Raw genomic sequence first — 72,089 nt, 5'->3', positions numbered from 1 at the left:
TAAAGGTGGAGCACAAGCTGCCTGTTCACCACTTTGACTTCGAGGAAGGCTTCAAGATGGCCCACTTTGAATGCTACCAGTGTTTAAGTGCTTTCTCACACATTTATGAAGCACTTCTTCACACTTTTGGTTAGATTACAAGCATGGACACTTTGCTTGAGGGAAATATAACAACTTACAGCACTTAAGATGAAAATCAAGAATAGCTGAGACAGATTGGCCATTCAAAATACTTTGGAACTGACCAAATGAAAATATGATGGAATATTAGGACCACATATATTAAGAAAAAATAATTTAAAAGTCATATTTTTCTTCTAATTTAGAGTAGAGGGAAGAATTTGGGAATTTTATTGATAGTCTTCAATTGCAGTTTGCTTAAAATTGGTAGTTTTTTTTCTTTTATTTTCAGTCTAAAAAACAATATAATGTCTGATTTATTTGTTTTTATTATTCTTATAACATTTATACCACACACACACACACGCACACACGCACACTTGTATGGACAGTATATGCACTGAATGATGCACTGCACTAACAATTACCAGAGGACCATTTAGTATATTTACATATATGTTATATATATTTATTTATTTAAAATAGAATCCTACACAATTATAACCATACAAACTTTAAAGGCTACACAACAAATTCAGTCGCATAACAATTATCATAAAATGATATGATAATTCCTGTTGGGCGATCGTGGCTCAAAAAGTTGGTAGTTCATCTTGTAACCAGAAGGTTGCCGGTTCGAGCCCCGGCTCGGACAGTCTCGGTTGTTGTGTCCTTGGGCAAGACACTTTACCCTACCACCTACTGGTGTTGGCCAGAGGGGCCGATGGCGCGATATAGCAGCCTCACTTCTGTCAGTCTGCCCCAGGGCAGCTGTGGCTACAACTGTAGCTGCCTCCACCAGTGTGTGAATGAATAGTGGAATTGTAAAGTGCTTTGAGGGCCCCGAAAAGCGCTATATAAATGCAATCCATTATTATTATTATAAAATCCTAAACGATGTACTTTAAACCCCATGATGAAATATACCCACACTTTAGAAAGAGTTATAAAAGTGTATTTGTCTTAGGTCACATGGTGTACAAAGCGGGAAACTGAACTGTGAACTGTGACAGCCGCGGTCACTGACTGTCAGTTCAGAACATTCTCAGCACATTTCCATTTGTTTTGCAATTTCTGAGCGAGATCATGCTTTAAAAGTTACTTCACAAGCTGATGAATGGTCTCTTTCTAGTTCCAAAGAGACATGAGGGGTACTTCCCAAAGTGAGACCCATCTGATCCAAATCAGTCATGTGGCTACAATTGCTGCAGATGTACTAAGCTACTATTAACCATATAATAACGTGTGGCGTGTATGGTTAACCTTTTCATTACCAACTTTTACTTACTGTTGTATATGATATATGATAGCATATCATTAAGATAAGATGAGATAAGATACCTCTTTATTGCAATTCAGTCATAGTGCCGATGGGACAACTAAACACAACAGAACACAACACAATAACTTGTGAATTAGAATGCAGCTGAGGGAGCACAGTGGCCCTTTTCACTGCGCCCGGGCCTAGGATATGGCTTTTATCACCCTGGAATTATCTTCATCCTCGTCATCTTTAATTATCTGTGCCTGCTTTTCATGATTAGCCTGTTTTCTATGCGTATCTAAAATCTAGTTTCATCCCGAGTATCACGGCTCTCCTGCAGATGCTGCTGCTGCTGCTTCTGAGTGCTTATGTAAGATAACTTCAGGTCCAACCCCAGGTTTCGTGGCGGTTTTTCTCAGGTGCCCTGCAGTGGAAACCTTTGCTGGTTTATTAGATAAAGACACAGAAAAGTGCCGCCTGCTGATAAATTTTCCTCCAAAATACTGTCACCATTCCGAAAGGCTTGGTGGGAAGATCATCAAAGAGTCTCAAAGACTATTTGGAGACCATCAAAACTTTGTGGCTTCCTCCAGTACTCAAGACAGTTAGCTAGCTTCTCAGCTGAGGAAAGAGCTAATCTTTGTAAGCTGATTAACCCAGTTGTTAGCATTAGTTTAATAAGATTTAACCTGAGATTTTGGTAAGCCTACTTAGCAAATTTGACTTACGTATGCCTTTAGTTTTGCTCTTTAAGTTCAGTTGTATACTGAACACAGCTCCATAGGACAAATAGGCAGTGCTCTGTTTAGCCATGCTTAATGCTGATTAATGGAATTAACTAATTTCCCACATAAGTAATCTCTGGCTGCCTAGTTAGATATGTTTTTAAAATGTACCCGAGTCTTGATCATCAACATAATTTTAAGTGGATAAAAACAATGATTTTGTAACACAGGGTTATGTTGGCATTTAAAAAGCAGAAAGCACCTGCAAGCTTCTTACCTGCGCTCACACTTTTTTCAATATTTGCTTCTGTGTTTGAGTCCAGCTTGCTGAGCTGCTTTTAATAACATCTACAACTCTTTGTTTTCTGTTTGCTACTGCTGTGACTTAAAGATGTTTATTACAGCCATGAAATGACTGAAAATATTCTGTTAAATTCATATGAAACCAGCCACATGAGACACAGCTGTTAATGGAAGAGCTTTAGGTCTTGCAGAACAAACCAATGACCTTTCACTTATAGAGTTTGTCTCTTGACAAGCTTCCTGCTTCAATACACTGGAATGGCAGAGGGATAAAGAGAAATAACTCTGGGTCTTGTGTTATTGATTGGCAACTCGAGCATCTGGCTAATGCTCTTTGCCAGGTTTTGTTCTTTCCTTCAGGTGGAAAAGGGCAGTGAAACCGTGTGCTGGCTCAACGTCCTCTGGGACGTCTCACACATTCTTTATCCCGTTAAGCCTTTATCTGATGCTCATCTCTCTTTGCATATCCACAAGAGGATCCCAGTGACCCAGTCAATGATGAACAAGACTGCTGATACTATTCACCCACCGCTCAAACACACTGACACAACACAGAGACTTAGTTTGTCTTATATTATAATCATTCTTCAGTGACTAACATGCAAGATAGGTCAAATGGGAAATCTCTAATTAAAGCACTAGCTGCTGTTTTTTTTCAACTGTACAAAGCCGTTCAAAGTGAACATCACAAGGCTGCCTGAAAATCATTCAATCTGCTTGTGATTTACTTTCAAAAGAAGTGACAAATATTAGTTTACAGCTGCTGTAAATCATGAATAAGTATTAGATATACTTCGCTCCATGGTTTGTTGGAGACACAACCTTAGCAGTTTTGCTTCTACTGCAATGCATTTGAAATCAGACAATCAAGATTTGAATCAAATGCTGTATTTAAGTTAATTTATACAGTATTACAAAAATGTTGCTTTTACTCTTTACAAATTACAGCCATTTCTATTTATAGTTAATGCTTATTTGTGGCTCTCTCTGCCATAAGTTTTATCCTTAGTAACTGAAAGACATGCTCTATTAGGCTGAGTTCAGGTGGCTGACTTGGCCATTGAAGAATATCCAATTTCTATGTATTAAAAAAACTCTTTGCCTCGTTATCCATTTGCAGTGTGAACCTATATCTGGTCATTTTTGCAGCATTTGTCTGAATCTGGGCTGTGAGTACAGCCTTGTCCGCTTCACAATTCACCCTCATGCTTCTGGCACTAACCACATCATCAATAAACATTAGCTCCACTGGAAGTTATACATGGCCATGCTATAACATTGGCTCCATCATGTTTAAGCACTTTTAGATGTTTTCTGGCAAATCTGGTCTTCTTTTTCTTGAGTTATAACCTGTGGTTTGCACCTTGACACCTGCTTCTTCAAGAGCGCTCTTGACTTGGTTAGATGTTATGAGGCTGTTTTTTTAAAAACCAATGAAATAATTATCTGCATCATGCACTTGTATGCACTTGTGTATTCTGTGATCTTTTAGGACCTTTGGTGTTGGTGAGCAGGCCAGTTCATTCCTTTTTAAGAATGTGCTAGATTTTTGATTTGGTCACTAAGAAAGTTTTTGCTTTTGTTAGTAGGGATGGGAATTGAGAAGGTTACCAGTTCAGTTCCTTGGACTTGTTAGTCTCCTTGGGTATTGATCCCACTTATCGGTTTCATTTGCACTTGCGGTACAATCAGCTGATTTAAGTTTGTGTGCTGTAGGAGGGAAAACAGTGGTGCAGTCTACAGCATGGATATGGACATATTGTTATTGTATAAAGGACAAGAGTGGAATGGTAAAGTGCAAACTGCTTCCAGAATAGAAAGAACAGCATTATGCCGCTATTAACACTTTGGCTCTTTGCTAACGCTAAGCTAGTCGAGAACCGAGAGTAATGTTAAAGCTGAGTGAATGCTCTTCCAGCCCAGCAGCCAGAATCTGAACTTCAACAGGTAACAAACTGATGAGCAGTCAGGCTGCTGCCTCTGTTTCTACCTGTTCTTGTTTCTGAAGTAGAATCGGTTTGGCAATAGCTTTGAAATGTCTATGTGCTGGTTTTCATCTTTGCTTTGTGTTGTCAGCTTTGTGTTCTTACCTAAAAACTAAGAGAAAGATCGTATGTGTGTCCTCATTAGGATAGGGATTTGTGTTGGTGTGTGGGACTGTAGCCTACAGATTTATAGTGTTAAATGCTAATTATGAGACCTTTTTTTTTCATGTAAATTTGTAGAAAAACGCAAAAGGAATAATTACGTAATGTACTGCAATACTTTTAAGAAAAGTGTTCTGTGTGAATTTTGTGTAGTAACGACCCCAACACTGATCACAACAAAGAGGAAAAATACCTCCTACACACACAATCATTTGACCACACAGCATGCAATTAATTTGGAGAATGTAATGTCTTTGACATGCGACGGTGGTGACTCCCAGTGCACGCAATGAGAATCCAGTGAAAATCAATAATGAATCAAATCGACAAGTGATGTTGATAATGGAATCGGAATCGCTAAATCCTAATCAGTTCCCATTCGTAGTTGTCGGGTTTTGTTATTAGCCCAATAATGGCCCCTCTCTCTGGAGCTAACATCTCTTTAGGCCCCTAATTGAAAATCACAATAGGGAGACGCAGGAGGCACCAGATAAAACTGTATTATCTGGATTATTGCATTATAATGGAGATATTTGTGCTCTGTAGGTTCCTTGCATCTTGTTGCCTCCTCAATTCTCTCCAGCTTGTGTCAGTTCCTCTACCTTTGCTTCACTGCCTGTAACCCTGAATCAGTGAAAGTCACTGACTAGCAAGTTAAAAAGTAGAAAGTGGAAAATCACATTGTAAAGCCTACCAGAAAAAGCATATCAGACAAGTGTTTGGCCAGGTCACAGATCATGGGAGCTGAACACTGTTTTGTTAAAGAGCAATAGTCTCTTGCTGGTGATTAGAAAGAATGCAGAATGGTGACTTAGGCCAATTCTGAATGTTAGTCAGTACTCCTAGACTCCTGTGGGATTCTAATGTTGAAAAATTGGCTTTGTTCCTAAAGGATAACTTTTAAAAGGTTGCATATACCAACAAGCTATCATGTGTATTATATTCTTATGTAGATATTTGCATGTTTCAGAGTGCATGTACCAGAATTGTTAAGTAACTTTTTACACAACTGAGTTCTTATGCCAAATGCTCATTTATTGTTTTGTGGCTGATTGACGTCCAAGGTGCAAAGGCAATTATCTTGAAGTGCAACACCTGAGTGTTTGTTATTTAGCGGAGGCATTTATAGTGTATGCAAGGAGCTGATGACATCAGACAACACTTTATCAACTGAAAAAAATCGATTGTGCTCAAGAATAAGGATTGGCCGAAATGTTCTGCATTTTATTACTGTCTACAAATGGTACATAGTATGCACTGGAGAATGACTCGGCATCAAAATGTAAAGGCTTGCAGTTGCTGTTCATCCACCATCTAAATGTGCTATTATTATGTAAATGCGTGCATCTTACCAGATCTGTAGAGTAGTCAAAGTGCAGCAGAGCAGAACCGAGTTTGAATGAGTTTGGAGTTTGGTATTCGGCCATGCTGGGAAATCACAAATGGAAAAAATGAACTGCCATTGTGCCATATCAAGCTCCTGATCATTCGAACTTCAACCTTGAGTCCAGCTTTGATTCCTGCTCCTTCCACAAGGTCGCCCTGAGTAGGAGGAAAATATTACAATGCAGCTTGCTTGATTGGCATAACTTTTGGACTAAAGCTGTCACGGTTTGGCATGGCAAACCGTGGGGGTGTGTGGGGAAGGAGGACCCAGGCGCGGTGCTCTATGTACAAGCAGTGCGTTTATTTACAGTGAAAACTGTACACACAACAATACATCCCCGTGTGCTCCCGACTTCCACTCCGTGTCTTCTCCCAGTGTTTGTGCTCGTGTGTCCGCTCCCTCGTGCCAGTGCACTCTGTATCTGCTGCCCTCTCATCCAGCAATCCTTCCTGGGAAAATAGAGGCAGTAGTTAGTACCCTCAGTTCACTTGGTAAGCTCACACTCACAAACAGACCAACTGGAGAACTGACGGGAAGTCTCACGAAATGATCCCGCGTCGGTGGGAGCTCCAAGACTCTCTTAAGTAGCTCCCCCGACGAGGCCTGATCAGGAGCAGGTGTGTGGCTTCGGGTGTGGCCAGTCCACCAGCAGGGCCACACCCACCCGGCCTGAAGGCGCCCGCAGACCGGCGCTCGCAGAAACACATACACACATCCGCAAACAGGAAGAAGAGAGACAGCAACACCAAATATACATATAATATAACCAGTCCATAACTGCTCAGGGATCCTGGGTTGCTCAGACCCAGAACCCTGACAAAAGCAGACACTTATACATTCCCCAGTGGAAAAAAACCCTCTACCTTCTGCAGAATTTTCTTATTCATTACATTTTATTTTTATGATTTTTACATAAGCTTTGTAGTTTTGGTACCTTTGTTAGCCATATGATAGTAGCATTCTTTACATCTCTGAACTGTGTTTTGATCAATCAATACTTTCACCTGGTAATATACTCTGAATAAATCACCTTTTGTGGCCCACAGTGGATTAGAAGCGACACTCATTCATTAATGACAGATCTTCAAAGGACTGAGTGGAATAAAGAATAGAAGGGTAAAGTGTTTTGAAAGCTCATTATTAATTTCAAGGCCTGGAGCAAGTGCCAAGCCCTTTCAAATTAATAACCCTTATGTTAACCTCTACTAAACGTTAATTGAATGTGGGACAAAGAACTCAAAGTTCTGTGTAAAAAGTTCAAGTGCTTTTTAATTTTTTCAAATCCACTTCAGATCTGGCTATATGGTTTTATTCAGATAAAAAAGTATAGAAAGAAAGCAGTGACTGAATGATGGGTGCCCTCCTTTATTTGAACATTTGAAAAGAAACACAAACCATCAGTACAAGAAGGGCACTCGTGTCCTATTCACCGTGTGACTGAAGCCCACACTGCTTAATGCAGCTGTCTGTTAATTAATATCTCTAAAGGTTCCCCAGGAGCATCTTCCTTGGAGGGCTCAACCCGGGGTTGCAGTCATGGCCTATTAAGGGCTCTGTTGGCTCTTAGGTGACGGTTTTCTCGTGGCTGCGTGCAGCGGGGCTAGGGGAGGGTCTGTGCTGACGGACGTGGGTTACTGACCTGGTAGCCTGGCTCCCCCTGGGTGGGTCCGGGACGGGCGTGAGGTTCTGGGGGCGCTCTGTCTCTGGGCTGGGGCCCTGGCTGGGCCTCGGGGGCTTGGGTCCTGGTTGGTGTGTTGCCGGGGTTGTGGGCGTATGGGGGCGTATGGGGGCCCAGTCCTGGCGCAGGGTGCCGCCGGTGCATCGAGCCACCTGGGGGGCTCCTTAACTGGTGGGGGAGGTTGTTACATCTTGCAGGAGCTCTCCTCTCTTCAGGAACTCACTCTGCAGGAGGGGGAGATACAGGAGAGGTGGAGGAAGATCTCAGCCTGGGCGTCTATTGTCTTGTGTAGTCTGGAAGATAAGTGGATGACGGGGTGGGTGCAGTTTTCTCTGAGGTGGGGTCGGGTGGGCTGTTCCGGGCTCTGTGGGGCCGGGCTGCGCTGCTGTACTGGGCCCCGGTCCGGATGGGCCTGGGCCCCCTTTCCCTAGCGGGTTGCAGAGTATGGGGGTGCCTACTGGGTCAGCGGGGGGAGCTGACCCCAGGGAGGGGTCACTTGCCCCTCCCTTCCTTCCCTCCCCATCTCCAGCTGCCTCCCTCTTCCCGCTCCACCACAATCACCCACACATGCAGGGCCTTGGGGTAAAGATGTAATAATAATAATAATACATTTTATTTGAAAGTGCCTTTCAAAACACTCAAGGTCACTGTACACAGTAGAATAAAAGCAACATAAAAGCAAGCAGTTTACAGAATCATAAAAGCATTAGACATAAACAAATAAAATCAGAGTGGAGAGGTTATGTGGGATAAGCTATTTTGAGTGGGTTTTGAGTTTGGACTTAAAGAGAGAGAAGGAAGAGATATTTCTTAAATCAGGAGGTCGGGAATTCCAGAGTCGTGGAGCAGAGCAGCTGACAGCCCTGCTCCCCATGGTTGCAAGACGGGGGGAAGGGATAGAGAGAGAAAGAGAAGAAGATCTGAGACAATGAGATGGGGCGGTGATCTCTCACCCCAACCGGTCGCAGCAGATGGCCGCCCCTCCCTGAGCCAGGTTCTGCCGGAGGTTTCTTCCTGTTAAAAGGGAGTTTTTCCTTCCCACTGTTGCCAAAGTGCTTGCTCATAGGGGGTCATTTGATTGTTGGGTTTTTCTCTGTATCTATGAAGCGCCTTGAGGCGACTTTTGTTGTGATTTGGCGCTATATAAATAAAATTGAATTGAATTGAATTGATCTTAACCAGATCAGAGAGATATGAAGGAGAGAGATGATGAATAGCCTTAAATGTGTACAAGAGTATTTTGAAATTGATGCGATATTTGACCGGGAGCCAGTGAAGCTGCTGCAAGGCAGGAGTGATGTGGTGGACAGAAGGGGTCCTGGTGATGATACGGGCAGCAGAGTTCTGGACGCGTTGGAGCTTGTGGATGGATTTTTGAGTAAGACCAAAAAGAAGTGAATTACAATAATCAATCCGGGAAGTAACAAGGCTATGGACAAGAATGGCAGTGGCATGTGGGGTGAGAAAAGGACGGAGGGCCTGGAGCCTGGAGCTCGCTCGGGCCACTTCGGAGGTGGGGTGCCCCCGGCCGAGAGGCCGGGGGCACCCCACCTCCAGCTGTGCCAGATCTAGATCTGGCACAGCTGGCTGCCGGCGGAGCTCACGGGCACGTCACTGCAACCCCTCCTGGCTTCTGCTCCGCGGCTGCTGAGTGACCCCCTCATCTGGGACTCTCCTCAGCTCTTTCTGGGATAGTGGCGCAGCTGCCCCCCTGTTGGTCTTCCTTGATCTCTTGTGCTCTGAGGGCCTCTGGATGTCTGCAGTTTTGATCTCCTCCATACCTGCTTCATGCCCTGGTGGTCGGGGCTGTGGCTCCTCACACCCTCTAGCAGATCATTACATAAAGGAACCTTTTAAAAACAAGCGCGTACATGCTCACAGGTGTACACACGGGTGATCACACACACAAACGACACCCTTTTTGGCTCCTACCTCAAAGCACACTGTGCGCTGTCGATCTTACGTGCTGCACAATAATGTTTAATATTTAGTATTTACCGTTACATTCTCATATATCATCATGATGTTGTTTATTCTACTGCTCTCGTTTTCTTCTGCTTGTTTTCTTTCTTCATTCTCAACAGGTGAAATTAAAAAAAGTATCTATTGTTAGCTAGTTTATTGTGATGGTGTTGTTTTTACTATGTTGCTCTTTGTTGTTTGTTTTCTCTTCTGTTTTTTTTTTTATCTCCATACAGGTGATCCAGGTGTTTTGTTTGTTTTTCTTTTTTTTCTTCCCCCCTTTCTCACCATCTCTTCTCCCCTCTATTTTTCTTTCTCTCCCTCTCTTTCTTTCATTCTTTCTCCCTGTCCTATCCCCCAGTCATGTCTGTCCTGTCTTTAAAAAACGACAATAAAATAAATACATAATAAAGGTCAATCAAATGGACCAATATGGGCCATGGTCATGATGATCCACTTGGTAAAGTAAATCCACTTGGCATCTTTCTTGGCCTTCAGACAACAATTATGATGGCTAAAGATCCAAACGGGACAGACAAAATAATAATAATAATAATAATAATAATAATAATAATAATAATAATAATAATAATAATAATATCTCTAAAGCCCATAAAGCCAAGGTTCTTCTTTGCATTATCAAGCCATGAGCCACATTTCAATCAGTTTTGCTAGTCACTCACATCTTTACTAGAAGTAACGTTAGTAATCAAAATAAATTAAAGCATGCAGCTTAAAGCAACCAGCAACAACTGAACTGCTCATTGGTGCCTATAAATATGAATACGGGTTTTTGCTTTATATATATTTTGCAAAATATTGCAACCATTCATGGTCATTGACTATATATATATAAAATATGGCTGTAGCTTCCAGGTCTGAAAAATAAAGTCAATTACTTTTCAGACAACTTCAGAGGCATGCAGAAGTTCTTTGAAGTTGCATTTTTTTTAATGGTCAGTAGGGGGCAACTCCTGTGGTTACAAATAGGGGTGGGTTTTTATAATCGATTTATCGATTAAAATCGATTCTGGCTTGGATTAGGTAAAATCGATTCATTAAAATCCTGAATCGATTTTTTAATATAAATTTATTTTGCCCGAAATGCCAGAATCTCTGGTGAAATCTCACAAAATTTCAACAACCACCAAACAGCTAAAACAGTAAATGAGAGCAGGAACACGGATTCTGCACAAAGACTTAAACACACAGCGCGACCCGCGGATCAGAATCAGTTAGATGTCGCCTTTCTCACAGTTGGGGCTGAAAGCCGACAGCTCGCTGATTCTGATCTGTCGGCGGTCCGCGCTTTGTGTTCACGCCCTTTATGCGCTGATTCTAAAGCTGTTAGTTTTATCTCTCTCCAAACAATATTGACCGAACCAGCAGCAAAAGAAGATCCAAACTACACTTCACATAAACAAAGTCATGAATTCACTCTGACTTTTATTGTTTTGCTTCGACCACAATGCACAGCTCTCTCTCGCATGCTCGCTCTCTTGCGCGCTCTCTCTCCCTCTCGCTCCCTCTCGCTCCCTCTCTCTCTCTGTACTGTTTTCTGCATTATTCGCTTGCTTGTTATGCACAAGTCTACCGTTGTTTACAGCGCTGTCGGCCGACGGTTTTTTTTTTCGTTTTATATACTTCCAAAAATAAAACCTAATTTCTGCCGTTCAATACCGAACAAATTTAAACTTTTTAAAATTATGCAAAAGGCAAAACGCTCAGCCTTGTCTCTAATAAAACCGCTGTAACTTCAGAGGTAATGTTCATGTGTTGATTAATGGTTTTCTTTCGTTTTTGATCTACTGCAGAAATTTTTTATAAAATCCCAGAACAGGAAAATCACCTTCATGTTTTTCTGTGTTTTATCCTCAGCTACTTTGACACAAAGGCCTCTGCTGTGATGCTCACACCTTTGATAAAGTCTTGGTGTGTCAGCTTCCTTTTTATAGATACAAAAATATGTAAATGTACTGATCTGAATTATAATATTTCTGACTGTCAAAATTTCCCAGATTCAAATCAAAGTGAATCGAATCGAATTAAATCGAATCGAATCGAATTAAATCGAATCGTGGATCGAATCGATTCGGGACCCTGTGAATCGGAATTGAATCGATTCTAGAAATCAGTGACGATACCCAGCCCTAGTTACAAACACAAAATTTGTTAGAACTGAAATCTATAGGAAAAGCAACATTTTTCTCCTCTGATTTATGAAGATGGTGATATGTTTTTAAGTTCTGGGGAACCAGTTTAAAGAACCAAAATTCCTCCGCAACAATGAAGTTATACTAAAAATTAAGCCTTAAGTGGTCAGTGAGTGTATTTATTAGTACTAATGGCATCCTGTATAGTCATTTTTTGACCAAGCTACAGCAACAAAAACTGTTCACCGTGTCTTTGCATCTCTCCCCTGCTGCTCTTCTGTAATCACATGGCAGCACTTCCCAGAGGTCAAAGTGTCATCTTGTGGAGAGATTGGAGACTGAGCTCTGTGTGTCTGTGGCAGCAGTGGTAGATGTGGGTAATGATGTGGATAAATGGATGCTGATGCTGTTCCCAACTCTGCTGCTCACAGCCAAACACGTCCCCTGGCAGAGAGAAGGAAATAACCTGAGGAGAATGAAAAGAGAGAAGAGGGGGTATAAGGAACCTTTCATCTCCCTGTGTCAATTTTACCTGAGTTCTTTATGAGAATTAATCAAAGAAAAAGCGATCGAAGGATTTATAGCTGCTTGCATGCTCCAGCCCTCTTTTTTCTGTGCTGTTCAGTCATGAGTTTACTGCTCTCACAGCAGAAAATCATCCAAATGGAACACCAGAAGAATTTCTTTTTGATCTGGATGACAAATGTCTTTGGTCACTCTCAACATCTACAGCATTTTTGCCCCAAGGAAGAGACTTAGTTATAGTTGGTTTGTTACCATGCTTCTTCTAAAACATGGCATCTATTTAAAATAGTCAAAGCGATGACTTGATGGTCTTTTGAGAGCATTTAATTAAGGCTTTTCGGTTCTTAGCATGATGGATGAAATGAACAGAGATGGGCAGTAACACGTTACTTCCGATTACTTTTTTCAAGTAACAAGTAATTTAAGGGATTACTATTGCAAAAACGGTAATTAGATTACCGTTACTTTCCCGTAGGAACGCTGCGTTACTGCGTTACTAAAATTGTGATTTTTTTTGCGAGAATGTCTCATGACAGTGACGTAAGCGAGCATGCAGGGTTTAAAGCGTGGAAGTACTGACCTTACTTAGAGTTTGATTCCATAAAAAGTGACAAAAACATTAGCGTCCGTTGTGCGTGGGAAGAAAACTTCTTTTTACAGCAAAAAAAACCCCCTAAACTTCCAAGCAAGCACCGAGTGCGCTACCACGGAATGGGAAACCAGCGGATTCTTCAACTGACCACTGCTGCTCACCTGCACCAGGGCAAAACTCCGCCTACCCCGCTCCTGCTATACAGGTGAAAATAGAGCAACAGGGCCACTAGTCTTTGATCTTATTTATTTTCTGCTGTGTTTTACGTGCATTTATTTGAAAGAGTGAGTGTAAACACACGAAACAATTTTATTTTATGTGCTGGAATGTGCAGAAAATAAGTTTAAATGTTAAACTAATTTCTTCAAGTCAGAGAATGTTGCATATAATTACATTTTTGTTTGATGCATAAAGTTAAAAGACTAAAACTAATAAAACAAGTTTTAAAAAAAGACTTTTCCATTTGATTACATTTTGTATGATGGATTATGCAGAAAAAGTAGAATTGGGCTGAAAGATCTATCGCTTTATCACCTATTCAGGTTGTAAATCGTGTTTTTAAAAAGTAACTAAGTAATTAATTATTTTTGAAAATAAGTAATCAGTAAAGTAATGGGATTACGTTTTTGGGGGAGGAATCAGTAATTAGTTACTGATTACTTTTTTCAAGTAACTTGACCAACACTGGAAATGAACCATGAATTGTAAGGACAAAAACTCTTCTCAATTCAGAAAGAAACAAAGATTTATCTTTACATGAGAAGCAGGTAATTGAGTAAGAGGGAGACATCTTTACTTATATTACAAGACCTTTAACACTTTAAAACATCCATCTGAATGCTGCTATTCTCTCACTTATATCGAGTTCAGTAAATCAGGTGAATGCACAAAGATGAAAATGTATTACCTGAATTAATACTTGGGAGCAAATAAAGTAAATTTCTTCAGACCACCAAGTGAGGGAACAGGTAAGTGGCTTGTTTACAGGAACTTCGTGGGGATTTCTGCCATAGTAGAGAACAGGTTAAAGTGGGCCCAAGTTAGTATCATTATTGTAGCTTGAATTTGTAATCCTGACTGGTTAGCTTAATTGTTGGTCTTTCATTAACAGACTGCAGGTAAGAAGCGTACAGGAAAGTACAGGTGAGGTTATTTTGGAGGACTGTGCCAACAGAGTAAACACTAGAAAACCTGATTATTGCTCCAGAGGAGGGAACAGTCTGGATAAGTGTGAAGGTTTGAGCTGATCTTTTTATTGGGGGTCGGCCAACCAGCTTAGAGGTGCATTACCACCACCTACTGGACTGAAGCACTTAACAGGGTTAAGGAAAGGAAGAGTTACGCTAGGAAAAATAAGATTATTTCTATTATACCCGTTCTTGTCATAAAACTCATCATGTGGCCATAGATTTTGAGTCAGTCTTCAGGTGTTATATGCTTGATGAGTTGATGACAAACAGGTGCGAAAGCCAGGGTTTCCAGAGGACACGAAAGTACGCTCGCGACCCGCCAGGACCGTGGCAGTTTAAAAGTAAAGCAACTTGGTTGACCTTTAAAGGAAAAAAAAAAAAACTACAACAACCACAACTGTGTTTACAGGAAACTATGCACATAATTTGAGGACTGTACTGGAATGCAGAAATAATTTTTTATTTTATAATTTCATTATTGAAGAATTGTGACATTCACATGGTTTGCCAAACACAATCTCAGCTTATACGTTAAACCACTCGCGCCACATTTTTGTGCTTTTTTTCCACGGTAAGTACTAGTCAAAGGAAGTATGTCAAATCTAATTTTTATTTAAGATAAAATCCTCTCAGTACTTCCATTATTTCCCTTAAAATCATTATTTGGTAAATGGTAAATGGCCTGTATTTATATAGCGCTTTTCTAGTCCCTAAGGACCCCAAAGCGCTTTACATATCCAGTCATCCACCCATTCACACACTGGTGATGGCAAGCTACATTGTAGCCACAGCCACCCTGGGGCGCACTGACAGAGGCGAGGCTGCCGGACACTGGCGCCACCGGGCCCTCTGACCACCACCAGTAGGCAACGGGTGAAGTGTCTTGCCCAAGGACACAACGACCGAGACTGTCCAAGCCGGGGCTCGAACCGGCAACCTTCCGGTTACAAGGCGAACTCCCAACTCTTGAGCCACGATCGCCCCATTTGAAAGAAACTGTATAAAAACTACTAAAAAAACCCCTCTGTGTTGTGCACTTCTAGTATACCATACTAGTAAAAAAAAGAAGAAGAAGAACAGAACAGAAAAGAAACATTCAAACAAGCCAATTGCAAAACAGCTGCAACAATGTAAGGATGTAAACAAAAGCAAAATGCACAGATTCACAAATCATTTAACTCTATGTTTAACTACGATAGGCCAAAGACAACAAAACACGATTTCAAATTACCATGTAATTCTTTCAGGTTTAAAAAGAAAAGACCGTTATTAATCTTCTCTTCTCTCTTAATCACCTTCCAAAAAAAAAAGTTGATCAAAGCAACCCTTTCACCTCCAGGCAGGAAATACTGTTAATTCCACTTTCCTGCACAAGCACCTGTCACTCATCTCGTTGCGATTAAGGTGACATCTTTAGCCTGAGGCAGAGGCGATTAGACGTCATGAGGACTGGAAGAGGAGGAGTGGCTGGTTAAAGTTAGATCTGCAGTACAACTTTGAAAGTTGCCTTTAATGAGGTCTCATCAAATTTAATTTCTATTTTGGGGGTTTCTTCCTGTTATAGGCCATTAATGTTTGCCATGCAGATCATATACATCTCCTAAAGGAGAGAAACATCAAAGAAATATTACATTTGAAGTAATTTGCACCAATACAGCTGCCTAATATTGTGTAGGTGCAATATTGTGTAGGGTGGCAGTTTGTACTCTCCACAGATGATTTGTTATGGTGCAACTCGGGGATGTTTTAGATTGGAGTTTGAAGGTTGGATCAATACCTTAAGCTCTTTGTTACTCTCTTCAAGCTGTTCCTGGGGATTTTTCTCTCAGTGTTGTGTTCAGTCACTGTCCTAAAAGGGTAGGTCCCTGCTGTCAGTGAATGCCTTGGTTGGTCTGAAACACTGTTTAAGTGAGAGGTCAAAGTGTCTGATTCATCTATTGCAGCTGCATGTTGTGCATGATAAGGCATGTTACATGACTTTTGTCATGTAATAGTTCCCAGGGCTCTCTTCCCAGGGCATCACATTTTGTTGCGTTTGTTGCTAAAGAGAAACGCTCAAAGTTTCCTTTGGCACTGGTACCTTGATGCACTCTTCACAGGATGCTGCATGCTAACAGCTTTGTAATAAAGTAGTAAATGATCATGATATGGACTCAAATGTGCTTTACAAAATTTAGCCTGTATGTTGAGAATGCAAATATGTAACTATAAATAAATGTGACAAGTATTTCGGAACAAGTATATGAGACCCATGTCAACATTTTCTGTGCATCACAGCACCATAGCCAAAGAAAACCTTGTGCAAATATCTAAGATAGCCAGCAGCTTTGTCACAATGGTTGGATTTGAAACCTTGGGAATGAGAATAGGCTGCTCTTTCAAACATGTACACACAGCTTTTTTAAACAGGTCATTTTCAGCCCTGTGCAGTAAAGCAGCTCTTCCATCCTGGACTACAACATATACCAGAGAGACTACAATGAAAGCAAAGCCCGGCTCCCTCGTTCCTCTTTGTCTTTTGTTTTGGAAACAACAGCTCCTCATCTCCCGTGCCCTTTTCCCTGGCTCTTCACCTTGTTCTCCTCAGTAGCTGTAGAAACAGACGGGCCACTTACACTATTGAATAGCCACTGCAACACTCTCATTGTGGTGCATGATGGTTTTTAGTTGTCTGCCCAATTAGCATATATGTAAAAGCTCTGACTGTTAACTTTTACATGAGGCAGTAATTAACACCAGTGAGCTTCATGTTCATATTTATTATGAAAGCTGGACTTTGTGCTCTTAATCAGAACATTTAGATCTAGATAGCTAAATAAAAAGTGCTATATTTATTGTCACTCCCAATGTATGCATGAGTCAAAACCTTTGATAGTCTGGACAAATCCACCGATCCATGTAAATGCAGAGCATTTGTCCAAAAGTTGCAAGGTTTTTGAATCAATCTCATAACCTTCAACTATCAAAACTAGTTTAATGTATTACGCCACATGTGTTAGGGTAATATCTGATAAGTGATTCAGAATATCAGATCTAATGAATTCACACCACCGTCGTGTTGCCTCATGACCTAGAAATGCCAGCAGCTGCAGTCGTGGTTTATACTTCATTTCCATCTGTTTGCATTTGAGTTTATACATTTTGTGGCAATACTGTGTTACAAAACTGTCCAAGTGACCAAATAATTTCCTGATTGTTACATTATGTAAAAAGTGTAAGATGAAATGATTTGTATGTTTGTTTGTTTTTTTCTGCATTTCAGGCCACTACAAGAGAATATTTAACTGGTTAACTGGTTTTCTCTGTATCATCTCACAGAAATTATAAATGGTGCAAAAGTTTAAGCAAATCTTCAGAAATTTTAATGCATTAGGGAAATTAGCATTAGGCAGTCTAACCCTTTGATAATTCAAGCTGTGCCATCCAATAAATGTTACAGGAAGTACAGTGCACGTGCTAGAAGAGGACTTCCAGGTAGTGATCGAAAAATAACAACCAGATACAAGATGTCTGACATGCTCGAGAATATGACCTTGAACAAGAAATAAACAAAACTGAATCTGGTAGTATTTTGTTTCATACTGGAATTTTGTTCATACTATGAAGGTGTTTTTTGTTTTATATTCTACAATGATTCTGAGAAATCATCCATCCAGCCTACTTGCAGGGATAGAAACATCTTTCTTCTCCCTGGCCACCTCCTCCAGCTCTTCAGGGGGGAACACAATGGCTTTTGATCCATACATGATTTTAGAACTAGATCAGAACTGGAGGCAGGAGTTTTAGCAGAGATACCCAGACCTCTCTCTTGGGTCTCCTCCCAGTGGAACATGCTTGGAACATCTTACCTAGCATCCTGGTTAGATGCCTGAACCATGTCAACTGACTGCTGGCTTTACGCTCCCCCTTCAGAGGAAATTCATTTCTCTCTCTCATTTTTTTAAATTCACTAGTGAGGGTTTGTGACCACACATGAGGGTAGGAATGTAGATTGACCAGTATATATACAGCTTTGTTTTTACATTAAGCTCAACAGATCAGTACAAAGTCTACATTGTACAGTAGGTGACATTGTACCTGTCTATTTGTCTATCTCCCTCACCACTCTCCCTCACTTATGAACAAGCCCTTGAGGTACTTGGGACAGCAACATATTTCTTATCCAGGGTGGACACTCCACTTCACTGACAAGGAACCACCTCAGATTTTGAGGTGTCACTTTTCCACAAACCATCTGAGTGTCAGCATTCGACAAAGGCAGCAGAACCAGAAAGCTATCATCAGAAAGAAGAGATAAGATCCTGAAACACTGAACCACACACCCTCTATTCTTCAGCCCTGCCTACAGAATGCATCTGACGTGTTGCTGGCAGTGCAGACCGAGCTCTCACAATGCTTGTACAGGAACCATTCAGCCTGCAACAGTGGGCCAGATACTCCATACTCCCAAAGCAACCTCCATAGGACACTCCAAGGTATGTAGTCAAGTCCACAAAACACATGGAGACCGAATGGGTAAACTCCCACAAACCTTCAGCTTGAGAGGATAAAAAGCGGGTCTAATGTTACATGACCAGGATGAAAACTACATTTTCCTTTCAAATTGAAGTTTAGACTAATGGATGGACTCTCCTCCCCAGTACCCTGGCACTGACCTTCCCAGGGAGGCTCGTAGGTGTGAAGCTGGAATACACCGCCTGGTCACACTTCCTGAAAAAAGGAACAACTAGCTCTGTCTGTTTGCTTACTTTCTAACACACAAGATAAGTGAACTCCAACACTAACAAAGCAATAAATCAAAAATATTGATCATGCAGTGACCTGTCACAAGTGATTTTAATATTCTAACGATAGGATGTGCTGTTTTCAATTCCAATTCACAATGCATACAGAAGTATGCCCGTTGGCATATTGTTGGAAGGTTTTTGTGCAAAAACACTGTTTTATGCAGGGCCGCTGCTGAATGCATCAACTCTGCATCTGCTTTTTGATATTCTGGTATTGAAATTGTTTTCTCATAGATTTTGTTTCTATGTATGCAATTTAATCTCTTCTCTTCCAAGAAACAGCGCAGGTGCCTCCAACCAGAAATCATTTAAAAATCTTAGTCTTTTCAAGACAACTGTAATAAAAAGCAGTGGCGGTGTGAAATATGCAGGCTTTCATAGTTGAGAACCTCATTTGTATGTTGACTGCGAGAACCTAGACAACTCTGAGGGGGCAGCCTTAGTTATTTGGTCACTGTACTAACCTCAATAGGCTCCAAGCCTAACAGAAGCACTACACGTATTCCGGTCCTCATAAAATATTTGTAAAACCAGCCGTGGAGAACTTCCAAACTAGACTGTATTGTTTGTATAATGCTCATATTCCTACCCTTGCACAGGATGTTAACATAATACTACAAGCTGTTAATAATGGAATAGTATGAAATCTCATCACCTCCATGAATTCAGTGTGTAAACAATGTGTCATATTGCAACCAGTGGCCAGAAACAAGAAATTTCCAAACTAGTCAAAGTTCTTTTGGGAGTTTTTGTACATTTCCGAGAGTTTTTCCAACATATAGACATGTCGTGTATTCTGGGTTCAGCAACTGAATGTGGTTCCTGTTTGATGGCTATTTTGTATTGTATAATTACTCGTGTGTGCATACCAGGCAAATACTACCACATCAAATAATCATTGAATGACAGCTTTTATTGTACACCTACACCTTGTTCTTGTGTACAGGTATTTTGTGTATGCGTATATAGGTAGCTTTTTTCTGTGTTTTGGCCTTTTGTGCACAAATAAACAGTGTTTTACATCCCTGAAGTGGAGCTTTTGAAAAACTAGTTTATTTCTGTGTTGAGATGTGGAAAACAAAGATTATGTCTTGCAGTGCCTTCATCTCATTTTTTGATGTCAGATTTTGTACCATGTTATTGCTTGCAGGCCATTGCTTGTTATACTGACATCTAGAGCTTTTGCAATGGTTTTGACAGGACTTTTATGGTGGGATTTCATGTGGACTGAGATATTTTGTCAACATGAAAGCAGAAAATCCTCTTTTTAAAAAATACCTGTGTAGTTGCAGACGTAGCCCTAGTCTTTGGTTCATAAATACTTCAAAAGTTTTTCTTGAATCGCTTGAATTCTTCAGTGTTGTCTGGATGTCATTGCTAAACTTTTCAAGGAGAGAAGCATGCAAAAATTGTTTCTTGTTTTCTTTTTAACCATTAGAATAAAAAAAATGAATATTGATCTTGATTGAAAAATGAGTAAGAACATCACAAAAGGTGAGCAAGGATTCAAAAGCTAATCTGATTTAAACCATGAGCTTCTTGCATCCCATCTTCATCAGTAGGGTAAAATGAACCTGTCTAACAGTCTAAACCCAGCTCACGCTCTTTATTAGTGGGTGAACAATCCAGCGCTTGGTGAATTCTGCTTCACTATGATAGGAAGAGCCGACATCAAAGGATCAAAAAGCGACGCCGCTATGAACCCTTGGCCGCCACAAGCCAGTTATCCCTGTGGTAACTTTTCTGAAACCTCCAGCTTAAAACCCCCAAAGTCAAAAGGATCGTGAGGCCCCGCTTTCATGTCTGTAATCACACTGCTGCACCAAGGGAGGTTCCTGTCCTCCCTGAACTCGCCTTAGGACACCTGCGTTACAGTTTGACAGGTGTACCACCCCATTCAAACTCCCCACCAGCCACAGTCCCCGGAGCGGGTCACGCCCAGCGAGTGCTGGGCGCTTGACATCAGAAGCGAGAGCCGTCTTGGGGCTCGCCTCCCTGCCTCACCGGGTAAGTGAAAAAACGTTATGATTAAAATATCCAAGAGTAGGGAACAAATGGGATTTCGTAATGGTAGTCTGTGTATCTTCAAAAGTTGTGTGGCTATCAGTTCATCACACTTCTTTATCTTTGATGTCTTATTGTACTAATCTGATCAACATTTCTTTGAACGGATCTCTAACATGGAGATAACGTCACGGTTTCAACCATGTTTGCTGGGTATAAGGTCCTCGCTGTTCCTCCCTTGTTGTCAGTGTTGATTTTCCTGATAAACTTTGTGTTGCCTCCTCAGTCTGTTTGCCCTTCATTCCTGTTTAGTGTTTCTCTTTTCACCTTTTGTTTCTGAAACTTTTGCTTTAACAAATAAAGGCTCATCTTTTAATCTGAATTTTCATCTTCATCTACACTAATCCATGACACAATCCTAAAAGCCTATTTAGGCAGTTTTTCATTTATTTGTAAATATTGTAAGAGGGTAATGTCACCTGTAATGGAAATTGTGTATTTTGTTTGAGTGTTTTTTATATATTTTTTTATATTTACATGCTTATATTTTCAGAATTGTAAAACCTTATTGTGGATGTAAGAGCCAAATTATGTGGATGTTTTGCATCCACTTCATTGTGTAACATTTTATTCGATGGTATTGATGGTTTGGGCCCCAGGAAGACTAGCAACCACTGTTGTGGAAGCTAATGGGGCTCCTTAAAAATAAACAAATAAACAAATAAACACATAATGCTGTCGTTTAGAGAATCTTGGATGAAAAGAGAATGGACTATTTTTGTCCAGATGACTCATCAATACTGAGTATGTCTAAGCCATTGGTCTTTCTAATCACTGAAAGCCAACCACTCAATTAGCACCTAAGCATTTCTTTAATAAGTGTGTCAGTGAATCAGGGAATTGTTTAATTCACTTGTTGAATTACGATCAAGACTGACTTGAGTATTGTGTGTTTCTATAGCTTGCAAGCATCTCCCCCCTTTTATTTCATCCCTTGAATATTTTCAGCTTTCTTCAGTGTCTTCGCTAACAAAGGCCATCACTCAGCTTAAAATAGAGTCACACCAGAGTGACAGAATGTGGGCGTCTAGTGGCTGCACTGGTTTGATTTCTGCTTCACCAAACCAGACACCATCAGACAAAAACTGTCTTGTTTTCCTAAAACGTGTGTTTGACTGATATTCACTTCACCTGTGAATCGCCCTGATTTAGCTTTGTGAAAACGTCAGGTTTAGAAGTGAAAAAGGTTTTGGTTGCCACACCGGGTTTCCTTTGATTCTGACTCGCAAGTTAAAGCTTTGATGATTTTCTTTGAATGTCAGCAAACCTCATGCTGGCAGATTTTCCTCATCTCTCACACACATACACACATACACACATATGCAAAGAAACAGGCTTTTGCACATAAATGAAATGGTTTCTAAAAAAAAATGTGTTTCACTTGAAGCATTTCATAAACGGTACAAATTTGAAAATCATTTGAAAATTCTTTAAAGGTTTAGAGCACTTTGGTGGCAGTTTTGGATTCAAATTTAAACTTAAAGTGGGAAATATTTATAACAAGTTCAGGCATAAAGTAATATTTTTAATCATACATTATAAAATTCCATTATGATTAATTCAGACTTGAAAAGAAGTTTCTGACTATATTCATAAAGTTTAAATAAAATTATTTTTTAATTAGGGAGCCACCGAAAGTGCTGGGAACAGGTCCTGTATTTAAGTTTTGATGATTTTTATATGAAGCAAATGTCATTAAATTATCTAATTTTGTCTAATTAATAATTCATTTTCCTACTGAAGAGCACCTGTTGGCAAGGTTACCTTAGAAATCAAAGGAAGAGTGAAAGAGACAAAGACATGAGAGAGCGGGGGAGCAAAAGCACCCGTTCCCTGCATAATAAGTAAAAGAGTCTTTTTTATGACAGTCCTCACCAGGAAAAAACAACATTATTTGTATCTTGTGTAAATGCATGAAAGTCTTGATCCTGATTACCATCTTGATGTGCAAATAATTCCAGTATCTCTACATGATGTCAGCTTTTGTGAAATGAGATGGAAACTGAGGCGTACCCTGTAACTATAAATAAATTTGTCACTTAAGATAAAGTGTTTTTCAAATATAAGTATTGTAGTTCTCACCAGGTCTGATGCCCCAGTGTATTCTGCCCTGTGTCTTTGCTCTGTGCAGGTCCCTTTAGGTGGAGTGCATCAGTGCACCTTGGAGCACCTGTCCATTCTCCCTGCACCATCGTTGGTTGGCTTCTTGATTAGGTTTGGCCCAACTGATAAGACTGACTCATTGTGTGTCTTTTAGATAAAGATATATACTTTACTTGCAAATCCACGCCTCTCCTGTCATTTTTTATGTCTAATAGTCGGTCCATGACAAGTAGAAAGGTAGAGATGCATCATCTTTACACTGACTTGCCTTATAGTTAATTGGCACTGCTTTCGGAGAGATTCTGTCTGTGTGTGTGTGTGGGGGGGGGAATTATTTTCACATAATTGCCTCTGCTTCAGTGGCTTAATTGAAGCCAGGTGTCTTTGAGTAGTGCGCCCCTATTCTGGTCTATTTATGCCACTCTCGTCATTCTGGGGTGCGTGATGCCGATATACCAGTATCAGTATCAGAAATCCTTTTCTGGTATCTAATTACAGGTAGGGGCGGGCTCAGCCAAATGACCTGTCGTCTTGCCCACCCAGTCAAAAGTAAAAAAAATTGTTTTCCAAATGGAAAAAGCAGCACAAAGTACAAGCACCCTTTTCTAACCTCTGACTGGGTCGGTAGCATACAGCCAACTCCAATCTCTCCTCTGACTCACCTTATTAAAATCAGAGGTACAAACACGCAGAGGTCAAAAGAAACAGATTGCTGTGTCTCAGGGTGCACAGGTGATCAACTATGAACCCAAAGCAACAATTAAACCACACACACACGCACACACACAGAATTTTCTCAACAGAATACATGTGCAGATCTTGATTCCTTCATTGGCTGTCGTTCCATCATCACAAAGCTGCTGGACATGGATTCATGTCAGAGATCATGTGCACAAATGACAAACTCTGATCAGGAACTCAGAGTCAGTTAAACAAAAAGGTTCATTAAAAAAAAAAGGTTTATTTTTGAGATATGATGAGTTTCTACACTAGTCGGTAACTATTATCACGATATTTCCCAGCCTTAAAAGGAGCTCTTCTCTGAGCCCTTGGTACTTCTCCAGCTTCCCGTATTCCTTTTCCGTAGGAAAATCCCCTTCCCACATCCTATTCATGTAACTCCTTCCGCTGGGGATACTTGCATAGTAGCATTCCAACAGCGCCCTGTTCTCATCTGTTGCCCACTTGTGCCAGGAGCCCACTTCTCATCACTGTGTCCTGGTTCCTCAACACCTAACACGGACCATATTAATCCAGGCGACGTCTGAGTCTATACGGCTTCAGTTTTCTCTCTCTCCCTCATATCTAAAGTTAGCATGGGGGGTCTAGCCTTACTGGATACAGACCCCCTGGTCGGGAGTCGAACTCCTGACTTAAGTTCCAAAGGCGTGTCGAGTTACATTAGTTAGCTATTTTAAATTGGTGAGTGTGAACTGTTGTGTTAGTCTTGCAATAGTTTGGCAACCTGCTCAAGTCCACCCTGCTACCTTGAATTTGATAGGCGGGAGATAATTGACGGATAGTGTTTATCGATTGTGATGAAGTATCCTGGGCAGCAAAACTTAAGATTCCAAGAAAAAAATATACAGAAAACTATTTTCTTGGAGAAATTCATCTTCTGAGACCCCTGAGTGCTTAAATTGAGTTCCACTCCTTCAGATGATGTCTATACTCCCCTGGAGTGTTCAAAACAGGTCAAAACAGCAGACATCTTTGTGTTACTGAAGAAACAGACACATTTCTACAGTGTACAAATCTCTGAAAGTCACAGCAGCATGTTGACTGGCCTCTGTCTGTGCATGGGTCTGTGCCAAATGCCAAGAAACCATCCGTACTGGGAAAATGAAACAAGCTGTCCCATTGTGGCGGGTAGCCATTTTCAGACCCTATTGGCATGTCTACATTTCATTCACAACCTTTGAGGAGAAATGGGTCTGTGTTCTTATGGGTTAATACAAAGCTCACTGAACTTACATAAAAAGTCTTGGAAAACACAAACCTCAGAAGGGGAGAACTAATAAAACACAAGACCAAGAAAGAAAAAAAACAAGCAGAAGAGGGGGATGATAAACGCACAGATATCTGAACACAGATAAAACTAATGAGGATGAGGTAGACTGAGAAGCACAGAGAGCGTAATTAAAAAAAAAAATCTAGTCAGACAAGAAACTCAAAGACAAACAGGGGGTGCCACAGAGAAAAGTATAAGTCACAGGAAAATGGGCGGAAAAACCAAACCACAAAACCAAAATAAGTAAAAGCCAAAGGAAAAAACATAAATTAGACCAGAACAGTGAATTCTTTCTTGGCCCCTGAGTAACTCACTTACCACCTTTTAATGGCTACTTCCTGCAGGATGATGAATATCTAAAAAAAAAAAAGTTCCTCAGACTTCAGCAGCCTCCCTTCAATCCAGATCTGGATCTGGCAGACAGCTTTGAGATGTGCACGAATGGGAGATTGACATCTGAAAAATCTGCAGAAAGTATATGACGGAATCATGTCAACATGGAGCAGAACCTCAAAGATTTATTCCCAAAATCTTTGGGGAATCCACAAAGACACAGAGACCGACTGAGAGCAGAGGGAGGCTCTACCCAGTATTAGTATAGCAACAAAGTGCTTGTTAGTGTATTTTTCTAACCACGAGTTGCTAATAGTCATGCCACATTTTTCTGTTCACTCTTACTAAGAACTCCCTTTGAAATGATGCCATGTGTCTTTGTGTGTTTGTCAGAAGTGGAGAGGGAAAGACAGCAGACACAGCATCTAAGCACAGCAAGCAACAGGAAACCTTTGACTGACAGAAAGGAAGGCTGCTAGCTGGAGACAGTATCATTGATTCCCATGCTTTTGATAATGTGCTATCAAAATGCTTTAGATAGTTAGCTATCAAAAGCATAGCATAGCTTTTGGACCATGAAATCAAGCTGTGACCAATAGGTCCCTATGTAAATTATAAATATACAAACACACTTCTGTGGTTATCAGTCTGTGATCAGCCAGCAGATGAGACAGAGAGCTCAAAAGAGGACGGAGCCCTTCCCCCTTCAGGCTGTAACATACTGATCTCTTGTCAAACAGCTTATGGATTTTCTGTTTCAATCCTGACACGAGAACTGAGTGATTTCTTTTAATTACACGTATATGTTAGAAAAATCGGGACAAATCTGAATGCCTTCACCCGTCACGCAGCTTTTCAGTTTGTTTCCCTACATGTTGTTGTGTAACGCTTTGATTGATGGTGCAGGTGTGACCGTGGCTCGAGCCTGTTACACACATCCACTACACATCCACACACACAAACACCACCCACCGCTTCTTGTTTGAGGTGTTTGTCTCCCAGCCCGTTAAAGGGCGCTGTGGGTGATAAAAGCTCAGGCGCACTTAAGTGGCCGCGCCTGAAAAGGAGCGCACCTCTCCGGAGCGCACGGTGGAGGGGCGGGTCTAACGGGACAGAGCATCTCTTCTCCTCATTCATTCGCAAAGTGTCTCTCTCAGACTAGAAAGTAGATTACTTAGAGAAATTACCCCTTGCCTCGTTAAACGTGCTTCATGCGCGCAGACTGTGGAGACACCCGTACGCATTCGCCTCTCCAGATGAGTGAAAAACACCGAGACCGGATGGTTCTCTCCCGAGGTACAAACTTCCGACTGGTGCAAACTTCGCGGCTCATCCCGGTATGATCATTTCCAACTTGAGCCTGAGCTGCGCGCACTGTCCCGAGGGAGTAGCCCGCAGCACGGAGGCGACGGACGCGTACGAGGAGGTATCCGGTTCCCTGCCCCCTCCGTCCCTGAGCCCGACTGGGCACCTTTTGGTGGCGGTGTGCCTGGGCTTCATCGGCACTTTCGGGTTTCTCAGTAACTTCCTGGTGCTCACGCTGTTCTGCCGGTACCGGGCTCTGCGCACGCCCATGAATCTCATGCTGGTGAGCATCTCGGCGAGCGACCTGCTGGTTAGTGTGCTGGGGACTCCGTTCAGCTTCGCAGCCAGCACCCAGGGGCGGTGGTTGATCGGACGCGCTGGGTGCGTTTGGTATGGGTTCGTTAACTCATGTTTGGGTAAGAATATTTATTATTATCATTATTAATAATTTATTATTTTTATAATTATTTTTAATTAATACGTTTCATTGGAGAATGAATGGCCAAAACAACAGAATTATTCCTTTTAATTTCTTTTAATGTCTAATCTTCGCTTTCCTTTTATTTCCCCCCCCCCAACAAAAATCGAAATACTTATTGCACCGTATTCTGTTGCCTGTCAGACCGGGTCTGTGTATAATTTCATACAATTTTCGTCTTTTCCCAACAAATTTAGCCTGTGTGAAAATCTCATGTCATCATCATTTTTATCCAAAGCTGTTTCACAGGCAAAATTAAATGGCAGCTTGCAATGCATTCCTCGACTGCAGCAATGGGCAACAGAAATTCGGCATGATTAACAGCTTAATTTTCCAGGTAATTTCATAAAACGATTAATATTAATTAAAGGAAATTCGAGTTTTGTTATGAAGGCATCATCTGTTGATGGTGTGCTTCCAAACTTCCCATACAGGGACATAAATAATGCGATCTAGTGAAGAGGATTCTGTAGATAGTTTTTTTTTTTTTGCATGGAGAAGATGATTGGCATTGAAAAGATGAACGCTAAAATAAACATAAAACATGGAAAAAGCCTTTCTGATCGCATTACGTAATAAATCTGCTCTTGTAAGGCTCTTATCTGGATCCTCAGAGGTCTTGTCTCAGATTTGTGCGCACAGGACTGTTGACAGAGCTGGGATCAAACCAGTGACCTTTCGGTTTCGGGGCAATCACTGTAATTACTGTCTGGGATTGATTGATTGATGTCAGCCCCATGTTCACAAACCAAAGAATCCTGATTTTCTACCCACTGGAGGGATGAAAACCAGGGAAGAACACCAGGATGATTGGGAGGTGATCCTGCTGTGCCAGACTTTTTTTTCTCTCCCCTGAATGCAGATGTTCTTTTTTTGCACTAAAGGGACTTTCAAGTTTTAAGTGAACAATCAGCCTGCCCATAGACTTGAATACAGACCTGTCTTCAACTGTAAAGAGAGAGAACAAAAATGTCACTATTAAACCAGTTGTTTTCTCTAGTTTGAGTGCTATTAAATGTGATGTTTCATTTGTGAAGTCTGAATTTGCAAGAATGTGCTGTTCCCCTTAATTTACGTGATTTGTCTGTGGAGTTTGGAGTGAAGTTTGGGAAGATTTTGGCAGTTTTCTCTTTACACCTTGACTTGAACATCGATGTAGTAAGCTGTTGCCGTTTCATCTGTGGAGACTGAACTTGCTGTGAAGTTAAGTATGCTGCTGTTGCTCTTTATTTAGCTGTTTTCATGGTGGAGCCTGGACTTTCAGGGAGGTGCACTGAGATGTTGTTGCTCTTAAATCTCTTTTCACTTAGATGTTTGGAATTCAAGCAGTGTAAGGTGCAGCAGGGTGTTGCTATCGCCTCTAAATATATTGTTTTACCTTCTGAGTCTGCACTTGGAGGAAGGTGCAGTACAATATTGCACTTGGCTCAGCCATTTTATGAGTAGTCTAGTGTGATATAAGGTGCTCTACGGTGGTATTGTTTTCTCTTTGGAGTCAGGATGGTTTAGTGAAGTCAGTTGTCAAATCTCTTAAATTAAATTACTTTTTCATGGAGTCTGTCACTCTCAAATCTGGTGTTTACTCTTTGGAGTCCTGACCTGCAACATAGTTTCTCCCCCCTCAAACCACTTTCAATCTAGCCTGTGTTTTCTCATCTTTTCCCCACTGACCCAGCTCAACTTCACAGTTACTGGCCTGGTCAGCAGCTGCTCAGTAAAGCCCTGGATGCTACAAGCATCGTCTTCTATAATCTATAACCTATAACCTATACCTATATAGGTTATAGGTAACCTATATAGGTTATAGATATATAACCAGTTTTCTGGTTATATATCTATAACCAGAAAACTGAGCACTTAAGTTTGGTCTATAATTTTTTCCACTGGTGCACGTTCAGGAACAACTGTGGAATAAACAAGCAATAACCAAGAGGATTAAAACTGTACGTGATGGGATCAAAGGGTTGTCTGAAAAATTACACACACAAAAAAAAAACCCTTGAGTGAGATGCTTCATGTTTCAGTTTTCAACTGGTGCTTTTATTGGCTTTGCGAGGCTGCTTGAGTGGAGAGATGGGCACCCTGACATCAAAGAATTGAGTCGGGAGTGATTGATGACTTTTTGGTTTGAATTGATCAGACAAATGGAAAAACAAGGAAATGTGCAGCCCAGTATGGACAGACGGTAACCTCACATCATACTGAGTGAGGCGCGTGGTATTTATTTATAAAATGCTGTGGGATTTGTTTCTTTCATCTCGAAGAGGAGGCAGAGCTCAAGCTAGACTGTTTTCTAGTGGAATAGAAGGGAACTCGAGGAGGAGCTTCAACTTGAATTGTGTTGTCTCTTTAGAATAAATAGTTAGATATAACCCAACAAACATCACTGCCTACATTTCACAGAAAAGTAATCTTTTCAGAGGCTTGGAAAGACCTTATTTCTGGCAAAACTGAGGTACTTGTGTTCGACCCTGACAATTTCTCTAAGGAGGTCAGTCATTACACCGGCTCCCACTCCAGCAATATCATATCATCTGCTAAGAGCCTTGGTATCATGTTTCATCAGTATTTGCATTTTGAATCTCATATCTAATCCAGTCTTGTTGCCTTCATTTAAGAAACATCACAAAAAACAAACCTCAATGCTCAACTAGCCTGTGTGTCAAACAGGCCCAAACTCAGCAGCTAGGCTCCTAGCAAGCCTGGGAAATTCAGAATTTTAAAGTTTCATTAATAACATGTAAAGACCTACACGGCAGGCATATATACCAGGCCTGCTAAGATTTTATTCCAACATTTGGCCTCTCCAATCATCTGATCAGGGTCTTTTACATGTTTCATGCTTTTATTTTAAGAAGTGACCACACTTTTGAAGTTGAAGCTCCTACACTTTGGAACAGGTTGGCCTAATTTAGTTTTAAACATCTGCTGAAAACTCATTTTGACTCATTTTCTTAATCGTTCTGCTCTTTACTTTTGGCTTTTGTTCTTGTATGTGTGAAAGTGTGCATGCAAAAATGAATGTAGGATTGTATGTTTGACTGTGTGGACATGTATACTTATCTTTAATGTGTGGTTTTATCCCAAATATAAAGTAATAATGTTAAAAAAAAATCTATATACATAAATTTGTTATTATTATCTAAAAAAAAAAAGATTAGTGGATGTTTTAACATAACATTTGATTTGGTTATGATTTGATAGTAATCACATTTACAAAGCACCTACTTGGGTACACAGACTCATAGCTCCATATGCACTGTGAATTTATTTATACCTGCAACTGATAGATCAGAGCTTATTGTCTGCATGCTGTGATGTCATGGTGTTGCAGTAGTGGGTTCCAACTAGGGATGGGTATCGAAAACCGGTTCTTGTTGAGAACCGGTTCCCACTGTTTCAATTTCTTGGAATTGTTTGCCATTTTTGCAAACGATTCCCTTATCGATTCCAGTTGCCCTGAATGACGTCACCACGTTGCGGAGCGTCATTTACCTGGCAGGAAACATGGCGGCTCAAATGCTCAAAAGTTTGATTATACTTTACGAGAACGGATGACAACAGGGCAACTTGCAATACTTGCAAAGTAGATAGTTCATTTAAGGGAGGAAACACTACAAATATGCAAAAGCATTTGCTCACAAAACACACGATGACCTTAGACAGTCTGGCTTGCTCAGATGCTGGCAGTTCTCACTGCAGTCTACCGGTAGCGTCTCCTTTCAGGCCACCGAGCAGTGACTAAGTTTGTGGTAAAAGTGAATGTGTTTAATTGTAGGCAGGGATATTATACTGGATATTCTTGTGTAATTGCTACAGAATAATTTATGTTATACTTTGTTATTGCTACAGAAGAATATTTATTTTATTCTTTTACATTTACAATTTTTTTCTTGGGGACCCTGTGACACACAAGAGCCGTAGGCTGTGGATCTCTTAAGATCTCACTGTTGGGTTTGTAAGGCCATGTTACTCCTAAATTTCTATCTTGTTCAAAGAGAAGATATAAAACAAAGTTCTAAGCTATTCGACCTTAGTGTTCTCCTTTTTTAAAAGAATCGATAAAGAATCGAATCCTTAAACAGAATCGAAAATGGAATCGGAATTGTGAAAATCTTATCAATACCCATCCTTAGTTCCAACTTTCTGTTTTTTGAGGAGTTTACAAAGATCAGAGCATTCCTATGGGCTCAAATTGTGGTCATAAATATTTTGTACTTGTAAATCAGTTTTGTACTTGTAAATCAGGATTTGTATGTGTAAAAATAATTTGTGTGTGCGTAAAAAAGATTTGTATGTGGACTTGAAGCTCCATAAAGCACCCCTCCAATAGCCAAACCCATCTGTTCTCTGATTGGATAGTTAAATTTGTGATTGACATGACATTGGTCAATCAGATCAAAGGAAGAAAAGTAGGGTCAAAATTCGTACTTGTAACTTGCAGAGTTTTTTTGTAACACGTATTTTTTGGCTAAGTCCACACACAAATCTTTTTACACATACAAATCCTGATTTACAAGTACAAAACTGATTTACAAGTACAAAATATTTATGACCACAATTTGAGCCCATACATTCCCTTCAATCTTTTCAATGAGTTTCTGCTGGTGAAAATCTATTTGTATTCAGTGGATTAAATATTTGCAACAGCTTAACAAATTTCAGCAATTTGTTTGCACGTAAGAAGCTTCATACTGTTGAAATGCAGTGGCACAAAGTGATGGCAGAGTTCTGTTGTGCACTCAATTGCTACAAATCTTACCAGCCTGCATTAGAAGCAGCTCCAACGAAAAAAGAACTAAATAACTGAATTGAAGAAATAAATAAGAACTACCTTTATTTATCCGAGTGTTACTAGAATGTTACTAGAAATATGTATTAAACTGGATACAGCATAATTTATAGGTCTAGAAATAAGCTACTCAGTTTGTCGAGACTGGTGTGAAAACAGAGCTGAGACCTAATTTCATCCCCTGTCTGGGTGAGCTGAGGTGAAATTCTGTCTGTTTTGTAATTCGCTAATGAGACCTTGTCTGCTCTGATGCACGCACAGCAGAGCTACAGCAGTGATGGTTAGCAGGCTTGTCATCAAGCCTCACCAGGTCACTTTTGCTGGAATAAGGTCATCCTCATGAAGTCACTGACAACCATTTTCTCTGTCTTTTGTTGTTGTTTTGTTTCTCTGTGAACAAGCCAACACTGATTAATGGGCAAGCTAGTGGAAGTGTATAATTGGGTAACAGACATGGGAAAGACTTTCTATGACTTTAATTGTAAGTTTATTGGATGTTTGTGCTCTTGTGAACCTGATTTAATGCACAAACATGTGCATGTTATTCAAGAAATTATACTCAGATTTGATTAATTGGGGGAATGAATCATTTTCTGAAAGAAATGTGGAAGTAGTGCTAATGTCACTTATATTCCACCGGTCTGTGTCAACTTTGGCACTGAACATTTTTTCTGTTGCAGATTAAACATATTTGATAGATGAAGTGAATAACATTGATCACTTTGTTATAACAACTCCTGTGGTTCTAGAATTCATATGGATGTGACTTTGCCACTTATCACTCATTGAGAGAGCCTCAGTGTTATACAGTCTTTAAGACAGATACAGATATTTGGTGATTTCAAAATCAGATATTTAGATATATGTTCAATTTTTTTTGTCTTTGACACAAAACATACACAAATTTGAGGGAAAGCTATTTGTGTATGCAACAGAGAGTGCCCTCTGGTGGACAAATGATGCAACATTAATAGTCATAATGTGGTTGAAGGGTGTTTCTCTAATTTACTTTTTCAATTTTCTCTTATTGCCGTTTATAAATGCTGATGCCAAATAGCTAATATCAGCTAAATCAAATTGCAGGTGAATCAGTTGGGCTGTAGACAGCAGTGGCTGCCCCCAACTGTTCAGTGGGACTAACTACAACAACACAAAAACTGCTCAGGACCACCTGGAGATACGCAAGTCAACGGCACATCAAAGATTTCACGAATGCACTGGAATAAGCCCGACCCATCTACAGGAGTCATACATGGTAGAAATTAGCAATTAATATTGTAGTTGCCAGCTTGAGTCATATTTAGTGGACCTGTTACAATCATTTCCAGCTACATCCACTCTTAATATCATCACAGAGCCAAGAATAGAAAAAACTGTCTGAAACTGAGTTTGAAGCCTGAGTTTTTAGATTACTCTCACATATAGAAATGTCTCCACTTCAGAGGTAAAACATTTAGTGGTCTAATGGATTTGTTATATCTGTGGAAACTTTTCTTTTCTTTTCTCTATTCTTTTGATCTAATAGTGCTTATATTACAATTTTACAATACATCCCCTGTTTAAAGTTTACAGATTACATGACATTTGCTCTCAGAAATGTGGTGTCAGAAATCAGACTCATAGAATCTCCTAACCTGATCAGAGAAGCCAGGTTAGGTATTTACATAATACTGAAGGAATTGCATACAGTAAACATAGTGCTGCATGTTGTGCTGAGGTGGCAGTGATGGGTAATGCAGAGAAATGAAGGAAAAGAAAAAAATGTCAGCTGAAGTGTACGAGGAAGATGGATGGAAAGAGGTAGCAGGAGTGAGATGAAGAAGGAGAAAGAGAGAGAGAGACGAAGGAAAAGAATGAGAAGAAAAAAGACAATGAAACATGATTAGCTCCTGTGCTGACTCAGGCTTGGAATGTGGGGTCATTCATTTTACCATAAATCTATTCCACACCAATACGGAGCTGGATGGGAAAGAATCAGACCTCAGGTGAAAATCCCATTAAAATGCATGTTGTAGAATCAAAATGGGCCAAGTTTGAATCAAAGCCAACTTTTAGGGGGTGATATTCTAACCAGGCTAAGAGTGCAGACTGTGCAGTCAATATAGGAAATGAATGGAAGATTTGTTGCCTTTAGAAGTTGCCCAGTTGTTGAGGTGGCAGACCATTAATATGAAGAGAATCCACTATATCATTGTGTATTGTTTACCAGAGATTATGCAATTCATTTTTTTCCACAGTACTCATTTGGTTTTCTTGTCCTTTTTCATGAGCTTTTATATTGCTTCCTAAACCAACAGTAAGATCAATGCTGTACTTTTACTGTGCAAATAGATTGAATAATTATATAAAATATGAAAGAAATCCCACTACAGAGAGTATTTAGAAGTGTTTTAGGGGTGGGGGGGAGGGAAGTAACCAACAAGATGAGTGTGGCGCAAGTATTAGATTTAACAGGTGACCCTTTTGGATGGATAGATGTCAGTGGTTCTTTCAGCTTGTCCCCCTTGTTTCTTTGGCAAATGACACGTGGACAGTGTCGCCAGCAGAAAGCCTCTTTTCTCTTAGAAGAGGTTGAAAGCACAGCTTAGGTTTTCAAAGTTGCATCCAAACAAAGATTTCTGGAAGTATCTCCTTTGGAAAGACAAGACCAAAGTGGAGATGCTTGTCCATCATGCACAGCCTCACTTTTGGAGTAAGCCAAACTCAGCATGTCAGCACAAATATCACATACCAACTGTCAAAGTGCATGGTGGTGGAGGGATGTTGGGGTCGCTTTGCAGCCATAGAACCTGGGCAATTTGCAGTCACTGAGTTGACCATTAAGTCATCTGTATGCCAAAGTGTTCTAGAGGCCATCTGCCTGACAGCTAAAGCCTGGCCCATGCATCAGAACAATGATCCTTAGCACAGCAACAAATCTACAACAGAATGACTTAAAAAGAAAAGGTGTTGCAATGAAACAGTCAAAGTCTACTCCTCAATCATAGTGAAATGCTGTGGTGGGACCTTAAGAGAAATGTGAAAAAAGTCATACAGAAAGAAAATATGGGCTCACATAACTGTACATTTAAGAATATTCCAAGCTTCATTTATTAATTTCATTTAATTACATTTTTTTTAATCAGATGTTGGACACTGGAGTCAATTGTAAATTACCTAAGAACTCAAAGAGATCAGAAGAGGCCTGGCTCAGGAGTCAACCTTATGCCTAATGAAATGCTGGGTTTTTGTTGTTGTTGTTGTTGTTGTTGTTTTTTAAATTTGTGGATGTTGAGTTTACCAAACTGCAGAATTTCACTCTTAAATGTTTTGCTATCAGCCTTGTTTGTACTTTGTCCTTTGGGGGCTGTTGTATTAAAGGATGTAAGCCTTTTCACCCTGCGACTGTGAACTGGATAAGCAGTTAAGAAAACTGATGGATGGAAGTCTTTTTCATTAAGAAAAAAAACACAGAGGGAGGTAAAGAAAAAAAATAGTGTTGCAAACTTCTATTATTTTTCCTTGTCCAATTTTATTGTTATTCAAAAATAACCTTTATCTGTATTACTCCTTTAGTGCAGGTTAATGTTGACACTGATGGTTAAACGTAATCAGCAATACAATATTATTATCTTACAAACAGCTTCTTCCCCTGAGCCATTCAGAGTGCCAACAAACACTATCCCCCCTCCCCTCCCCACTCACCTCACCAATCTGAGCCACGTTCTGAGCATCCCTCATCACTCAGGCCGCGCACATACGGACTCTATACTCAGACCAGGTTCTTTGCACTGCTTCCAACACTTTGTTCGCCAATTTGTGTCTTTTCTGTGGTGTGCCTTTCTCTTATTTTGTGTGTAGGACTGAGTCTCAGCCATTGCCTTGAGAAGGAAAAGTGGAAGAGCTTCTAGGTCAGGTATGTAGGAATTTTCCAACTGGGATGAAACCCCAGGGCAGATGCAGAACATGCCATGGAGGGTTTGTCTCTAGGCTAGATTGGAAATGGTGGGGACAGAGTGGGAAAAGTGTTCTGAGACTTCCTCTGGTGGAAAATGGATGAGTGGATGAGGGGAAGTGTTCTCTCTAAACAGAGACAGACTGCTGCTGTGATGATACGGCTGTCACTGTGACTTTAACCATGACTAAGATTCATTAGTTATGATTCTTGCTCTGATTATTTTTTTATGAGTCTGACTCTGTATGTATGCAGATGGTTTTCCTGGATGATTGTTGTGTTGAAGCTACTGTATGTCGGCAGCATATTGAAGCACACAGGTTCAGACAGTAACAGCTGGATGTGTCCGTGGATGCCACCACATCAGCTGCTGGGTGAAGCAGCTGCAGCTGTGTTCACAATCAGTAGCTGCATACTGTTGGAGGTGATCCTTTTTAAAATGAGGAGTGAGCACAAAATCCACAAAGTGTAACATTAACCATTCTTTGCAATGTATCAACAGATTGCTTCCCTGAACTTGGTACACAGTGAACTAAACTCACACAAGCTGTTTAGATCATTTTTGTAAAACTCTGCTGCTGCACTCTGAAAAAATACAAATCAGGCATGCATTTTTAGGGTAAAAAAGCTAAAGAAGTGCAAAGCCAATCTGGCCAAAAAACTGACTTTGGAGACCCCTAGTGGCGACTTCAAATATATGGCAATTAAAATATTTGTTTTCATTTTTTTTTTTTTTTTTTACAGTGTCTTGGCTTTTATCAAGAACTTTAAACTGATATTTTTTGTTTTTGTCTTAGTACAGAGTGTAATGAAGTTTCTGTCTGACCTGGAAAACTACACATCTGAAGTGTCCATGCTTTATCTAGCCAGTAATGAAAAGTGAGAGCTCTAACTCCCTCTTCAGCCACCTGAAAACACACGCACGCACACGCACACGCACACGCACACGCACACACATATCTTTCACAAGACATACCAGCACCAAATCATTTCCATTATTTTCAAGACACTCGCACTTTGCTATTCCTCTCAACACATCATGTGCCCAGCCCCGGTGTGCTGTCCACGCCAACATGGCATGGTTTCAGCCAATCAGAAGGCTTCATTATGCATTAAGGCACTCTGATTGCCTGTAATCAAAGTCTCTTTTCCCAAGCAGACTCAGCATAATGGAGGTAAAGTGCCTCTGGACCAGTACTTTCGCCTGTATGTGTTGATTAGCTCTGATTTAAGACTTAACTCACTTCAGCAACAATTTTCTTTCATCAATCTGCAATTAACACAGAGGAAAGACAGCACATGGCTGTGCTGTCTGCAAATCAGTGTTTCTGTAAGTGATGTTTTTTTTGTTTTTTCATTTTTTGGTGTGAACAGATTGTGATGATATTTTAAACTACTAGAGGATACAACGACTCAGGGTTTGTATCAGTCCACGGCACAACTTTTGCTGTTGAATAAACTTCCTTTTCAGTTAACTGAAAGTTTCCCAAATGAATTAGAGCTACTCGGTTGACAATGATTAAAACTGTCAATAAATAATATATCAGTTATTTAAACTAATTTGCTTTATTTTCTTAACCAAAGAATATATTGACTATGATTTGATTTTATTGCGTTGTTCAGAAAAAAGAAGCATTTAAAGATCTTTTGAAGTTTCGTTAAATTGTGATGCAATGCGTGTTTCCAGTGTTGTTTGTCAATTAACTACGACATTCTCCTCTGTGAAGGAAAAGCTCTTCAAAAGTCCTTTTAGTTTTTTTGTGTTTTCTGGTTATCATGAAACTAATCTTCTCATTGAGCTTGAATGGAAATGACTACCTGCAGTTCGAATAGTCAGTGTTCAGTAGTTTTTAACTTACTGCCAGTTGCACAAAATCAAAACATTGAACTGAAGAAGAGGGAAAAAAAACAGTATGCAAACTCTAGTTAACCAAAAGAAATGTGAGCATGTGATGAATACTGCTATTTGGATTCTTTGTAACCCGTGTTTTTGTAGCTACAAATGACTGCCAAATGCTAAAAGTGATACAGAAGCACTCACTGAACGGGGGTATGTCTGATTGCACCTGCTCAAAACATGTCTGTGCAGAATGGACAGATTATAGGTTGCCGCTTTATCAAGAAGCAGTCATTGAAACAAGATTTTCTCGCAGGAAAACAAAGGCAGAAACAATCAGTTTAATTTAAACATGGCCAGGGTTAAACCTGGGATTATGAGGCATGGGAATTCATAGATATGAATGAATGTAGAAAGTCAAATAACAGTGACTGTGTTGTATGTGTGATCCTCCCACTACACACACAGAGTGGAGCAGGCTGAAGGCCCTGTAGTGGAAAGAAATAAAGTACATAAGCAAAGAGACAAAAACATTCTGATTCGGTTGACATATGATAATGCCTGAAGCAAACACGTGTGGATGAACAAAAAGCTCAAACCTTAGTGCGCTCCAAGATGTACAAATTGAAATGAATCCAGCAGGCCTTTGCCATCACAGTTACTGTAAAGCTTTCAAAGCAAATGCCAGCTAATGAAGTTCATTTTCCTCTGTTTGTGCCCCAGCAATGCAAAGTTAAACGCTATTAAGATGATCAAAGCGAGCGGAAAATTGACATGACTTCGTATCTAAATGTATCAATCATTAACTCTGAGGGAAACAGAATGCAGTTGCTCCAGTTCTGAGGAAAGCTTTTTCATTTCTGCTCACTGACTCCCAAAAGCCCAAATATTTGCTTGATATCTGGCTCTGACCACTTGTTCTGAACTTCTCCCTCCTCAGGTATTGTTTCCCTCATCTCATTGGCTGTTTTGTCCTACGAGCGCTACTGCACCATGATGGCGCAGACTATTGCAGACTGTAGAGACTTCCGCCCAACCCTGGCAGGGATCTGCTTCTCCTGGCTTTACTCCGTGGCCTGGACCGTGCCTCCGCTGCTGGGCTGGAGCAGATATGGTCCTGAGGGTCCCGGCACCACCTGCTCGGTTGACTGGAGGACACGTACGCCAAACAATATCTCCTACATCATCTGCCTGTTCACCTTCTGCCTCGTTCTGCCGTTCGGCGTCATCCTCTACTCCTACGGCAAGCTGCTGCACGCCATCAGACAGGTGCGAATCTGCAATGTAAATGTTATGAGAGCGCTTGTTCCAAAGTGAGAAAATGAGCCTTTCGGGAAAAACAGAACACTAATTCTGTCATGAGATGTGACTGTCAAGACAGTTGTGTGGAAATGACCCAGATTTGAGATGAGACACCGCAAGGTCATCTATATATTATGTGATTTATATGTAGAGCACAAGAGCGGCCCCTTATCTACGACCTCAACCGAATCGCGAGTGTAATCTAAGCCTCTCTTCACTGTATAGCCCGAGGCTGCAAAGCAAGACAAGAGAGCGGGTAACATGAGTACAAACATTTCAAAGACTTGAGCTTGAAAGCTGAGAAATCTGAACCAGCTTTGACTTTTCAACAACCGTCCATTAAAGCTGCCGACATCGTTTTCTTCTCTTGTCTTTAACTTTACGCCTTCGCTGCCGGTTGTGGGAAGCTCGGGTCAAACTGCAGCTGTGAGTTTTCTTTTAAAAGCCTCTGAAGCCACATCATATGTGCCAGAGCATAATTGATACCTCGAAGCAAGAAAGAGCAGACAGAGAAAAATGGGAAATCATGACCTGAATTCTGGATGACAGTCATAAATTGTGTCTTCATATTGCTGCTGAGCCGGTGAACTGTTGTAACGGCTCCGGTTATGTCTGAAACTAGGTTGTGTGCTCAGTTTTTCCAGATTTTCTGTTTTAAATATTAATGGTTTTATTTACACCACCAATCAGAGGTTTGGAGTCCCTCTAGTTCAAGCATTTTGTGTGTTGTGTATTGTCAACATATAGAAAGTACAGTATAGATATTTAAGATATCATCTCACATTTGACCTCTGTATTTATGACTTTGAAGGAGGTCAAATTCTAATAAATTTTCCTTAAAATGAAATACTACCTAGAGAGTGAACTCTGCCTTGGAGGAGGTTTATGCTCTCAGAGTGCTTCTGGTTTGTTGTTTAAATATGTCTGTGAAGGTTCTCAGTCATCCAGGTCATCGTAGTCAAAGGAGCTTGCAAAGAAAAGCGTCTGGACTTCTTTAAGTTACTTGAAGACGTTTCACCAACTCTCTGCCATCTATAATCCAGTTTTGAGTTCCCTCCCCAGACGCCTTAACGCCCACTCACATCCTGGGCCATCTGACCTCAGGAATTCGCATGATAAGGTGGGGCCAGGTTTCACAATGAACTCACCCGAAACTCTGGCTGATTGGGACCCACACCCATTTTTCACACCTTGGCTCAGGCGATTAGAGGATCATCAGGGGGTCCTTTTGTCCCTCTGTGGGGGGATACTCCCACTAGGTTTATATCTGGGACTCTCCACCATTTGACCTTAGAACTGAAGAACTGAGAGGTGAAACGTCTTCAAGTAACTTAAAGAAGTCCAGACGCTTTTCTTTGCAAGCTCCTTTGACTTTGTTGTTTAAACATTTTCTAATAATTTATTTTGATGCAGTTTATTTATTTATTTTCAAAATGAGTTTAACTTCACATAATACAAACACAAACCACAGGACTATAACTTGGAGGAAAAAGCTGAAGATAAATTTCACACTTTAGGATTTAGAGTATTATTATTCCCTTCAGGTGTAATCGTTCTATTTCCCTCCTCTCCTGGTTTAAAGGGCTTTGCTCTACAGATTAAACTAGGATTTTGTTGCTCATTTCCAGCTTCATTCTTTCTTAGCATTCTGCCATATGACCATATTAAATAGTTCTTGGCTTTTTGACACCATAAGGATCTAAGAGTGGAGAAAAGTAAGCTTCTGGGTCATAGGGATTTCCATTATTTAAAATAATGGAATTTTTGCTAATTTAAACTTAAATATAACTTCTGCATTATCTTGCTTAACACATACTGCTGTATTTATGAAAATACATCATTTTAATCAGACATAAGGGCAAGATATATATGCAAAGATAGAAAATGCCTCAATCATTCCAACAATAATGAGATTAAATCTGCCTTGCACAGTGTTTTTTACCAGCTAGTAGCATTAGCTACATCATCAGTGTGACATTATTACTCATATGTAAAATCCATATAACTTTAAAACTTTAGAGCTCAAATCAGTGGACTGTAAAGCAAAATACTCCATTACCTGCCACCTACAATCGTACTATACTTAGCACAGAAACAGATGACGAATGGTCATTCAAGATCTTTATGTAATAAAAAACAACAACAATCAGGTAAATAATGTGATTGGTCAGTGAATATCAATAACTAGTAACAGTAACATTCAATATTTTAAAGCCTGACTTTGACTGATTTTCACATTAGAAAGCTGAAAATGGTAGTTTGGTAAGAAAAATAAAGAGCGGCACAGAGCTTCAGTCTGCAGCGTGTTAATGACAAGATTACAGGCAACTGTGTCCATTACACACTGCTGAGGCGCTTCATTAAACCTCGAGGATACAGGCTTTCACGCTCAGCGCCGGCTAACTGTAGCGCCGAAAACTCTTTATGGAAAAGCCCAAATAAAAAACAAATAAAAAACAAACAAAAAACACGTGAATGTTATGAAAAATGTACATCAAGAGAAGGAGCGCTGATTTGCTAAAGTTTCTTTTACTTTTATTTCATTGCATGTAATATGGTGACACATGTTAACTTCTTTTTATTCATGAATATAAATGCATTCTTCTCTTCAGGCTGATGGTGCCTGTCTGTAATATGTCGTTCTATTAGGGTCATTAATGAGGTTAAACATTATAATATTATGATTTAAACAATTTACACAGAAGCAGCTCCAAAGTAAGTTGTTCTTTAGGTGGAGATATGGGATGAGTTACATACTCAAAGTCAGAGATGAGTTACTAAACCATATGGACCATATGATGGTGGGTGCATAACATAGAATCTATGGATAAAACTTTACAGAAGTGGAGCCAGTGGGCACACTGCTCATTTGTAAGGATATTCTGTAAAGCAGATGGGGGTGGAGATGTGATATTGAGGTCCCACCTCCTCCTTCATGTTTAATAGCAATCTCACTGGGCAATCAAACTGGGCAAAATGTGAAGTACACTCTGAACAGCTCACCACTGTTGCAGGGCAAACACAGAGACATAGATGCCCATTCACATTCACATCTAGGGCTATTTAACCCAGCATGCCTGTGAGAAGAAGCTGCAGAACCCATGCAGGCACAAGTCCACACAGCTGGCTGGTGAATTTGAACCCAGGGCCCTCCTATTGTGAACTAACAGTGCTCCCACTGTCCTACTATTGTGTCATCTTTATGACATGCTGCAAAAATTGATTATTGACTACCTGACAAACAAGCTGCAGCATGTCAGACTGTGCAGAGCTGCACAGGGGGTTGTGCTGTCTCCATTCCTGCTCACCATGCCACATATAGAAATAATCGGATTTTACAGTGGTTGAATGGGCAGGAGGAGTACAAAACACTAGTGGATTTATGGAGTGGTGTGGGAGGAATCTACTTCTGAACCTGAATAAGACCAGAGAAATGGTGATCAACTTCAGAAGGAAAAGGACAGCTACAGTCTGTGTCTGTCCTAGGACGGGTTGTGTATGTGGTGTAGGGGTACCTTCACCTGGCCATTCATTTCAATAGCAGGCTGTATCATAAAAGTGCAAGAGCAAGAGCAAGAGCAAGAGCTCTGTTTTCTAAGGAAGCTGATATCCTTCAGTGTGTGCAGCAAAATGAAGTAGTGCGCTTAATGGTCTGCGGGGAGAGCAGCATTGTAGCTAGCAGCTGTCTGAAAAAAGAAAGCGACTGGACTTCATTAAGTTTGTGAATACATTTCAAGAGGTATTAAACAACTGGAACTATTCACCAACTTAAAGAAGCCCAGTTGTCCTGGATGACTGAGAACCTACACAGACATCAGAGCGATTAACACCACCAGGCTGAATAAGCGTATTTGGAAGGCTGTTTCTGTGACTGGCTGAAATTTGGACATTTTTACAGCTGTGGAAGAAAGGTCACTGAACAAACTGTAATCCATCATGGATAATCCTGACTACCCTCTGCACTATTTACTGGACAGGCAGCAGAGGACACATTGATTCAGCTGTACTGCTACAAGGACAGATAGTTTTCTTTGTGAAATATTTCCTCTGTTGCCATTTATAATAGAATATTTGTATGGCAAAGAGTCATCTGTCAGATAAAAGGCTATTATTCTTGGTTTTATCTCCATTTCAGCTGCTGTAACAAGACTTTTACAAATGATGGGACAAATAAAGTATTTCTCACCTCATCAATTAAAACAGTGACAAACAAGTTTGTGATATAAACACAGATCTCAAAATTAGTTATTAAGAGCTCATAAGCTATAAAGATGTGTAATTAGTAATTTATATGTGCTGATGAAATTAATAAAACTATCTCTGAGGTTCAGTGTTTAGGCCAAAACCTTTTACACTTCAACCAAAAATCAGCAAAGGATTTAACAGAGTAATGCAAACTCAGTTTGCAACAAACTTAAAAAGGCAAAATGTGTTTAAGCCGTCAGTGATAACCCCAACACTAACCCTAGCTTTAATGCTAACTTTAGAGAACATCAAAAAGTACCGAAAATATAGCTTTTGATGCATGTCAGAATGAGCATTTTTGTGTCTTCTGTATAGCATTAGTGTGTTAGTGGGTTTAGGGTCATAATCTGTAATGATTGAAGAAATCTATCAGGAAAAAATGGGAAATATTTACAATAATGATCTGAAAATGTCTTTCACAAATATAAAACTAAGTGAAGATCATGTTGAGTGATTGAGCCTAACCCGTCAAATAGTTGAAATAAATTTATTTGAAAAAATAATATAAACGAATTGATAATAAAATATTTCCAAATCACTGCTGTAAATATTCTGCTTGTCTGTTTATACACAAACAATGGCTCCCTTAATTCTCCTTGTTCTCTTTCTGCATGGATGCCTGTTTGTCATTGCCTTCACTGTGATGTATGTCCTTCATCTTAATCTGTGACAGCTACATGCACAGTGAGTCTAAGAATTAGGGTTGCCTCAGTCTTCGGCTGTGCATCGTATGTCTTCACATTAACTGTGTGGGAACTGTTCGTTTCTATTAGCCCTGTGGGTGTTGTCTGTGTTGATGTTGTTTGCACAAGAATTTAATTTGCCACACCATTTGCTGGTTCATGTACCGTGCTTCTCTGGGTCTTTTCCATGCCTGCAAGCATAAGGAACTTTTTTTTTTAACTAGTTGTTTGGAGCAGCGACTCAATTTAAGTGTAACTGTATGCAATAAGCACTAGTTCAAATATTCTCTGTATTGACCCTGTGCACAAGAAAATGCTAACTTCCTGGTTTGAGACCGGATGTGGGGTTGTGCATTTCCGGTAGCTTTACTTTGCGGTCAATCGCTACTGCGAAGATATACTCCAAAATCATGTCCAAAACTCGAAAACGGAAAGATCACGTTAAGTTACAAAGAGGAGAAGGTGGGAACACTCACCACTGTTGTGTCATAAAAAATCTAATGATCAACTTTGAAGTTTAAAGAGTTTAGATCGATCAGTTGTTTACATCACTCAACACAAGCAGAACTGCATCACCCCATGCAGAAGACACATCGTCCACATTCAGAAGCACATATCTGTATAGTGACAGGTAAATGTTCAGCATTCAAACTACAGGTGAACAATAGTCAAACCAGATGTTTCCCGTTATGTCGATATCAGCTAGTCAAGTACACACCTACACAGCATGTTAACAAACCGTGAAAAAAAAGCCACACAAAAAATGAATGATTGCTGGTAACGGTTTCTATACATTAGTATTTACAAGGGTATGTTGTGACTTACCTTCAAAATTACAGCGGTCCCTCGCTATAACGCGGTTCACCTTTCACCTCGCTGTTTCGCAGCTTTTTTAGTGCAAGTTTGCATGCTTATTTTTTTACATCACATTGTGTCCTGCGTCCTGATCGCTGCAGACGATCTCCTCCGTCTCTCCTGTACAGTACAGAATCGCTGCATCGCTGGCTAGCAGTGTAACTCTGAAGTGCAGTACTGTATGTCCACGATGTCCACGAAACATTTTGCACTGTCAAAAAATAAAATTGGCTACTTGATTTCACCTATCGCTGGTTATTTTTAGAACATAACACCCGCGATAAATGAGGGACAGCTGAGAAATATAACATTTGAATAGGACACCGGAAACAAAGCTCCCCACAGGAGTTTCCGCACCGGAAGTAGCATATGCTAACGTGCACATAGTCAATTGCAGTGTTACCTGTAAGTAAGCAAAGAAGAAAATAGTTACACACACCTTCACTGAAGTCTCAATAATGCAACTGTTTTGGTTGTATTAACATTAAAAGCATGACCCCATAGTAAATGCACACACGTCACATTGTAACTTTTCAAAGTCAGTCTTCTTCTGCATCAGTAACGTGGAGGCTGGTAATCTCTGGAGGTCACCATCAGTTGGCTTCCTTTTATCCATACTGAGATATTTCAACCCATCAGATGGATTGTCCCAAAAATATGTTGCAAATGTGCATGTTTGTTGTCCAAAGAGGATTAAACCTTATTACATTAACCATATCAGATTTCAAAGCATCGTTTAAATTCACATTCTATCGTAAACTGTGATAAAATTCCTTAAGATATGGAGACAAGGAGTGGAGCAGTTGGTGCAGATAAAGAAAGCGATGCTGCAGACTCGGTTACTTTATCAGTGACGCCATCTGAATTAATTAAGCAGAGGAAGACGGGCCAGATGTAGTGAGAAGTCTCTTAGATTCCTGTCAGTGATGGCAGGTACATTGATGGATGTAGGTGTAGAGAACCAGGACCCCACCACCCCCCACCCCCCAGAAAAAAAAGAAAACAACCAGAGGGTATAGCTGAGCAGGAAGATGACTGTTGAGATTGACAGCTGCGATATTTTTTTAATGTCGTTTTGGCAGTTACTGTATACACTGTTTTTTTAATGCCCTTCACAGTTTCCTGTGGTCGACACCAAGTCAAACCTGGATCATCTTACATAAACAGTTTTTTTGGTAATGATTAAGATTTTTTTAGAAAACTGTGTCTGGTTTTATTCATATTAAACAAGTGTGTTAAACAAACAAGCAAACAAACAAGCAAGCAAACAAACACACATAGATATAGTCATAGACAGATGGTTTCTTCTGTCTTTCATTCTTGTTTCTGATGATTTCTGAGTCTCAGTTAATGTTCTCTGTGTTGTTGTGTGGGTGCTTACTTTCTACATCTATGGTTCTTAGTCTTCAGCCACACAGGTCTAGAGATATAAAATGTAGATTCAGCAGCAAGTTGGTGAATGTCTGCTGACTATTTCCAGGTAAAATCAGCTGGAAAAAGGCTGCTGCACTGAAAACACTTGAGGAAAGTGTGATGCTAACTGGAAACTTTACCCTTCAAAGTAAAAGTTGGGCTTTTCGAAACATGTTGGTTTGTCTCCAGTTCTGGTATCTGTTGCACTTCATGGTTTCATCTTCATCCACTGCCAAAGCAATTGCAAGGATGCTTGTGGTGTAGCACTACACACCTCTCCACAACCAACTTCAACTAGCCCCAAATACACATTTTTCCCCTCTGATCAGTGGTTGCCAGAAGGTTGCCAACTGGTCTCTGGACAGAATTTTACATTGCAAAATATTTTATTATTGTGTCTATTTGACATATATTCCGTTGAGGTTTTGTTTTCTTGTCTTTTCATTTAAATCTTTTTTTATTATTATTATATGGTCAAAGTAGGCTTCCCAGCATTCCTGTTATATCTGTATCTGACTCACTCTGTGTTTATGCATTGGTCCTTTTTGTTTCCTTGTCTCATACTTCTTGTTGGTGACCATGTTTCCCTTGTTTACTTCCTGTTTTACTATGAAGGACTGTTTTGTGTGTTTACTGTGTCAGTTCTGCTTCCTCTTATTCTTTTTACCTGTTTGTTAATTATGTTCATCTGTGTCACTCTCCTTCCTGTTTCTCATTACCAGTTAGTCTGTGTGTGTGTATAAAGACCCGTGTTTCCTCTCTGTCCTTGTCAAGTCGTCTGGTAATGTTTCTTTGGGTGTACCTTGTTAATTTCTTCAGGGATACTTCCTTGTGCTTTGATTACCACTTTCTTTACACTTTTGCACTCCATATTTTTCCTATTTGCATCTGCCATTAAAGGCTCATCTGTAGAGTTGGATTTCTTGTAAGACATCAAATACAACAGATCATCTTCATTCATGATCTCAGATCATTATTATTTTACTTTATTATATTGTGCACTCCTAACATGGTTCAGATTAAGCATAAGTAGCCAAAGTTTTATATAATTAAGTCAGTATATATATACATGTGTACATGTACGAGTGATCCAAATTCCAGGTTTCTGACTGATCCAGACGCTAGCATTCAGGGAGTTTTTATTCTTGGCTCTGTATGTTGTTGTTGAGAGCAGACATCCTTTATTCGATCATCTCAGTCAAAGTCACCTGCTAGGCCACTGGCAGCCAATCAGAAAAGTGTTGGCTTTAAGGGAGAGCGCCTAAAATGACCCAGAATTTGGTGTCTCGGGACTTGGTGCAGAGCAAACGAGGAGTGTAAATACTGGACTTTTAGTCACTGGAAACACATGTAGGTTGAGAATTGTTAGGTAACTTGATAAATATGTCAGATATATTAAACAGCCAAACAATCACTGCAGTGGGAGAGAAAGTGTGCTAATAAATCTTTCCTGTCACTCTGTAATGTAATAAAAAGCTAAATGGATGCAATCAGTGGGAATTTTCTTTTATACTGAACAGTCAGTGACATTTTAATTTCGCTTAACCACATCAGATCTGCTGGTTTTGCTGGTCAATAAAAGAACAATATGCACTTTGTTTTCACAGAAAGATACTGAGGAAAGTTTGAGAAAGATTGTTTCTTTCTTTCCACTAACTTAAGCCACGTTTCTACAGAGTAAGCCCTTAAGGCAGGAAGATAGCTCTTTGTTTCGTGTATTAGTTCTGCGACTTAGAAATCTTTCATTCACGGCTGGTGGCGATCCACTTGAAGTCATTAAACTATCATTCTAATTACCAAGTTGATAAGTGATTTATTAAAACAAACTTGTTGCCAGAATCTTAAAACAAGAGTTGAACTGATAGTCCCTCTGGTTAATGAGCTGATAAGGATCCTAATCATTTTCTCAGCTTTGTTGTGATGTGGTGATTTTATAATCGAATGTTGCGTGAGGATCCCTGGCAAGTTTTTCTAATTAACCGCAGCAAAATGTAGCTTCACGTGGAGACAGACAAGAGAAAATGCTCACGGTGAGGAAGATTGGCATCAGCTGGGGAATGCGTTTAGTTTTGCTTTGCTGCCTTGTATGTGTGTTGATGTTTGTCGTCTCACAGCGGCGTAGGCGTAAGGTTACCTGGGGTCAAGATAATCCCTTGCTTACACAGCATGTATTTTTCACACTTGCAGGACAAACAAATAAAGCCATCCCCTTATAGTTTTGCGATTGAATCTCTTGAGTGTGTCTGTTCAAGTCACATACCAAGCAGAAGAAACTGAAGAGGGAGAAGAGTTCCTTTGGGCTTCTGCATCTTTGCTATCAATGTGAGTTTTGCTTGCTTTACTCCACATTTGTAATCCTTTACAGTTTTATTGAAACCTCAGAGCTTGTAATTTAAAACATTTTAGCATTAGCATTATGATGCAGTTGCATTCAAAGCTCTTTTTTTGGATATTGCCTGCTTTTTATTCTCTTATCTGTCAAGATGATCCAACACTGCTTTAATAATGTTGAAATCTGGGGAGGCAAATTCTGTTGCCAGTTGGTATTGCATGGCAGGACTTTTCTATGTTCATAATTCTTTCAATTTTACCAGTATCGCCAGTACCACTGGCTGAAATGCAGCCCCTAACCATGACAGAGCTTCCACTCAATTTCTTCAGACTTCTTTAAACTCTCTCCACACCATGTTGAGAGATGTCAAGTGGCCAATAACCAATAATTCTTTGGGAATCACCTTGTTGATGCAGAAATACCGTTTAAAGCCAGTCAAACTGTATTATCTGTGGCATTTTTCACAGATTAAGCTACATAATTATATGAATAAATGTGTTTTTTTAAAGACAAACTGCTAACAAAGTGGCTAAAGATGCAGTTTAAAGCTGGTTAATTTTGCCACTAACAGAAACCATCATTCTCCCTTCATAGTCTTAATGTGCCTGTTAATGCTTCTTTGCAACCTCTGTTCAACTGTTTGCATGAAGTTAAAATTTGGTTATCACATAATTTTCTTACATTGAACGAGAATAAGACCGAAACCATAGTCTTTGGTAGTCACACTCCGCTAGACCAGTTAGCTGATGCCCTTGGCCCTCTCGCTAGCCATCTCTCGCCCACTGTAAGACACCTCGGAGTGTTCCTGGATGGCTCTTTTAAACTTGAGAAACAGGTGTCCACTGTGGTAAAAAACAGCTTTTACCAGTTGCATCAGATTTCCAAAGCAAAGCCGTTCCTTCCTTTGAAGGACCTTGAAAAGCTTATCCACGCATTTATTACATCCAGATTGGACTACTGTAACTCCCTTTACTCGGGCCTCCAACACTCTTCTCTTTACCGGCTTCAGTTAATTCAAAATGCAGCTGCGCGTCTTTTAACAGGTACGAGAATCCATGAACACATAACTCCAATTTTAGCCAAACTACATTGGCTCCCTGTTAAATATCGCATAGATTTTAAAATTCTTTTGTTCACTTTTAATATTCTGAATAATTTAGCGCCCATCTATCTCTCTGAACTACTTCACTTATACAATCCCAACAGAGCACTTAGATCGTCCAACCACAGGCTCCTAGGACAACCTAGGACTCGAATGAAGTCGAGAGGTGACCACGCCTTTGCATCCGTGGCACCTAGACTCTGGAATAACCTCCCCGTTCATATTCGTACTGCCGAGTCTATCCAGTCTTTTAAATCACGTCTTAAAACTTATTTTTTTACTTTGGCTTTTGATTCTGTCTAGTTGGCTGGTCCAGCTTGTTGTGTTGTTACCTATTGTTTGTTGTCCTCTTTTATTGTTTGTTTTAATTGTATCATGCTTTTACTGACTGTGAAGCACTATGGTCAACACTGTTGTTTTAATATGTGCTATATAAATACATTTTGATTTGATTTGATGTAATAAAAATAGTTTAATCCCCAAGTAGCTAAATTAAGTGAAATTAATCAGAAAGTGTTCCCCATTCTAAAACAATCTCATAACTAAACCGCTCTTGGTTTAACAAACACAGCATCCTGGTTCTGTAAATACTTCGCTCTTTTCTATTGCAGCACACAACACTGACAGCTGATATGTTAAACCTAGAAAAAAAAGAGAATTGACTGAAATGCACTATTCCCATTCACTGGCAGAAAAACAAAGTCAGCACACGTATCTGTTTTATTGATGGGGCCCGTCAGAGATTTTAAACATATTTATTAAAATGTTTCTGTTTCTTAGCCTTAAAGCTTCTTTAAGAATACGTGTACTGCAAGAACCTGGTGTATAATTTTCAGCTGACGGAGCTTTTGTGTGTGAAGTACCACAAAGACTTGTCATCAAATCTTTATGCATTAATTATCATAATGATATATATCAATATATTTTTTTAAATGTACTTGTTGTTTTCTGCCTATATAGATTTTATTCTATTATTAGGTTACTTTTGGTTGATTGCTGATGCACAGGTTTATAAACTGATACTACAGGTGCTACTACTAAAAATGACTCCGAATCTCAGTCTGCAAATATGCAAAGGCAAACACAATTATTTTAGGTTGAAAAAAACCCCATGACGATCATCTTGGATCAAATTTTGATTGACATTCTATGAGAATAAAGTTATATTGCACCTCAAATCAAACAAAAACAAAAAGCACAATGTGACACATGACTGACGAGAGGAAGGCGATGAAATGCATCTCCACAGACTATCTGGAGATGTCTATGTGGCTGTGTCAGTGAGAGAGATGGGAGTGGCTGAGAAAGAAAGGAGAATTGGCTATTGAGTGCAAATAAAGCTATTGGATTCCAGCAAAATATTTCAAAAGTTTTTTCTCTTATTCAGAATGAAGAGACAGGAAAAAGAGAAGTAGGTACCCATGATTACCAGTCACGACTGAAAAAGAAAGTAGAAAGGAGGCTTTAAAATAAGCTAAAATGACAAACATAGCGATGAAAGAGTAGAGTGTACGTACTGGCACTGAATGTAAACAAATGACCAAAAGAGAAGATCCCTCCAGTAATAGCAGGTTATAGGACTGGTTTGGTGGCAGCATTGAAAAACACCTCAGCAGAAGCTTTGCAGATAGAGCAGGTAGAGCTGTTTTGCAAGTCATTCACTGTTAAGGTGAGCGACTCAGACTCCGTCTGCAAAACTGTAATTGACATGGGATGCGACAGCTTTCTCCCCAGTGAGTGGAAAAAGCTCATGTGGCTACATTACTGTTGCCTCCTGTGGAACTCTGTGCCCTTGTCCCCAACCTTTTAGACCTTCTTTGCAACCTTGATGACTTTAAACAGAATGACAGCCTCGAGTAACCTCACCACTCTTAGACTGAAAATGAAAGGAAGTTCAAACCATTGGCTTGCTTTATATGTAACAGTCTTACTAATATGGTTAAATTTAATACTTTGGAACTGGTGAAACAGACAGGAAATCTCACCGTGGGTTGTCTTTTTGAGGAGATTTTGTATAACTAACATTAGGACTTTAAAAAGAGCTTTCTTAATGTAAGCCTCAGCTTATGAGATGTATTAAACAGTTGCCAAAGTTTGATATGATGTGAAATAATTTTTTTAATGTTGATAAAATTTAATAGTCATACACTTTAAATGGTGGCTGCACCATTTAATATATGTTTGTCTTTCTAAAAGGGGGAACAAGTCTGCACACTATTTCAATTCAATTCATTTATTTGTCTCCAATTCTTTAGCAATAAATTGAGTTAACGTTTTAAGACAAACTATTAAATTAAAGCATTTAGGTCAGAACACAAAGCCTAAGCTTTTGGCTCACATGCTGACCTTATTTTTTGCGAGTTTATCCATTTCTGCTTAAACCTGTTTAAACCATCTTTAATCTATGTTTAATTTAAGCATCCACCAATGCAATTAGAGCAAATAATTTAAATCTAATACCTCCCCTTTAAGTTGAAATTTGTGTAATAATTTATATTACTAAAATAGGACTAAATGTGAGGTCAGAATATTCAATGAGTATTTCTCACTTTTAAATGTTTCACATCATCAAATAAAGTTTGATGTTAGACAATGGTAACCCGAGTAAATGCAAAATGCAGTTAAATGAGCAACAGAATAACATCTACAGAACTGCAGGCATTAGCTGCCTCGGTTAAGGTCAGAGTTCATGATTCAACAATAAGAAAGAGATCCAAGGTGAAAGCCATCGTTAACCAAGAAGAACAGAAAGACTCACAGAAAATATCCTGTGGACTGATGAGAAAAAGTCTAATCTGTTACAGAAATTAAGCCTTCCAAAAAAATTAAACTAACAGCATTTCATAAAAAGAAAATCATACCAAACATGGTGGTGGTAGTGTGATAGTCTGGGGCTGAATAATGTCTGGTTTATGTCCTGAGGCTCGATAGTGCTTGGGTTCGGCAGCAGGACAAAAAACCAAAATGAAAGTTTTGGGGTACATTAGTCAAAAAACTCATTGTCAGTTAATTCAAATACCCTGATTGCAGTTCTTGTTGCCAAGGGTAGCAGAGCCAGTAATTAGGGTTAAGGGGCAATTACTTTTCCACACAGCACCAGGTAGGTTTGGATAGCTTTTTTCCCCCTTAATAAATGAAATCATCATTTTAAAACTTTATTTTGGATTTACCCAGGTTATCTTTGTCTAATATTAAATTTTGTTTGATTATCTGAAATATAAAAACTAAGAAGAATGCTTTTTCACAGAGCCGTACATTTTGCCTCTAGACAGTTTTACTTATCTGGCAATCTGACTACTCCACTCCTTTCTGCATCTGTCCCTCTGGTTTACGCAAAGCTTGCTTAATAATACTTTTTTCTATCCCCGTGCTGTCATCTCTTAGGTTATTTTATAAAAATTAATTTGATGTCCATAAAAACTGATCTATTTGATTAGGAAATGATGAACATTGTGCTACCTAGAGTTGCAGTTTTATGGGCTGGCAAGAACTTTTCATCTCCTCCTTGTGAAGAGTTGCAGACTTAAGATTCAGGATGCACACTGAACCTTCTGCTCTGCATACAACTGTACACATTTAATCTCATTCATCCTTCAGCTCCTTCAGTATAATGGACAGTAAGGTCTGGACTTTCTTTCCATTCAGGAATTACGGATGCATAGACTGCTTGTTGAATTGCTTTTGTCTGGGACAAATGACCAGAAGGACTGAATTGCAATGTTGCCCTTTGTGCCACAGTACAAACACTTTTTACTTTGAGACTAGTTCAAACTAACTCGAAAGGATTTTAAAAATCATTTATATTCATAACATTAGACAATATTTATTTACAGAGAAGATCCAGATGTACTCTTCTTTCAACCAGATGAGGTCTGTAGGACATGCTTTAAATCTCTCAGGCATGAAATATGGCAAATGTTTGTTCAGCTTAGTACTGATGAGATTTTAATTCCTGCAGAAACTCATCAGGGAAAGTCTTGAGCTTCTGTCCACTGCTGTGTACTTTGATATGAGTTACCAGGAGCCTTTGACGCCCATGTTTTACTTATCATTCTACTTAAGATCTATAACTTAGTTCAGATTCATCATTTCCAAAGAGAAGCTAGAGATGCTCACACATTCTGCTTGTATGCAAACTCCAAATGTCAACCCAGCAACGTGATGGAGCATGTCCTTGATCGTGTGACACTTTGTGCACTATGTCTAACCTGATGCTGTCATATGTCCAAACATATCTTAGTTTTTCTAGCACACTCTGCCTTAAAAATGTGCTTCAGGGGGTAGAGGCTTGAAATAATCTTCAAACATCCTCCACGTCCAGCTGACACAGCAGCTGTCACATGGATTGAGAGGCTACAGTTTGCTGAGAGTAATGTGGAAGACGTGATTTTGTTCTCCAAATGTTCATTTTTTTACTTCAAATTTCGACAGTTGACACATAATGGAAACAAGCACAAGCGCCTAAACACAAGTACATTTTTGTTGTCTGTAATACAAACCAGTGCGTGCCAAGTGCAGGTTTAAACCTGGAAATATTTGACATCTTGGATGATGTCCATGTTTAAATTAATTACATGCCACAAGAGACCAGTGTTTAATGTTAGTCAATTTAACATTTAACAGCACAGACGATGCTTCAGTTATGATTTAATCCCAGTGACTAAAGCGTTCACCAGCACTAACTGATAACGTCATAAACTCACTAACACAAGAAATAACACAAGAAAGCCATACCTGTGTTTTTTTGTTGTTTTTTTTAAAAGGTTTCATCAACAGAATAAGTATAAATCTAGATACTGAGAAGAATATAAACACTTTATTATTCATTAGATTAAATAAAATTCTTATTGATCTCCAAGCACTCTCAGTCTGAGGATGTCTTCTTTCTTTGCTTGTGAGTTTGTAAACCCACCTTGAAAATTCAGTTTGATGAAAATTAAATGGGGAAAAAAGACAAAAGTAACTTTTTATGATGTTTTCTCCTTTTTCTGTCCTGAACTGAGTAAAATTTCATCTTCTTTTATGTATGATAGAAATTATTTATTTATGATGTCCAGTTTAGTAAACCATACAGATTAGTCTCTGTTGTTGCTAAAAGAATATTGCTTTTACTGCTCTAGGCCTTTGTGGCCTGATTGAATTATTTGATGTTCATCATGCTGCTGCCTGCATTTATGGTCTTTTTCTGTCAGAGGTTATTAGCACAACCACAATTTGTCTCTTTGCTCATGATCCTTTGGTTTTAGTCATAAAAAATTCTCAAATCATCTGTGTTTCAGTCTCTTGTGCATCAGGTGTTTTGGTTTTTGAAAACTAATGTTTGCATTCTGGTTTAAGGTCTGTTTTTACACAAGTCAGCTCTGAGTTGTGCTTTTGGAGGGGAGGTATGGCATCTTTATAACTGCTTAGGGAGGCACAGACATGTAGGGAATCAGAGATAAAGCAGAGATTAAAGCCACTGTTGGGGAGGAAAGTGTACAAGCTGCTGAAATTGCAGCACCAGTGTTTTTTTGTCTGCGTTTTGTTGTTGTTGTTGTTGTTGTTGTTTTTTTGGCGTCATGACAGTAGATCAGTAAAGTGTCTTTTCCTCTTTGTCAGGTCCGCAGCGTGAGTTCAGTGGTGACCCGTCGCAGAGAACAGCGGGTGCTGGTGATGGTTGTCACAATGGTGGTATGCTACCTGGTCTGCTGGCTGCCCTATGGTGTGGCAGCTCTGCTTGCAACCTTCGGCCCGCATGATCTTTTGACACCAGAGGCGACCATCATGCCGTCACTGCTGGCCAAATTGTCCACTGTCATCAATCCCTTTATCTACATATTCATGAACAAACAGGTGGGTTAGTGCTCTTTATTTGTCTTAATGACTTTTTTGCAAACATCACTCTCTCTCAACATCTCTTCAGTTTTATTCTAAAACATGCTTACAGTAGAAAAAGCAGCATCTCTTTTATATAATTGTAGATCCATCATAATTCATTTAAGGTTGTCTACATCTTTAGAGACGAACATGCAAACTTAGAATTTGTTTGGATTAGTTAGTGTTGACATGTTAGAGAAAAGCGGGTAACTACCCAAATGGATGTTGTGTGGCCCTTCCTTCCTACCTATAATTAAACCAAACCGAAAGCAGTTTTTTCTGTGACAAAATGAAAAATTAAACATTTGACCCTTTTACAGAGACTCTTTTCACACATGGAAGCTATATCTAAACTAAATTGTGATTTCACAGCTCTGATTGATGCCACAAATGGTTTAATTGAGTCAACTCTAAGCTCAAAGTGACACCTTTTCAATGTTTGCTTGGTTCAACCAACAGCGCAAATTTCTAGATTTATCAAAATTACTGAAAGGCAGAGGAGATCATTTACATTACATTACATTTAAAAGCTGGAACCATAAAATTTAGGTGTTTTCAAAACCAAGAAAGGGGCAAACACTTTCTCACAGCACTGCCTTAATGTCATTTACACAGAGTGAAAGAGATGTATACATTTAACATTTAGAGGGTAATAAATTGAGTAAGAACCTTGTTAAATTGTGAGATTGAGTCTTCTTCTAGTCTGTCACATGGTTGGCAAGTTTAAACTGATATAATACTTGATGATGTAATTAACTCCACTCACAATGTCCCTGAGGAGCTTCCCTTTGGGTCATTCCAGAAGCAACGTTGGTGAGCAAGGGAAAACATTATCACTAATGGCCAGCTGGTTCCAGACACAGCTGCACCCTCAAACTCCAACCAGCTGACTTGCATTCACTTAACAATGCACATATACTACCACAATCTGAGGATTTGCAGACATTTTCCATGCATAAGCACTACGCGGCATGAGAACAAGAACAGAGAGGTGCTTTGTTTGAAAGGGACAACTTTAAAAATCAATGATATCTTAGAAAGAAACACACAGTACAAACATAATAAAAGGCATGGAAAGGACACTACATCCTTCTGACATTTTCCAAAGATCATACCGCTGTTATTCTGAGGTTATTGGTAAATTTATGGGTTTTCATAAAATATGGATGACAGATGGAGGGTGGATGTTTGTTATTGAGATAGCTTAAAGAATGCTTAAAACAGAGAGAGTTCAGCTTGTCTTGATGGCTGACTGGGTGTAGTTATTAGAGGTGGGAATCACCATACATCCCACAATACGATATTATCACAATACTTAACGCACGATACGATATTATTGCAATTTTTTAAAATATTTTGCGATATTCAGATTCTGTACATAAAGGTAAACTTTATCAATATTCATTTTATCTAATATCAAAGTCTCACACTCAGTCTTTCTCTCATTTCAGTTTTATTGTTGACAAACTGAACGGTTTGTATTACAGTCTAGTCCAACTTAACTGAACGCAACCATCTGGTACAATTATAGCTATTCTGAACTATGCAATTTATGAAAACTGTGCAGCCCCTTCAGCAACTGAAGAATTTTAAAGTAAATTAAAACAAAATATAATTTTACATTAAATAAAAAAGTTTTAAACTTAATTAAAATAAAACATGTCTTGTTTTATGTTGTTGTCATGTTTATTGCTGCCATAAAAAAAGTTAAACACATTTGGACAGTGAAGGAATGTCAGGATTCTTGCTCAGAAAAAGGATCAACATGCTCTGAAGTCAGAGACTTTACTGAACTGTTAATGCTTCTTTGCAACTTTTCTAGGAGTGCAGTCAATTGTCATTTTGTTTTTGTCTTTTTGTTGCACAGTTCTCAAGGTCATGCATTTTCTCAGTTTTGCGTTCTACGTGCCGACCGTCAAGGCAGCGTCATCTTTGTTTGCACTCATCTTTGAACTGCCATATGCAGGCTTTAGAATTGTGGCTTAATATGAGCAAAACAAAAAAAGCCATCTTCAAGGCAAAATAATCTATTATCAAACTTTTTATCTCTCCTTGATATTTTTTTCAGCTAAACAAAAAAAAATTACACAGCAGCTGATTGTTCAGTGCATTTGCTGATTTAACTGAGCGTTGCCAGAAGCCATTTGTATCAGCTCTGACTCCAATTAATTCCATAAACTTCTGAACCAGAGGCAACAATAAAATTTAAATATTTTCTTGTTAATAATCTGAATATCAGCCACTGTTCCTACCAAAGGCTCATAATGATCTCATAATGAGAACAAAACAGTGCTGTATTTAAATTGGACAAAATGTTCTTACACCTCATTTTTGCTCTTATTTGTGAACAGAGCGGACACCACTGGGAGGCCGCTCTGTTGTGCTGTTCTTTAGAAAAATCGCTTTTTGGGAGTTGCCTGTTTGTTGCCTCTCCAGTGCACCTGTTTTCACTTTCGTTAGTACCAAAGCAGGTGAAATGCAGTGATTTACAGTGATGTATGCTTGCAAACAGTAAGGACTGATGATCTGTCCATTAATGTGTTGCTTGGAAAAAAAAAGAGAACATTCAATTGTCAGAGTATCAAAAGGTTTCTATGCAAAAATCCAGTGACTAAAGAAATATAGGATTTACACTTGTGGAGAAAGCAAGCAGACGTCCTCTCACCCTCTGCTGTCTCTTTCTTTACATATTCAGCTAGAACACACATGAAGACGCAGCGCAGACAAAGATAGATCTGACATTACTCTAACGGTGTCAAAGTCATAAAACATCCCCACCTCGCCCCCCTTTGTTGTGATACACATCAGTGACATTTACGGACGATGGAAAATTTATTTGATGTTCCTGCTGTTCCTAAATGACAGCAGATCAAACTTCAAGGTGCTTTTTAGCAATTTCACTGTAGATAAATCTTTAAAGCAGTCATTAGCAGATTAATTTAATGACTGCAAACAAATCAGATCAGCACACAGAGGATGGCTTTACGCAGTTATTTTGATCACAGTGAGAAAAAAACGATGGTTTCTATGGTTTCTCCTAATATGTCAGTAAACCTTAAAACCTTATCAGAGTTGTCAAAAGTTCATCTAAACAATGATACTGGGTAAAATCTACTTTTTTTAAAAAGTCATTAGAAAGATTCCTTTGAGCTTCTGCCCCATGTAGACATGATTGCATCGCATAATTTCTGCAGATTTATCCACTGCATTCGTATTCCTTCATTCATATTCATACTGGAAATCAAGAGCAAGCAAGTTTTTGCCCTTCTTGTTCTTCAGGGGAGGTTCGTGTCCTTTCTGAGTTCATCTTAGGACACCTGAATTGTAGTATGACAGGTGTACCATTCCAGTCAGACTTCTCTCCTGACAACCTCTCCTGAGGAGGTCATGTCAGGTGGTTGCTGGGCATTTGACATCTAAAGCAAGAGTCCACCTGGGACTCATCTTCCTGCCTTACTGAGTAAGGGAAAAACCATATAAGTGATGCGGTGATCAGTACTCTTGCCTCAGCACTGGGTTCTGGGTGCGAACTGGTCGGGGGGTGGGAGGGGTGTCTTTCTCTGTAGAGTTTCCTGTAGAAGTTTCCCCAAGCACTCCAGCCTTCTCCTAGAGTACTACGACATGCTTGTTAGGTTTATGGGGATTCTAAATTAGAGCCCGACCAATGTGGGACTTTTTAGACTGATACTAGACAATAGAGTATTTTTTTATTTGCTTTCAGACACACAAAACATATTTCCCAAACATTTGTTATGTATAGTTATTTACTCATCCTCACAAAACTGATGACAATGAAGCTTAAAAATAACACAGCAAGTTATGAATTAGTCATTTACGCCCTGCAACAACCAGCCCATCTGAGCAGAGTGCCCTCTAGTGGACAAACTATGCAGTGTCAAAACTCAAAACATGCGTGGAGGGTGTTTCTGCTCCCTCCGCTTTACTTTTTGAAGTTTCATTCATCAGCTGGTATAAATATTGACACAGATGACTGATATATCAGTATGGCTCTGTTCTAATTTGGCTGTACGTGTACATGTGGGTGTAAGTGGCTGTCCATCACTCTGCATTAGCCCACCCACTAGTGACTTGTAAGTATGCGCCTGGTCTCTTACCCTAGGACAGTGTTGTGGCCATTTTTGTTGAATTTTTATCCATTTTAGATTTTTCTTTAATACAATAAGAATATCCTAGTTTGCTTTGTCAGTCTGTAATTAAATTTACTTTTGGGAAAGTTTTGGAAAAGTGATTCGTTTGGTAACTTTTGGACCCTCCCATTAATTAAGGGATTAAGAGCACACTAGGGGGTGTGGTGGAAATGTTTTTTTTGTTGTTTAACAAATGTCAGTTGGGACGAAGGTTTAAAATGATTTGTTGACCACTTTTTGAAGTATAATCAAATTAAGTTTTGTTTATGTTAAAGTTATAAGACATTATTGGGTTGATTTTTTTTCTTTGTATTTTACCACAAAATAAACGGCATATATCTTCAAAGAAGTCAGAAGTGTGTTCTGAAACAAACCACCTGTTGCCACCCACGGCCTTTTCGTGGACAATTTTTCTGTTTTGGAACTTAAGAGGCAGCAACAGACAGCCTGGATGGGCTCCAGCCTCCCTGTAACTCAAAAAAGAGAAAAGAAAAGTTTATTTATTCAGCTCTGTTTAAACCAAAATACAGTGGGGTGTGAGAATGCAAGACACAGTGCATTCAGTTCTGGAAAAACAAAACAAATGGATGTACAAACAAATGGGGAGAGACTTAACTGAAAGACTGGCTGTTCCCACCTTTCAGGTGCACTCATTTCCCCATTTTAATCATTTTTACTACCTGGATTGTTTCCCAAGAAAAATGGCATATAGTAGGAAGAATGGATACAAGCGTTTACAACACCTGATGTTATGCATATCTTTATGCCCGCGGCTTTGACAAAATCTCAGCATACATCTTGGGAGTGAGAACTGTCTGGGTGACTAGAACAGCCAGTTACCTGTTATTTTAGCCAAACTGGATAGGTTAATTGATTAATCCAAATTGCCCATAGGTGTGAATGCAGGAGTGAATGTGAGTGCGAATGGTTGTCTGTCCCTGTGTGTTAGCCCTGCGACAGACTGGCGACCTGTCCAGGGTGTACCCTGCCCCTCGCCCTATGACAGCTGGGATAGGCTCCAGCGACCCCAGCGACCCTGAAAAGGATAAGCGGAAGCGAATGGATGGATGGATTTTTCCTTTGTAATGTGGTGCATTATTATGCTGCAGCAAGCCAGAAAGTTGTACATTCATGCCTATTAAGGGCTGTGTATAATCAGCAGTGACATTCAAATTGTGGTATTCAGATCACTGGTGTTAAGAGGCACATGCTCTGCCAAGAAAACTTTCCTCACACCTTCACAGCAACACCAGGAAGAGTGCAAACTGCTGACACAAAGCCAGTTGTGTCTTTGGATTCACGCTGTTCTTGCGTAATAAGAGTGGAACCTTCTAATAAAGTGCTGAGCAGGAGGAGTGATGGTAGTCCTAACAACCACTCAGTAGTTTCTCACAGTAATTTAAGTTTTAAAACTGCTTTTTCTCCTTTTTTCTCAAAAAACAAGCTCAGAAAAACAGCCAAATTACATCAAAATCAACTGCAACGTATCTCATCCATTTGTATTCTTGCAAAATTTTCTTTCCGTCATTTCCTGTCATCTGTGATATATGCATTTTTAAATTCAGCTATCGTTTGATGTTTTCCGATGGTACTTTGTATAGTGAGGCTTTTTTTTTTATGTGTTAATCTGTCACGGCAGGATGGTTTTTGACAGGATTCAGATGCCCCATGTTACATTTTTATGAGCAGTGACCTCCAGAGCTCAGCAAAATTATTGCTTTTTAATACCTTGTGACATCTCGATGAATCATAAGAAAAAACGAGGGGAATATGAGGTATTCAAACGTGTCGACTGGGTGGAGGAAAAAGCAAAACTTGACCAGGAAAAAGAAAAGATATGCAAGGTTAGATTAAGGATGAAAGAGTAAAAGAAGGCAGGTAAAAGAACATTACAGAAGGAAATGGAAGATGACACAGGAAAGGGGGAAAACAGAAAAAATCCAAGGTGAGGAAGGGAGGACAGGAGAAATAACTGTAATGAGGAAGCTGGATGTAAAGGCTGGAGGATGGATGTTAAAAGAGGGGAGAAAATGAAGAAACTTTTTTCAAAAAAGAAGGAATGAAATGAAAATTTGTTAGACTGGCAGTGAAGAAGAAATGTCAGAAATATAGTAGAAGTTGGAAAAGTATACAAGACATTAAGATGAAGGAAAGGTGGGAAAGAGAAAGGTGACGGGCAGGAGGAGTAAAGGATGGAGTTCTTTTTAATCTTGCAAAGGTAGCGTGGCTTTGATTTTGATTAGCATGTTACTATCAGGGAGCGACACAGTGCCGTGGTGACCTTTTCCTTTTTTCCTCTCTCTCATACGTTCACGCAAACAGTCTTTTATCTGCCTCCGTCTGCTTTTATCTGCTGCCTCTGCCTGTCGTTCAGGTGCTGAAGTTGTCACTTTTGAGCTCGTGAGACATTTAAACCGTCTTTGATGGCTGACTTATTATGACGGTAAAGTTTTTAGGGTTTGTATGTGATGATTAAGCAACTAACTGAACTTTCAGGACTTCAGATAAGCTCTCGGGAGGCCACGTGGGAGGCCGCACTGTGTGGCGCTTTCAGTCTTCAGTTCCTCCCAGCCCATAACTATGGCAGCAATGTGTTGAGGCGAGTTGAAGACTTTAAGCGCTGTGCAGATTCACGACCCGGACCTCAGCTGCTACTTTTTCCAGCCCAGTTTATACAGACAATGTAATGAGCATCTTATTTACTTTTTACATGTTGGCTGTTTAACACTATCTTTTATATTTCTGTTACATTTCATCTAAGCAAGTGCATATTTCCTACCTGCTGTATATGTTTTTTTTTCAATATTTCAACTAAATATTGAAATTAAGTACAATGTATAGGAATTTAGACTTAAATACTTATATTCTATTCTTCCTTATAATTCAAATTCACCATGTTTAAGAAAAAATGCTTTTTACTCCAGTGCCAAATGCTATAAAATGAGAAATTATGATGTTTTAATGTAATTGACGCCCCTAGTTGAACTACAAATGTGGAGCCCAAGGCCAGTTCCATCCCAAAGAGACCAGCTGCTTGGTAACTTGTTTTTTTTGGAGAGTTTGGTGTATGTTTGGACTCTCCCCTGAATTCTCCACCAAGATATTTTGTGCTGCAAAACACTGTGGACTGAGTGGCTCATGACTCATGAACAATTTGACCTTACAGGATTACTGAGAAAGTTGAATGAATCATCATCAGATCTGTTATATCCGTAGAGTGATGTATTAAGCTATCGTCATTGGCAACCTTCTTGATTTTGAAGCTCTCAGTATTTCAGCCTTCACCACCTTAAATAAATAAATAATTTTTTATTTATATAGCACCTTTCAAGACAGAATCACAAAGTGCTGCACATAAGATTACAAGTCATAAAAAGATTTAAAAAGAAAAAATGAAACAGACAAAAAATTAACCAAAAGCAGTTTTTAAAAGGTGAGTTTTGAGTTGTTTTTTTAAAAACAGCCACTGAGTCCGCAGTTCTTAATGTTTGGGGGGGAGAGTTCCACAGTGGCAAAAGCTCTGTCACCTCTAGTTCTCCTCTTAGTATTTTTCTAAAGCAAGTAAGCCCTGATCAGATGACCTCAAAGACCTGCTAGGGACATAGGGCTGTAGCAGATCAAAGATGTAGGCTGGTGCCAGTCCGTGCACAGCTCTGTAGGTCAAGACCAGGATCTTAAAATTGACTCTAAATTTAACAGGAAGCCAGTGTAACTGAGATAACAACGGTGTGACATGTGAGTACTTGGAGGATTTTGTCAAAAGTCTAGCTGCAGCGTTTTGCACAACCTGCAGACGATCCAGAGAACCTTTGATTAGACACATAAACAGCGAATTACAATAATCCAAGCGTGACGAAATAAATGCATGTATAGCAATCTCCAATTCAGAGCGAGATAAAATCGGTTAGTCACAAGCAATAGTCACTAGCTATTTATCAGTCACAAGACAGACAAACCTGCTTCGAGGATTTCTCTTAAGACATTCCATGTGTAACGGGATGTTTCATTATGTGTTTGAAATTCTCTTTTTATTGGCTATTACATTGGGGTTACTTCTCATGCCCTGAAATCAAACATTTCCAAAAAAAAAGCCTCATCTTCATTAGCTACAATATTCAGTTGATTACACATTAAAGCAGCAGTATATTTAACCAATTTATTTTTTTAAACTTAAAAAAACAGACATGATTTTGGCTTGATTTGATGCTAAAAGCACATGTGCTTTCAGTTAAGAAGAAATCTTAATATTGCTGATTTAGAGTTGCCACACTGTGGTTAGTTAATTGTGTCAAGCGCATAAAAGTACTCAGCCCACAATTAGAATAATAAAAAAAACAACAACACTTCTTACATTACAAACAAAGAGCTTTACTGTCTTCTGTTGTAGGCTCACCAAACAAAAGCAGCCGCACCCATATCGAAAAGATATATATAAATCTTAAAAAGTTTGTATCTGTCTTGTGTGAAACTTGTATGAAAAGCATACAAGAGTGAAAACAGATATAAGATCCCTTGAAAAATTATATAAATGAAACTTGTATGTTTTGGATACTTACTAAAACAATATATGAAAGTAATGAGAAAGTGGCCACTTTCATGAGTAAATCATATAAGCCTTATATTCACTATATGAAGTAGGCCACATCTTATGCAAGTCTTTTATAAGGTTTTACTATTTATTTTCCATATGGGCACGCTCTTCTTATAATCGTCTTTCCAGGCGCATGCATCAAAAATTCAATATTTATCCACCTTACCTCACTCTAAACTTATCATATAATGGACAAAAATACAGTGGACTTCAGTCTTATTTCAGTTATATTAGAAACAATCTTCAGGGAGCCTCCTTTGTTCTATAGCTAACGATGATGTAACTGAATATAACTTTGCACACAGATCTTTGATTTTTTTAACAAATTCAGGTTGAAGGCTGTTGCTAATTTTTTTTATCTGACATTATGTACTTAATTTACTTCAATAGGCCATCTGTGTTTGTACTTCAATAACCATTTGCAAGGTTCACGAGGGAACTAAGACACTGGGAAACTAGGAACTTTAAACTAGGAGTGAGGATAACTAGGAATATGGAGGAACACAGCACACAGGAGTTGTGACAGTACGACACAACAAAGAGCAAAGGAAAGCACAGGGAGCAACGAGGGAGGAGGGAAACACAGCTGAGACTAATTAAACATAAAGAGACAAAGGAAGCAAAGCAGAATACACCACACACAGGACAGGGACTATCAAAATAAAGCAGGAAACAGGAGACAGGCATGGAGACGCGGACTTGATAAGGAGACACGACTGACAGGATATGAACAAACACAGAGACTACACATAAAGAAAGTTCAGGGGGCCGACCGCAGCGCAGAGGCGAAATCGTGGTAGATATGAAACAACTGGACACATGCAGCACTGATCACTTGTGTCTGTTTCCAGAAGACTGGCCACACAGCCACGTTTTCAGTCTTTCATTGTGATGCAGTCCATTTCACCAGAGTTGCCAAAGCTGAGCCAAACCAAATAAAGTACTAATGTGGTCAATGAACACAAACAAATCACTATAACCACCATCAGCATGTAAGCAGGCTACCACACAAGCAGGTCTGTTTTTTCCAAGCGTTCCACAATGATGTCATAGTTTAGGGTAGACAACAACATTTTGTGATTAGGGCAATCACAAAAAAAACTTCCTGCACTGTTTACCGAGGTAAATCGGACCTTTTCATGATTTTGTACAACATGCATTTTATTCTTTTATGTGTGCTCACTGCCTGCATCTTGCTGCACTCTGTATGGATGTCTTCCCCTTTTAGTATTGCTTAGGCTGAGGAATTGTAAAATAGTATTTCCTATATAGTGAGCTGCAAAATATTTAACATTAGCTGCCAATGTCGTGTGTTGGAGGTATTTTCTTTTTCTTTTGTAGAACTATTCATTGAGCAATAAAACAATGCAAAAACACCTACAGATAAAATGTATGACTGGCCAAATGTACATAAATAATTAAAAGTAAAAGTACTTATTAAGTGTTTCAATGTATGGATTAGTATTACTAATGCCAGTTTTTACTAATGTTTTCTGGTGTGCTGTGAGAGCCACATGTCTCTTCAGGAAAAAGTGCTTGAAGCATAGTGTTTGGAGTTTTTAAAGTTTTGGAGTTTAGGGTTTATTTGCATTTTTACTTCATTATTTGAAACTCTGGCCACATTAATATGAGCATCAGAGGTTTTAACAGTATACATGACTGAAATAAGTTAATAAATAAGTTCCTCTTGGAATTGTAAATGTGGGCTCTAATCTTGTGAACACCTTTCCAGCACAGCACAAAATCTAGAGGTTTAGTAGATTTTCCAGTTTTTCTTGAAATAATAAAACGACTGTCTATTTATTTACCTTTTGTCATGATATACTGTAGCTATACCGCCCTGGTTGAACTCCTATTTGCTGTATACCACCAGAACTTTTGCACAATAGAAATGATGATATTGAACACGTTTATTAACACTGCCGGGCAATGTTCCCTCTAATTTTGCATGTGTCTGAGCGAACATACAAACTCCCTGAGCGATCCCGTGGACCACTGTGAGCGACATCAGACGTGTGCACTGTGGTCACGCCAGCATCTAATCCATCCAAGTTACAGACTTTATTAAAATAATCAAATTACAGCATTTACATTTATGTTTGACTACTTTTAAACTGCTTTAGCCCATTTACAATGAAAATGTAAAAAAAAAAAAAATCTAGCCATTGGCCTGTGTAGTATGTTAACATAAAATGACTTGAACTCCAATTTCGAAAACACAACTTTCTTTTTATATATATATATATATATAAAGCTCTGACTTGTATTATGAGTATGAATCTGTGGTCTGGGAGAGAGTCCTGTAACTCTCTGTCTGCAAAATATAGTATATAATGACCAATGTTGGGCAAATAATTATATAGTTACTCCTCAAAAAAGTAACTCAGTTTGGCAAACAACAACGTTTTTTGCAGCTATTTTTTTTTTAAATGCAGCCAATGCATTTTTAAATAAACATTTCAAACTATTTACAGAACAATCAGCTGTTCTGCATCAAATTTGATGCCACACAAATTATTTGTGCCACTCCAAAAAAATAATTTCTGTCCACTATGAGATAAAGGAGAACAACAGCCTGATGCCTGCAGGCCTGACAACAGGAGATGTATCACTGCTGTAACACCTGTAACATTCAGCAGTCGCCTCATTGTTCTGACACACGCAACAAATCTATTGACTACACAACACACTAACTATACAAGATTTGCGCTAAACGTCTCAAATCGCTAACATCTCAAAACACCGCCGTCACTCCTAAAATTTCCCCCCGTTTCTTAACAACTAGATGCCACGTCGCCATACCATTTTTTGATTGGTCGACATGGTACTTTTTTGGACGAATAGGAAAGAGAGACGGGGAGGAGGGGTGGGTTTTTTTTGGTTTGTTTTTGCTCACAGGCGGAGAGCGCTTTCGAGCCTTTTTTCTTATAAAACGCCGTTTTTACCGTTTCTTCCCGCAGTAAATATAAACAACGATAGTATTCAGGAAGGAAACCAAACATTGCAGATATTTTTATCACAACTCTGGTTTTATTTGGCCGATCAACACAATTTAAAAACTGGAATAAAGTCCACACTTTTTCTGTCAATTGTTCCGTCTGTCCTGCCCACATCTCCATAAACGTGGCTTCACTCCACATCAGCCACGCCGCTTTGCTAGCTAAAACTCCGGTGCACATAGGGACGCTGTCATAGCCTGTCAACGACGTTGATTAGCTGCGTATATACGAATGTGAATCGCATTATTGGCTGGACTATGGGATAAGGTGGCATCGTTCTAATCCCATACGGGATCAGCCAGTCACTTACTGACTAACACTGCAAAACAGAATTGTTAAAGTATTAATTTTAATTTCAATTCAGGTTAGATTTTTTTTTTGTGCACAACGCAGATTTTCTGTGCGCAGAGACCGTGCCAGCAGTGCGCAATTGCGCCCGTGCGCAGCTTAGAGGGAACATTGCTGCCGGGTGTTATTTCTGAAAAATAAAGTAAATCCCTTGAATGAGCCTAGCTTTTGTTTTCAACACTGCACTGCAAAGAATAGCTGCAGACGCCCATCGGAGATAAAAAAAAAAAAAAACACACCACCAACTGTGAAACCCTCACATCATCGCTCCCACCCACCATCTTGCATTAAAGACCACACTTCATATCAAGGTGGTATCACATGTTCATTTGTGTTAATCACTCCCACAATTTGGAGTGGCAGGTGAGGATTTGGTCACTCAGTCTTAAGATCCCAATCTGTGTCTGATCTCAGCTGCAATCCCACCTGACGTCAGCTCGCCCTCCTGTTTATCCATTCCTCCCCAATTTCTCCTTCCCACTTCTCACATCTAGCCTTTTCTTTTTTCTCTGCGGTTTTACTTTCAAACCGACATTTTCTTTTTTTCTCCCCCAGGCACATCTCTCTAGTTGATTAACACACTGGGATTTGAGACACGAGCAGATTTAAAGCACACAGCTAATTTTGAAAGCTGCATAATTTCCTCGGGGTAACAGAAATTAATTGGCTCATATGAGGAATTATCACCCAATTGCTCAAGTGTCTTAGTTAAAAAGCACTACAAACTGGTCTCATTTGTCATATCAATAAGTGGCTGTCTACATTTTCAAAGGGTGCTAACATGCTGGAGAACTGCATGCCGAGGTGTCGTGTTTCATGCAGCAGGCTTGTTTGATCTGCAGCACCCTGGGGAAATGTAGTAGACTTTAAGTATACATGTGGAACTGGGGAGTATACTAAGTACACTACGTTTATCCAGGGGATGCCTGCCGGACTCAAAACATGCAGAAGACAGAAAACTTGAAAGTGTGTAAATGCAAACCTCCTCTTATTTTTCAATGACTTTACTTTGATTATCATTATATGGTATTTCTGTCTGTGCAACATCCAGTTAGTTCTGATCTCTTGGTCATTTTGTTGCATTAATACACTTCTGTTAACAAATATCTGAAATATACCAAAGTTATGAACACTGGAGAGAAACATCTATCCTTATCAGTATTTTCAGTATCATTGCAGTCTTCTGTAATTGACATTAGTCATAAGTGTTTGCTGTTATTGCTGAATAATTACTATTACTTTTTTCTCCATTTTTTTCCAGTCTTTCTGCTGTGCTGTCTGTTTCACTTTTTATACTCAGTGCAAACTTCAGTTAAATACTATTACTACTACTAGTAAGAACCGGATTTACAGTATTGTGTAAAACTTGTCCTTTTTGAATCTCTTTTCCTAGTTTTTCTTTGGATGTTGTCTGATTTTTCACTCATTTTCAGTTCAGGATCTTCAATCACATCATTATTAGTGGTCTGTCTAAAAAAATACCAAAGGTAACAAATCAGACAGGCATGAAACAGCACTTTTGATCCAACAAAGGGATTCCCAAAGAGCTTTAGCTGAAAACACGATATATCACAGAACGGTGTGCTGTGTGTACTGATATCCTAAAGCATTATTTACAGCAAAATAAATGTATCTGAAAGGCATGTCCTTAAGAAAAAGGGGAAAATACAGCAAAGACCTGACTCAGGGCCTGAGAGATACAGCTGCCCTTTGAGTTGGTCCATCTGTTGTTTGCTCAACCCTCATCAGAAATGGACTCAGTGGAAGGATGGCTGTCAAAAACGCATTCTTAAGGAAGGGAAACAGTGAGAAAAGGCTGAGGTATGCCAAATTACACACGAACTGGACTGAAGATCAGTGGCATTTGGTCTTGTGGAGGGATTAACTTAGATATGTGGTTCAATTCCTCATCAACATCTTGGGGAACTGCAGTTCCCCAGACTTCTTAAAGGAGATTCAAAGCTCTTCTTTGCATGTTGGCTTTGGTTCTCCTTTTTATCAAGCTTTATTAAGGTTCTCCTTTTTATTAAGGTTCTCCTTTTTATTAAGCTTTGAGTAGTGGCATTTGATTAAAACATTTATTCAATATATTACAAATATAGTACCAATCAGGTTATTACACATATTGCAAAATGTGCTTAGAAAAAGTTGGCCTTCTGTCTGGTAAGAGGTTTCAAGCTTTATCTGGTGAGGTGAAAAGGTGATCACAGATCTTAATATTCATCAAGTCAAAAGTCACCTGCAGTCACGCTCACCTCTTTTACCTCCTAACCAAACACCCAAATCTACAAATTTCAGCCATTAACAAACTCGTTACCACTCTGTGGCTAATCCTGTGTGTCTGTGTGTTTTTGTGTAGTTTTACAGGTGTTTCACAGCATTCTTCAGCTGCTCCATCCCTGAGCAGAGCTCCACCTTAAAGACGTTTTCTCGGGTGACCAAGACGTTCCGCTCCAACCGCCATGAGAAGGAACCCCAGGTGTTTGCCGCCGCTCCATCCACAGCCTTGCCCACACCCCACTCCATTCACGAGTCCTCGCAGGAAGCCAATCACGTGGCTCAATCTCCAACAAAAAGAGACGGTGTGGTTTCCCAAACTCCTACTGCTGTCAGCTTCAAACCTAAACTGATTCTGGTGGCTCACTATAGGGAATAAAAACAGAGACAACAGGAGGTGAATGCTCAGAGAAACAAGAAGGCGCAAATGAGCGGGAGAACAGGTCTCCAATTAAGAAACAAATCCTCTTAATAGCTGGAAAGAACGATTGCAGTGGGACCGCAGTGGGAGTTTTAAATACAAGCTGGGATGCTTTAATCCCAGAACAGGTTATCATTGCTGTGTGAGGTCGGCAAACAGGGATAGAGGCTCTGTGTACAAATCAGAAGACAGATTTGAAGATTAGGGCTACACAGAGTGCTATGTGTTAAAACCACACACTTCTGCCATTAGGATGTACCCGCCATAATCACATCCATTGTACACAAGAGCACAACTGTTGCATTAAAGCTCACTTACCTCTGCCTAAAGTTTAACATTAAGGACCATGTATTTCTTTCACACTGGAAGACGGATAATTCTACCTAATTCTGCAGAAGTGGTCAGGGATGTATGGTCAGAACATGACCCACGCAGTGCCAAGGTGGAGAGGCAGATTACAAAACAAGACGCCTGCTGTTTTAGAAAAAGTGGATATTCGCTTTTACTAAATGTTTAATCACGATGAGATGGGGGCTCTGCTTACATAATGGTTGTTTTTGTGGACAGACTCATGCTTGGTTTTAACAACAGTGCATTTGGAACGGATACATCGACAACACTTTAATTTGAGCCCCCATTATTTAGCAGTTACTAGCTGTATATACAGATTTACTAAATGGTTTATAGCACATTGTAATGTGTTTGCAAGTAGATGTGTCTTTATGTAATTAATTGCGTTTGAAATTAAACCCTTTATTTGTGTGTATTCAGATGTGTATATTTGTGTGTGTGTGTGTGTGTGTGTGTGTGTGTGTGGCAGAATGTGTTAGCTACAAGCCAAGAATTAGCATGTTTATTAGGCCACTGCTAGTATGTCAGTAATGGGTATGGAAATAAGCACGACTGCACTTTAATGATTCCGATGTCCCAATGGAGAGGAAGATGTGCCGGTAAATCAATTACAAAGAAAAATGAAAAAGAGTGCTTAAAAAAGCTAAGCTTTTTGCTTGTATGGATGTGTGTGTGTTTTTTATGTAACTAACAGAACCAATTCAGGAACATTTTGCAGAACCACAGCGGTCTCTGGCAGCAATTTCATAAATTGTTTGGTGATGATTTCTATCCCTGTTTTTTTTTCTTCATTTTGTTTTGTTTTGTTTGTGCAAAGGGGGAATCCCAAAAAGTTCATTCTGTTCAACTGGACGTAGTGTTTGCATTGGGACAAACGTTTTGTCACTCATCCAAGTGACTTCTTTAGTCCCAGCTGACTGCAGGTTTCCCCAACCTCACAAACAGTACATTTGCATAATAACTGAGACTAGCACACTAAAGGGATATGCAAAGTGTCATGACCATTGATCAGCAACAACTGACCCATTCACAGAGAGTTGGGGAACGTCTGCAATCACAGCATTGTAAGATGGGAAAAGATGTACCCTTAGGCCCCCTCCTCAATTCAGAGATGGTCTTTCCCTTTTCACATAAATGGCCTTCAATGTCCAGGTGTGTACATCCTCATCACTGAAAGAGTGTCCACTGGTCTGTAGGTGTGAATAGACTGCAGAGTGCTGGCCTGGCGAGTTAGCTATACCGTGTTGTGCCAGGTTATTTAGGTTCGCTGATGTATAAATCATGGCAATCCTGTGGCACTTAACAACGTACACTATATTACTCTGTTTGTGCTGGGGGACCTGATCCTTGGGGTTGACTAATTATTTAAGGCTCAGGAGGTGGAGCAGGTCACCTACTGATTGGAACGTTGGTGGTTCTGGCTCCTCTAGTCTGCATGCCAAGTATCCTTGGGCAAGATACTACCTCCGATGCATC

General features: G+C 39.6%; 1 protein-coding gene across 1 annotated transcript; it reads left to right on the top strand.

Moving 5' to 3' along the window:
* Positions 1 to 26,134: 26,134 nt before the first annotated feature.
* Positions 26,135 to 71,092, top strand: tmtopsb (teleost multiple tissue opsin b). The gene is made up of 4 exons (XM_085172901.1): positions 26,135 to 27,065; positions 38,631 to 38,959; positions 55,221 to 55,454; positions 69,924 to 71,092. Exons 1-4 carry the CDS (start codon positions 26,684 to 26,686, stop codon positions 70,218 to 70,220), a joined length of 1,242 nt encoding a protein of 413 aa, XP_085029027.1. The 5' UTR covers positions 26,135 to 26,683; the 3' UTR covers positions 70,221 to 71,092.
* Positions 71,093 to 72,089: the final 997 nt, after the last annotated feature.

Source organism: Neolamprologus multifasciatus, chromosome 9 (genome assembly GCF_963576455.1).
Source record: "Neolamprologus multifasciatus chromosome 9, fNeoMul1.2, whole genome shotgun sequence".
In the NCBI taxonomy this organism is placed as follows: Eukaryota; Metazoa; Chordata; class Actinopteri; order Cichliformes; family Cichlidae; genus Neolamprologus; species Neolamprologus multifasciatus.
This window is presented reverse-complemented; position numbering and strand designations above follow the sequence as displayed.

Coding starts and splice junctions, on each gene's coding strand:
- tmtopsb (XM_085172901.1), top strand. CDS start 26,684: ATGATCATTTCCAACTTGAGCCTGAGCTGCGCGCACTGTCCCGAGGGA. Junction 27,066..38,630: donor GTTCGTTAACTCATGTTTGG/GTAAGAATATTT, acceptor CTCCCTCCTCAG/GTATTGTTTCCCTCATCTCA. Junction 38,960..55,220: donor TGCTGCACGCCATCAGACAG/GTGCGAATCTGC, acceptor CCTCTTTGTCAG/GTCCGCAGCGTGAGTTCAGT.